Genomic DNA, 67,149 nt, shown 5'->3' on the forward strand with positions numbered 1-67,149 from the left:
GCGGAAAGTCAACATACACCTTGGGTATTTGTGATTTAACAATGTTGTGCAGGATGTATGCTGACTTTTTGCGAGCATCATCTCGTGGTAGGTTGAAAACTGGATTCATGATCAATTTTGCAGTAAAAATTTGTAAGTGATCCTAAACTATACACATCATCATTTATCGTGCCAACATTTCTACTTTACTTTGAATGGGTTTGCTTGCGTCTGAATGTTCTTCAATAGAGGCCGGTTCTAAGGCCTTGGATCTAATTATAAATCTTAGGTAAGTTATTTACTTCGTTGGCACAGTTTTTCTTAAATGTTCCATCAAACTCGATATAATGAACTTCCAACCACCAATACTTCGCCCATGTTTTGGCAAAATGCATGAAGTTTCCCCCTTAACTGTTAATGAGAAATGAATTTAATCTTCACTAGTAAATTTGAGAACAAAACAAATGAATCATCATTGTGGTGTTTATCCAAAAGTTATCTTCATCTCCATCCTCTTCGTCATGTCATGATTATCATAATGAATCTTGTCCATCTGAAATCAATTCCTCAAGTGCCTGATTCCTCCAAATCCGAGATCATATCCATGTTTTCGCACCAACGAGGTCATGCTATAAGGTACAGAACAGGCAAGCCAAAGCCAAAGCCATAGCATACGTGGAGTTACACGGGTAGAGATGCAAGCTTTGCAAAGCACATATTGATCTATAGGAACCGAAGACAGGACCAAAAGATTTACAACAATCATGCACCTTGTTTAATCAACTGAATTAGACATTCTTGGTTTTGCAAAGCACAAATAGAAACATGAGATTAAAAAGAAAAAGATGGTAGAAGACAAATAAAGAATCCAGTTTTTCAAACCAAAGATAAAAAAATGTCTCAAGTTTTGCATGAGAATTATTGATATCTAATGACAAAAAGCTTATAGCTTTGTACTGAATTGTGAAATATATCGTGATCTGGATTCTGGATGATTTGCAACCTGTGATCTCTGTATAGCAGGCCTCTAGGAATGCATGCATTATCTAAACGTGGCTATACCACAAAGTTACTTTAATTTGTGATTTGCAAAGTCAGGGATTGCAAATCGTCTTCATTATTCATTATTTGAAAGTAAATATCTGCAGTACGCACAGCATCTAATTTGGTGGATGAAATTTCACGCTCATCGGTCAAATAATGCAAATCTAGCTAAATAGTATTTTCATGATTTTCATCATTTATCAAGTCTTCTTGCCAATTTCACTGCACACAAACTGGATTTGCCAAACTTAACAGTGCCACTGATCACATCTCCTTGTATTTCTGCAATAAGTACCTGCTGTAGCCGGCCTGTAGCTTTCACTATGTCTAATGACCAGTGACTTAAGGTACTAATTAACGAATTAAATTGCGGGAATGAAGAAATATTAATTGATAGTAATATTTTTTCATAAATTGTTTCTATTTTTGATTCATTAACTAAGATACTCGTTACCATTCTCATTATTTTATATTACATGACCATCAACCAGCCATGCATTCTCATCTACAATACTAATTTATAAAAAAAAAAAAACCTTGACTTTTCATTCACACGACTTGGGATAGATATTTCAAATTGAAGGGCACTGGCTAGTGGTTACTCTTGAGGCTGCTTTTTTATTGGCTACGATGAAAAGAAGGAAGTGAAACATTCGCTTGATAGCTAAAAAAGGTTAAAATTTCCATTAAATAAAGAGGAATCAAATAAGACAGCATCATTTGGTGGATATCCAATTCAGATCAGGGTTTCCTAAATCCTCCCAAGCAAAAAGCCCCCCTTTCTGCTCGTCTTTATGTAGCCTCACTTCCTACGTAGAAATAAAAGAAAATAGTTATTTAATCAGCACACACATTATTTTAACTTGGTAAAAATTATTCAAATTTCCTTTTTAAAAAAAAATGCTAAGACCACTTCTTAAAACTAGTTTTCAATAATTAAAAGTGAAATCTTTTAATTGTAAGAGATATGAAGTATGAATATATAGATACGATTCTCTACCTTGATTTCTTTCCTAACTTCTTTGTAAGGCTTGTTATAAACTTCCTGTTAAGAGTGTTTGGTATGGAAAAAGTTTTTCCAAATTGAAAATATAATTATTGAGAATATTGAATGATAGGTAACATGAAATATGTCATGTTTAACTTCAATAGAAATTTTCTTAATATATAAGTATTTTTTTTTTTGTTCAAGTATCTTTACAGTAAAATATGAAATATATAGAGACATTTTCATTAATATACTATTTTAACATCATAAAAATTTTTCAATTTTTTTTAATCTTTAAAAACTCCTTGATGAGAGAGTAAAATCATGCCATTTTTTTATTAAATATAAGGATTAAAATTTTCAAAATCAATAAATATATATTTTTCTAAGAATTAGTTTATTCATACGCTAAGAAAAATATTTATTTCTGTGAAATAAATTATTTGTAATTATTTAAATAAATAATTTTTTCTCTTCTCTCTTTTAACTTTTTTTAACAAAGTGGGTATTTTTGTAAAACAATTTATTAAGATAGGTGTTTTTTAAAATTATTTACTTATATATATATATATATATATATATATATATATATATATATATATATATATATATATTAAGCATCTATTAATTTTTCTCATTTTCTTTTATTTTATATTCTTATTATATCATAAATTCTATCATATTTATAATTTTTTTCTATTTTTCAATTCTTTTAAGTGTAAGATAGCATGACAGGTATTCATCAAATTTTTGTTTTAAAAAACACCTATTATAAATTGTTTTACCAAAATAGCCAGTAAAAAAAAGTCCCGTCTTTCTGCAGCATTTTGAAACGGTGCAGTGTTGCACGCAGTTTCCGAAACTGGAATCATACGATTGCTTATAGTTCCCTCCGTAGTAAGTGGCCAACACCAGAAGGAAATGAACAAGGACGCGAGTCCATCCAAATTCACAGCGTTGTTCGTTCTCATCGTCTTTGTTTCCATGGCTACAACCTCCATCCAGATTCACAGCGTTTTGTTACAAGTCTTGGAGGTGCTTTAAACGTTGTGAAAATAATAGTTTTTGGTTTGTGAATTCTCGAAAGATCTTTTTTGTCAATAAAATACTTTTTTTTAAAAATAAAAATTTAAAGTGAGTCAAATATGTTACTCCATATACCACTAAAGAAAATCCAATATTTGAATTCGCCGCCATTACAAGACATGATGCTTATATATTAATTTAACCACTTGATGTTTTTTATTTGTCTTATTAAACCCTGATGGGCATTTTAGTGTTAACATGGGAATGAGATTCTTTCCATGAAATTTAACATGAGAGGATAAATTCAACTCATCTCTCATTCATCGTGATTATCAAACTCAACTTTATTATGCGGTTTCCGATAGAAATAAATTAAATGTTGTGAATGGCTATTATTGCATACAGTGAAAATGTCATCACTGCCAAGGATCTGACCTTGTTACATGTATATATACATCCATGAAAATTTTCCATATTGTACAGATAATGATTTAAAAACTCATTTAGGTCCATATTGTGAAGTTATCGTGTAATCCATGCATAACGTGCTCATGTAAATGCATATGTAAAAGTTCATGGATGTGCTTGTACATAATAAATAGTCATAATCCAAATCTGAAAATCTTGACACTACTTGATTATCTTAAGCGATATCAGCTAGGAAATATATATGTGAACACGTTTTAATCTTCTACTGTCACGTTTAATTTTTTTCTCTATTTTTACTGCATTCAATAAGCTAAAAAGTTTTGATAGAGTAGTGTAGAGGCAACTGAATCCATATATAAAGTTTATTTTCTTCTTTGCCAAAGTGGACTTTCGTCACTGCTGAGGATGATAGTATAAGAGAAGTTTTGTAAGGTATTCCATTGACCGAACCTTCTAAGTTCCAACCAATTGAAAACACTAATTAATGGAATGAACAATGAAGAGCTATCGTTGAAATTAGATTTCATTCTTTTACCTGAAAAATTTGGACCCCTCCCCCAACCAAGGGCAGGAATTAATGAATTTGCATCACATATCATAGTGGTGGTCCCGTACATAACTCCTTTTACACTCAAGGTTCACACACACACACACACACACAAAAAAAAAAGCTTCCTCAAGGTACCTTCTCTGCTTCAAATCCTGGTTATATCTTTTTTATATTTTTAAAAATTACTGTTATCAGTGAAGAATTTTCTGTACATCCACGTACAAACCAGGCCATATATACAGTTTGATCGATCCACTCCACTCACTATCATGCATCAAAGATGCCTATGAAATAATTGTCAATTCATATTCTCATATAGTGCTTTCTAGAAACTTGGATACTGACCTATGCCCTGTAAATTAATATATAACACGTTAAAACCAAACTTTTTGCACTCACACCATTTACTTTCCTTTTGGTCAAAGGACATAATTTTTTATTCTCTCTTTCGGTTGCTCTTTTATAAAAGTAAGTATGCAAATATTTCATGTATATTGTAGTGTCTATATAACTATTGTTATTTTATAAATTTTATTACTCAATTTTTTTTTCATGTATTTTATCATCATATTTTTCAATTTTTGTTCATTTTATCTTCATGTTGCTAACAAAACCAATTTACTTTTTAGGAACATGTCAATACTTTTTTTTTTTACTAGGATTATGCCATTTCATTAATAATCAAATCTGCAATACAATTCAAAACTTGATTAAAATAATATTGGATACAAGCTAAAAAGGAGTTGTACTAGCTAATGCACGAACTACATCATTGTCTTGTCTCCTCGTGTCAATACTTCTTTAAAGATTTAAAGTAACAAATCGATAAAACGTGCAAAAATTAGAAAAAAAATTATAATAAAATGCGCAAAAAAAAATTGAAGACAAAATTCACGAAATAATAATAATAGTAATAATTTGGTGGTAGAATGTGTAATTTAACCTTATAAATATATAAGAAGTCTAAAACAATATAAATTCAAAAAATATTTAGAGAAAATCATTTTACAACAAAAATGCCTTTGAAACCTTTTATTTTAAAAATCATAAAATTAGTTTGATTAATAAAATACTATTTTTATGATAATTTAAATAATATCTTATGCTTAATGTTGATTAATAACTTTTATTTTTTCTCTTCTCCTTTTTATTAGCCTATCTATCCTAAATGAAAAAAAAATTGGTATACATCTAAAATTTATTTGACACCTAAATGGGAAAAATATTAAAATAAAAGAAATATAGTTATAATAAGTAAATAATGTAACAAGAAGAAAAATATAGAAAAAAAAGTAAAGAATGTAAAATAAGTATTATAACATGGAAATTCTCTACAGTAATTTTATCAGTATATGAAATCCTAGTGTTTTAATAAATTTATCTAATCCTCTAAAATAAATTATCTAATATGATATATTTTGTTTTAAAATTAGGATTTTAAAAAATAAATGAGATGAGACCAAGAAACTTGATATGGTCAAATTTCTTTTCTACGGAAGAGAATCCATTCCCTTGTAACATGAATGTGTCCATATATTATTGTTCACCCCAAATTTAGTGGAGATTCAACAATTTCCCAAATTTAATGGCTATGAATTATGTCACTTTTCGAAACCCATGTATTGTCGAGAGCTGCGAATTTTTGTGTCAACTTCGAAACGGACATCCTTTCCAATTTAGCGCGTGCAATTGTTTTTTTCATTTCCTTTAGACGTTCCAACTAGCTAAACCTTTTTTCTTCTCATTATTATTGTCGTGAGAAGAAAAATCTTCCATCCTTAATTAATTTGACCACAAAAATCAACATAAATATTCAAATGCCTGTTTTTCTTTTTTTTCTATTTCTAATTAGTATACGATACTTCACACTTTAGGATACCACTCTCTTACTTTTCTTATTCTTCTACATTTTTTATGTACAGTGTAATCACAAAACATGCTTTCTAGAACTAAACTTTCTAAAAACCCCAAATTCATATAACTAAGGGTGATCAATTTGGGTCGTTGTTTATCACACATTCACAAAAAGTATGATTTTCTTAATGTTTGCTATAAGAAAATATATACATATAATTTAGACTGCTTCCTATTTTGAAAGTGTAAAGTCACTATGATAAACGTTTATAAGTGTTTTTTATATAGGAAGAGTGTGAAGTTTGAGCATGTGAAATGCTATACATTGTGAAAATTGCCAATGGTAGGTGATCATATATATTTTACATAACATTTTTCAATCTCAATTCCTATATATTGTTCTATCATTAGTTTCACTTGCACGTTATTTCTCAATCTCAATCCAAATTCATTTTTTTTAATATATATCTCACCAATCAATATATAAGTTTCAAATTTAGTAGAAATGAATAAATTGAACAATATATAAGTAAAAAAGATTCACAAGTTTAATGCCTTAGGATTTTAGATTGAAATGTGATGTCAAATTCACTTATATGATATTCTTGTAACCTATTGATTAGAATTTTCCAAAATCCAAAGTATTTGATGAGAAAACAAATTTATTCACAACTTCAAATAGACTTATTAGTAAAATGTATTTGGACATAAAAATAACAAAAAAAAATCTTATTTATATAATACTAAATATTTCGCATGAATTTAACTTTTTGAGATCAATAAATTAATTTTGTAATATTTTTAATATTTTTCTTGTTTCAAAATTAAAACATGTATGGATTATTATTTTAATTTAAAATAAAAAAATATTGGGTTCACTCTTAGATCCACTCAAAAAGTTACTGATCTAAGTAAAATCTACCGTTAAAGTAAAAATTACAGGTGTTTTTTAAATATTATTTTATATGATAACAAAAGACCCATTAAAAAATGTTTAATTAAGTTTTTCATACCTGAAATATAAGTCGTTTTTATATTACTATTTAATATTTATTTTTTTTCAATCAAGTACCTGAAAAATTTATGTTTCATTTTACTGTCCACCGTTAATCCTATTTCGTTAACTAATAACGTGACAGACAGAGCGTCACGTTATCATGTCTTATCATTGACATCTCATCATCACGTCATCACCTTATTCCATTTCTCCCTTTCTTTCCCTTCTCCAACGGATATCACCACCATCGTCATCACACTTTGGGTGGTGATGGTGCGCACGTGCGGTGACTGGGCTTGAACGCGATTCGTTACATCTTTATCATACCAGCATCCTCGCAGTTTCACATCACTTTCCACGATGCGATTAAGTCTGCTTGTGTTGTTGATAATCTTGATGATTTTGTTGTTGTTGTTGTCGATTAAGAGAGAAGATGGATCAATGGGGTGAGTTGTTGGTGAGGTGAATTGTTTTTCTATTGGTGGCATGGGGTGGATTGTTTTCAATCGGATAAGGGAAAGAAGGGAAGAAGGGGAGAAGGGGTTGGAGGATGCAATGGTGGTGGCGCGGCATGGTCAGCGGCGGTGGCAATTTTCGTTGAAGAAGGAGAAGAAGAAAAGAAGGGAAAGAAGATGATGACGTGACATTGAGGTGTCAGTGACAATGCTTAATGATGTGATACTTTATCTATCATGTCATCATTTAACGGAAGGAAACTAACAGTGATTAGTAAAATAAAACCTAATTTTTTTTCAGATACTTAGTTGAAAAAATAAATGTTAGATAGTAATTTAAAAATGATCTATATTTCAAGTATAAAAATCTTAATTAATCTTTTAAAAAAAAATTAACAACTCAAATTAGGTTCTTGCGCTCGAGATAATGTGTTTGTATTTGTTGTAGAACGGCCATCGCACAAAATCCCATGTTATTTCACCGCATAAGTATTAAAGTTGATACTTTTGAAAACGTAAATTGAATTGTCGCCACTTAGAAACCATGCACATACTCAATTTTGAAATGCTATTTTTGTTGCAATTACTATTATTAGTCTTTAATTAGCTTTCGAGTAGAACTTCAAATATTCTTACAAACTTTTTTATCCTTTGCTTTGGGCTAGTTATAATAATCACACTTAATTTTTTTCCCTTCTCTCTCAAAATGTGTTCCACATAAATTGAACAGATTTTTTTTCCCCGCAAAATACCCACCCATCCGGATCCTTGAAATACTATTTGAGTACGACTTCGATCATCTTAAAATATTTCAATTTGTTGTTAAACTTCTCATCTATGCATTATTATTTAATGGTGATTTTTTTTTTGTCACATTCCACATATTAGAATTCAAATTTAAATCCACTTCTACAGTTCTACTTCTTGATTTGTTCAACTTCAACGGTCCTACCACATACTATTGTTATTAGTTAGTAGTAATAATAATAATAATGATTATAATAATAGTTTAATTTACATACATTATTAATGTAAAACATATTTATACAGATACTCGTTATTAATGTTCACCTGTTAATTAATATAAAGTGAGGATAAAGTAAATTTGTATTACATATCCATGTAAGTTTATAATAACAATATATAATTACATATAAATTAAATTTTTATTATTGATTACATCTATTACATGCTTGTTTTGTTTTCAGAATCAATTCCTTCCACCATGCATGTTTCAACGTAAAATTTGTTATTGATATTAATTTTTAATTACGTTTATTTTGTCTTAACTTTAAAACGAAAGAACATAGCCACCTTATTTTAACACTTTCGTATTTGGATAAAAACACAAAATCAAAACATTTTGCGTCGTCCTTTACTTCAGTTTGAGATCTTCTCGTAATGCAACATTTTAAATTTACGCAATTGAAATTCAAACTTAGTCCAAGTTAAAAAAAAAAATTGATGACTAATTGTACAATTCAATACAATACAATACAATGCGCGACAAAATGGAAGACACGTATCAAAGAAATTCCACACCCCTTATTGCAGACTTTTTGTTATATTAATACAGGTTTTCTATCTACGCATTAATGACAAACAACAAGTTTAGTCTCTTAAAAAGACCAAGTGGTACTGTCTATCTTCAAACATTGTTTATTAAAAAATTCAACCACTGAAAGTAATAATCTTTACAAATTTGCATTTGCCCAAAACCAAAGTACTAACACTCGTTGGTAGAATGCCATGAAGAGATGAAGAACATGGCTGAGTGAATCAATATTTGGGAATTTGGTGTAAAATTACATTTGAAATAAAAGTAATTTTACCGATACATTCAGATTTTTACTTTTACTTGCATTTTGTTTTTAATTCAATGTTTTAAAATTGTACGGACTGGTTCAACTGATTTAATCGAGAATCAATTTAGTGATCAGTCCAAAATCATTCCGACACCAATTTCAACTTTTTTTTAATTCCTATTGTATTTTTAGTTTTTTATTTAAAATTTATACTTAATCCAAATTACTTTTTAACACAAATAAAAATATATATTTAAATATTTCACATGTTTATCAATTATTTTGTCTACCATTATTAATTTTTATCAATAAAACATATAATTTGATTATTTATACTAATTTATAATTTTTTAAATCCTAATTTTTTTAAGTTTAAACTTTTTATTAATATTAAAAAAATATAAAATAAACGATTGAATCACGGTTCTCTGGTTTGGTTCAGACATGATCCAGTTTTAAAAACCTTACTTTTTATTGGATAGATTTACATTAAAACATGACATCTAAGTTGAGTGCTTAATTAACAACACGCGACACAAGGGCGCGTCAGCAGCTTGTACGTATCCTCCAATCAGATCCCAATGGTGTTTGTTAACAACTATTAGAGTTGGAACTTTCCCACTCAGAATCATCATCACCATTAACTTAGCCCCCCCTTTGACATTTTCACAATGTCAATGAAAAAGCCAAGAGAGAAAGAATTCAAAGAAAGCATATCTCTCTAACTCCTATAAAATTCCACTTTCACATATCTCTTTCTTTTTTCTCTTTTCAATTTTTCATGTATAAATAATTAATTGCCCAACTCACTCAGTGCTCCACCAACCCCTCTTGCTTCTTCCTCTTATCTTTCTCTCTAGATTTTGCCATTCACCCTGAGAGTCAGCGTCATCTTTTGTGCCTTATTTCCTCCCTCTGTTCCGAGACTTTGATGCTTTAATTGGGAGGAGAAAATAAATTTTTTTATCTGTTTAATTTATAGCCATACCCAGAAGTCTCTTTCTGCTATTCTCTCTGCATACATACTTGATGGCTGAGGACTGGGATCTCTTTGCCATCGTGAGAAGCTGCCAATCAGCCACCACCACAATTCCACAAACCACCACCAATAATACTTCCTCTCCCTTGATCACTTCCACTGTAAAGGAAGAAAACTATGATGGATTTTCCTTTCCCAATATAGTGCAACCCATAACCAATGAGTTTCAAGCGCTACACCAACTGTTCACACCCTTTAACCCCACCACCAACACCACTAACACTAGTGCTTCTGGCATCAATCCCAATTCCCCTTATTTTGCAGAACAGGAAAGCCAGCAAATTAGTGAGCACCTTCCTATTTGGCCTCATTTCGTGCCAGAACACTCTTCCACTCCCAGTTTCAGTAGATTCCATGACCATCAACAACAACAGCAACAGATCAATCAACTACAGGCACTTCAGAAACACGAATTTCAACTGCCCCAGAACAATTCCCCCACAGTTTCACCAAACGCACAACCTCAAACACCCAAATCAAGAAAAAGGTATCAACTTTATCATCAATCATCAATAACGAATTTCATTTTGCTGTTTCATAAAAATAGTATATTTCCATTTTCAATTCCGTTTTCCTGTTTTACAGAAAAAGCCAACAGAAGAAAATGGTATGCCATGTAACCGCAGATAACCTCTCAGCAGATTTGTGGGCATGGCGAAAATACGGACAAAAACCAATTAAGGGTTCTCCATATCCAAGGTATCCATAATCCATCATATTAGTAGTATATATACTACACACATAGACTTATATTTATAATCATTACCGATTTTCTCATCCATTTTCCGTTAGTTTAGTTTCTCAGGAAAATGCTAAAACTTAGTTTCATACATGTATTTCTAGGAATTACTATAGGTGCAGCAGCTCCAAAGGTTGTATGGCTCGAAAACAAGTTGAACGGAGTAACACTGAACCCGACATGTTCATCGTTACGTACTCCGGAGACCATTCCCATCCCCGGCCAACCCACCGGAATTCGCTCGCCGGAAGTACCCGGAATAAGATTCCGGCGACCAATCCGCTACCGTCACCTGGGTCACTCTCCTCCTTCCAAGCCACGCCCTTTTCTTCTTCTTCTTCTTCGCCACCGCACTCTCCGACGTCGCCGTCGGAGGAGCCACCGGAAACCGGCGATTTAGAACCCGACCCGGATATGGAAACCGATGGGGACGATGACGGTGACATTCAAATACAATAACCCTTTATCACAGCCTTCTTGTCCAGCAAGTTTTGCAGGGTCTCATCGAAGTGACGTCGTTTCGAAGAACCAAACCAGTTCGGATTTGACTTCTTTTGAACCGGTTCAGATCTCCCGGGCCGCTTTCCGGTCACGTCGTTTGCACACCTTTGAATTTCCTTCATTAATGACCGTTGGATTATGAGTGTCCGTGGATCAGGAAACGCTGTTGGATCCTCGTCCTCCAAATCGAAGCCGTACACTTGAATCTTGCACATAGAATAGTTCTCCCTCGAGAGTCGAGAATATGCCACCTAAGATCTGCCATGTGGGTAACCCACTTAATTTTTTTTCTTTAAATAAAGGAAATCGCCAAATACGTGATTAAGAAACAAAATAAATAGATAGTATTTTTTTGTTTAATGAGATTGGTGACCAAGTCAACACGGCAAGCACAGTGCCAATGCACATCCAATCTAAAATTAATACCAAGTTTACAATGAATTTCCATTTTGGTTCCGTTTCTGTAAATAACATAAATATAAATGTTTTATCCCCAGGTCAATGAAGGATAATAATTTTATTTTCTTTTATGAAGGAATAATAATTTAAATTCCGCTTCCAATAAAGATTTTATTAGTAAATAATACGAAAATATCTTTATATATTTTTTAAATTTGAGACCTATCATTTTTTTTATTGAGCACATAATTGTAAAGAAATATTTCATTCGCTCACCGAAAATTTTAAACTCCTTCCAAGAATCTAGTGATACTTATAGGTGAATTATCCCTTACCAATAATAATTTTTTTATATTCACCGGTCAGAATTTAAACTCATGCTTAAGGAGTTGAAGCCTCAGCTACCTAATTGTTGATATTTTGAGACCTAACCCGATTGCAACTTTTGTGATCTGATTTATCTTAAAAATTTATAAATAAATTTTTTTTCACAATTTTATATAGCCAGTTTAAGTTCAGAAGAGGTGGAAAAGAAAAAGGAGTGTGCATTTTAGGTCAAACCTAGCTAGACAAGGCCCACACTTGAGACGAAACAAAAAGTAGGATGCGTTCCAGATATGGTCTACTTACGATAAGCATTAAAGCCATCAAATGCTTTTGTTAAATGGTTGTTTAGTTATGTGATGTAATGCAACATGGCTAATGCAAGATGCACGTTAAAATCTAAATATGTGAGCCGTGATATGATCAAATGGCCAAACAAGGTACTATAATTAATTAAGGGAAATTTGAATAAGAGATCATATGGCTTTGACTTAGTCTCACTCTTGCGCTCTCACATGCATCCTGTTTAATGTTTACTTCATTTTTTCAACACCGCAAACACGTGTTCGTTGTTTCTCACGTCTCCATGAGTGTTGACCAAAGGGGCACATAAGTGTGCTTTCTCTATCAAACACTAGATTGTAATGGATATATCTTACTCCCTCTACGTTTGATTATAAATAAAAAAATAACATATTTCATACTTACTAAAATAAATTAATTAATTTCATTAAATTATTTTTTATTACAATTTATATCAAACATAAAAAATAGTCTTATTAAATGAAAAATATTTTTTAAAAAATTATTAAATAAAATAAATAAATGAGATTTACTTATCGTTAAAATAAATAAATAATCTTTATTGTTTATATTCAAGATTCGGAGGGATTACTGGTAAAAACAAACAATATCTTGAAAAGATCATGTTTGTTTATGTACGTTTCACTAACGGCTGCAATTTGACTTGAATAAGGATTACCTACCTTCACCGGACTTAGATTCTCTCCAGCATAACAATCCCATATAGCACCTGCAGTAGTATATTAGTCTTTCATAATTAAACATATAAGTATATTTTTAATAACCATTAGATTTAAATCCACACACGCCTTCACCCTCCAATGGTCGTCGCTTTCAAGCAACTTGCCTTTTTGCCTTGTTTAAAAAAAAAAAATTGTCCACATGCGTTTTCCTACACGCTAAGGCTACACTTGCAATTCTTTCTTGTAGTCATTATTTGTAATTTTTAATATCTTTGTAAGAACATGTCAATTATTAAATATTTGCTTGAAGCAAAGCCTATCATGCAGTTTTTCTACCATTTAAGTTTATTCATTTTGTCGAGCAATGGAATAATGGACTCGAGCTTTAAAATTTTACTTGAATTTAAAAATATCAGCTCAATCTACAAGGTATTTACTGATTTTGTATGTTACTAACCAACCATGTACCTCTTTGGCTCTTTCAGTCTCTATTTTGTTCCATTGACATTGCTAGAACAACGAGTAAAACTCAACCAATTACACGAACAAAAAAGTAACACAAGATATTTTAGCAAAATCTTAAAAAAAAAAAAACAATATGAAAGGATCATCCACGTAACATGCATAACAAAAAAAAAAGTTTCAACACATTTTCAGTGACCTCTACATGAACACTGGCCGTCCTTAAAGAAATGGAATCGTTTCCTATCCCTCACAATTATCTCTCTATCAACAAATTGTGTCACAAGCATAATAAAAGAATGACAGTGAGTGCAGATAAGTGAATTTTTGTTTTTGCGTATTGGAGCCGAAGTTGGTACACTAAGAACACCAAATACAAGGGCCAATTGCTCTGAGTGGTATAACTAATCTTCATTCTCTTGGTATGGATACCCTTTATTCTTTATTTCAGTTATAAGAAACTCTAGCTTTTCATTAATCTCATTCTTACCTATCTTCTCTCTTCCAGAGAAGAGATAAATCTTACTTTTGACCTCCATCCAACACTGCCTTGGACTTCTTCTTAAGCCTCTTTCTCTCATCAGCTTGCGAGTCTTGCCACTGAACTCAGAGAGTCCAGCATTGTCATACAAGCTTGCAAGCAGCAAGTATATTGCAGGATCACATGGATGAAGCTCAACAATACATCTCCTTGCCATATCTTCTTCCGGTGGCACGTTTCCATGTGCGTTGCAAGCATTTAATAAGGTTTTATAAATTACAGAATCCGGCTTGAAAGGCATTGTTTCAATAACTCCCATAGCTTCCTCTAGGCGACCACCTCTACCGAGGAGATCAACTAAACACACATGGTGATCCAACTTTGGTGTTATATGATATGTTTTTTCCATGGAATAGAAATAATCAAGACCCAGATTCAATAAACTACCTTGGCTGCAAGCAAAAATCAGTGATAAGAATGTGAAAGAATCAAGTTTAACTCCCGCTAACCTCATGTCATCAAAGGCAGAAAGGGCATCGGATATATGTCCATTTGATGCCAATCCAGAGATCAAAACATTCCATGACACTGTATCTGGCTCAGTTATATCTTTGAAAGCTCTGCATGCATTGCACATGCTACCACACTTGCTGTACAAGTGAACTAGGCTATTTGAAGCCGAGTTACATCTCCCAAAACCTGATTTGAAAGAATAACAATGGAGTAGCTTTCCAGTTTCCATAGTGCCTAAGCCAGCTGCAGCTGATATAAAACTTGCCAAGCTAAATTCATCCATCTTAACCTCATCATTGCACATGTGAGTGATGACTTTTAATGCCATTTGGTGATCTCCCTGTTGGTTTAATCTTGCTGCTAAAGTTGTGTTTGTGATGATATCTCTATGGTTCATCATGCCAATAACAGCCCATGCTTCATCTGTCATCCCCCCTCCAGCATAAGCATCTACAAGAGCATTCCCAACAGCCATGTCTATGTCTGCTTTTGATTTTATGATATGTCCATGGAGTTTCTTTGTTAATAATAGATTTCCAAGGATAGTAGATAGTGTAAAGGAATTTGGTTGCACTTCAGCTGCTTGCATCTCAGCAAACAGCCAAAAAGATTCTTCTACTAAACCATGTTCTGCAAAACCAGCAATCAAAGAAGTCCAAGAGATGACATTCGGCAAGGCTATCCCTCTAAAAAGCTTTCACACCATTTGTTGTGGTGTGGGAACATTTCATGTACATATCAACCAGTGCATTTCCTAGATAAATATCATCCTCCAATCCCACCATGATAACCCTTGAATGAAACTGTTCCCCAAGCTCCAATGATAAAACTGAGGAGCTAGCATTCAATAAACTAGCATATGTAAAATTATTTGGTAGAATTCCAGACAATTCCATATCAACCAATGCATTGACAGCCTCTCTAACCTGCAAATTTTGAATAAATCCAGAGATTACGGTAGTCCATAAGCACACATCGTATTCAGGTGTCTGATTTGAGACCTTAATAGCATCTTCCACCCATTCACATTTTGCATACATATCAACAATGGCTGTCTTCAACACCAAATTCATTTCCACAACAAATCTGATCAACTGTGCGTGCAGTACTTTCCCATAACCCATCCCCAAACCAAGAAAAGAACACACGCCTAAGAGTTTAACAGATGTGAACTCATTCGGGTAAACACCAGCTTCAATCATTTTGGCATAGAGTTGCAGAGCTTCACTCAATTTACTAGTCTCCACCAATGAAGAGATCATTATTGTCCAAGACATAACATCACCATCCTTCACAAACACAAGCAGCTTTGGTGCTTCCACAGTGCAATCACACTTGGTGTACTAATCAACCAAAGTGGTACCCAGAACATGATTCAGCTCCAACCCAAGTTTTACCACAGAGGCATGGATTTTAGCCCTAAACTCAAACTCTCCCAAGGCAGAACACGATCTTAAGGCACTGGACAAGGTAAACTCATTGGGGCATTGACCAGAACCAAGCATCATGTCAAACAATTCAAGAGCCTAAAAAATGATGCTTGTTTCTGGTATGAGCAGACAAAAGCGTAGTCCATGACACAACATCCCTATGAGGCATTTCATCGAAGAAATGGCGGGCGTGTCAAACTCCAAAGCATTTGGCGTACAAAGACAATAAATTGTTGTTCAAATACAAGTCATGTTGAAGACCCACTTTGATAATTGGGCAATGAACACATGCTCCCTCCTTGAGGGATTGTGAGTTGCAGAGAGAGAGAACTTGCAAGCAAGTTTCTCGGAAGCGCCATGGAGAAAAAGTGTTAGGAACTGTTTTACTACATAGCATCGTGACTCAACAACGTTGCTGTTATGGGGCGACACTCTCGTTGTTAGCAACAACTTTATTAACAATCACAAAACCATGATTCCAGAGAATCTCTATGGCTCTATGCTGAATTAATAGACGAGAACTGTTATAACACATTCTCAATGAGAATTTCTCATACACACCTTTTTGAACACCCTCTTCTATTAATTTATTTGAAAATCACAAAATATGATGGATATCAAATCTTATTTAATGAACCATTTTTAATTTTATAGTTTGATTAAATTTTAACTAATAAAAAATATATTTAAAAAATTATGTTAGAAAATACTATAAATTATTGCTCAAATACAAGTCATGTTTCAACACTCTTCTTAATAGAATGACTAAATTAAATATTTATTAGTATAGAGGAATAAGTTTGTAACTTTTATTGATGAATTTGATATTAGTTTACAGTGATATATATATATAAGTGAACAGCCCTAATATGTAGTGAATCAAGCTACCAATCTCTTAATAATTCTCAACAAATCAGAATTGGAAATAACAGATTTGCACATATTTGCACGGCTAAATAATTAAAGGAATTGAAAACTAATTATTATGATTGATAATTAGATCGTATAAAAATGAGTTAATACATAAATGATAAAAATGTTGATCATGTTCATTCCTAAAACGCATGACCTTAATTGGCCTACATTTTCTCCCATGGTCCAGCTTTCTCCTCCCATAAACTAGAAATATAAGAATATACACTTTACTAAAAAAATATGCCTAAATATACTACAAATATATATAAAAAAAAAACTAAGATGCAATGTATAAAGTATAAAATGACAAATATTCATTCAGTAAAAAAGAAGTATAATATGCAAGCCTAAAGCCTAAGCAGGGAATGCTTTAATGTTTTCAAGATAAATGACATAATCTATAACAATGTACAAAGAGAATATTTTATGTTTGGTATTCACTTTTTTGGACACCTTTATCCTCAAATGTTATAAAAAATTTATACATTATTCTATCTGAATGATCCTTAAATTTGTAACTTTCGAAGTGTTGAATAACTACACATTTATCATATTCTAATGTTTGGTAATTGGAGACTCTCCTATTGTTTGGTTCACACTCTCTCATTTTGGTTCCCATTATTGTGACATTACATATCATACTATTTAGTTTCTATTATCTCATTCTTGCAACTCCTACCTTTTCTATAAAATTTAACTAACGCAACTCCTACCTTTTCTATAAAATTTAAGTGTTACCTCTATCACACTTATGTGAATTTGTTTTCTTTTTTCTTTTTTTCCATTGCTAAGTGATGATTTTATATATTTCAAAATAAAATATGTGATGAAGAAAAAAATAAGAAAAATGAATAAATATATAAAATAAATATGAAAAAATATATGTAAAAAGTAAAATTATATATACGCTACAAAACATATTAAACTAAAACTAATATACCCATCAATTTACATATTTTATTTCAATATATAAATTTTGTACAATAAAATATAGTTAATAGAAATTAATACGGACATAAATATTTTTCTGGAGGACTCAGAATTCGAACTCGAACATAAAACTTCCGATCAAGTTAAAACATTTCTATTGCAAATTGATTTACACGTTCGGTGTAAAAAAAATAGTGTTAGAGAATAATTTTTTTTTTTGGAAATAAAATATTTCCGACAATGGTATTTTATACATAATATAGCTTTTTTTTACTTTCCTTCTTGAGAATAAAAGCTTTCCCTAATATTGAGTTTAATTTTATTAAAAATTTCTATAGTAATTTATATAAATATATTATTTAAATTTTTTGAATAATAATCAATATATTTTATAACTATGTTTAGAAATTCTATTCTTGACAATCTCATTTATAAGGAAAGTTGTTCAATTAACAATGAGAAATTTTCTCTATCAAACGTCAAAGCAAATAAAATCAAATAGGATGATATAGCATTGATTTGTTCTAACTTAATTAGAGAACATTAAAACAAATAAACAATGACATTCATATATTCTAAAATTATCTTCATCTGAGGTGAAAAAAAAATCAAATTTATTTTTGAAAATGTAATGCGGTAACAAATGGATCCTAAAAGATTGAATATGTAAATTTAGTAGATTGAATATGTAAATTTAGTTTTTGAATGTGTAAAAAATTTGATAAAATTAATTTTACTATTAAATTTATGAGATTATTTTGTCATTAAATTATAATGTTTAAGATCAATTTAACAAAAATTTATATTTTTTAAGACCAATTTAACATTTAATTAAAAAGTTTAAAAATCAATTTGTCATTAAATTATCTAACTAATTTATCACACTTTTTATATATTTAGAAATTAAATTTAGATTTTTCATCTTTGAGTAGTAAATTTATTAGCATCTCACACTTTTATGAATAAATTTAACTATTTGCATACAAAAAATATCCTCATCTTTATACAAATTTTTTTTTATCTCTCTTTTTATTTTATCATGTCATTCCATTTTTTTCTATATATATTTCAATTCCACTTATATTTGAATCAAGAAGATGATATCATTCCATTTTTTCCTAGTATCAACCTTTCCTTGTTGGGTCTTTGGCAGAGAGGTGGGCTAGTATCAACCTAGTTGGGATCATTTTACCCTCTCTTGCCTCCCCCAACCTTTCCTTGCTTAAAAACAAATAAAAAATCAAGAAGATGATGAAATGAAAAATAATGAAATATACGTTTTGTTGTTTAAATAGCTAAAATGAAAGTTAATAAAGTTCTTTTTTTTTCAATTTAAGATAAATGAAATGGAAATTTTATTTTATTCAATCATAACAGATTCATCTTTGTCCATTCAATTTCATGTCCTGTTCCTATCAATCCAAGAACAAATTAAATAGAATTTCACCCTGCTACATGAGCAAGTTTATCCGCACTTTCCATTTACGATGATAAATAAATAACAAAGTAACTACCATAACATAACTACTGTTCATGACAAAAAAGTTCACAATACTGTTAATGGAAAGCAGCAGATATCGTACATAGAGGGAAAGGAACTTTTATGCAGACGTTCATTTCCAGACTAAAATTGGTCAGACAATGTGAAAACAAGAAACTTCATGGCTTCATCCTAATCATAGAAGCAAAATTTTGTCACTGAATCCAGGTTCTAGGTTGTTTCCTAATACGAGTTTTAGTTTTATTTTGCTAGGCAATTCGAGGTAGTTTTCTAATTAAGATTAATAAATAGAGCATAAGACTTGCCTTGTTTCCATTACCTTGTTCCCACGCTCACTCTACAATTTTTTATCTCTCACGCACTTCACTTTCTTCTTCTTCTTCTTTATTCCTTGCTCTTAAATGGCTTCCGATCTTGAGCTTAAGGCCAAAGAGGCTTTCGAAGATGATAACCATGATCTCCCCTACGACCTCTTAACTCAGGCCATTGGTCTCAGCCCCAACAACGCAGACCTATATGCTGACCGTGCCCAAGTCAACAACCTCACCGTTATATGCAGTTTTACTTTGAAAGAATTGAAGCTTGTGTTTTTCTGATACCCTTTTGCTTGTTTTGCGTGTATAATCAACTTTCACTTTGAAACTAAAACCGTGTTCAATTGGGTCATGTCTTCTGTGAATAGAAATTTGGCAAAGTTGCGAAATTTTGATAAGTTTTTAACCAAGATGGAAATTTTGTTGTGTGGGTGTTTGTGTGGATCAATGGTTTGGAGACTAATTGTTCTTGCTTTTTTCTCCCCAGAGGCTGTTGCTGATGCAAACAAGGCGATTAAGTTGAATCCTTCTCACTCAAAAAGCATATTTGCGGAAAGGTGAGTCTGGTGCCACTAGTTTTTTTTTTTCTTCAACTTTTTTGTTGTTATCAATACGGATTTTGAGTTTGTTCAATGTATAATTACGTGCCATCAATGTTATCAATTCCATTCCTTTCTTCCATAGTAGAATTGTAAAATACTGTCAAAAAGTTGGTTATTGTACTGCTACTGCCAAAATGTTACTGAGGTGGCAGATATCTTTTGTCCTTAACAAACTGTTTTATGTTAATGCTGGCATGATATTATTTTACGTTAAAGTTGAATACTAACAAGGATATTTGTGTCTAATCTTGTTAGTAGCTACTGCCATTGGTACAAGAAAAATTATAAATCTTATTTTTATTAAATAAATGGAGAAATAATTCATCACTTATTTTAAAAATTAATAACAAAAGTGTGATGGTAATACTATTATAAAAATAATAACAATTTAAAATTAATTAATTAAAGATTCAATCGCTAAAAAGATTAAAAAAGATCGATAATAAATGATAGCAATAGAGTTGATTAGAAAAAATGTAATACATTTCTTTAAGATTTTTTACTCACTCAAATTTATATGTTTATTATTATTTTTATATATACATTTATAATTTAAAATACTTATTATTGTTTTGTCCCATGCCCCTAAAATATAATAACCGATCCTGATTATTTCATGCACCTTTTTAACTTTCTGAAAAGTTTAATCCAAAATGTAATTTTACATTTTAAATTAGTCTTTTTCGAGATGTAATATGGAATGCAGAGATTTTTACATTCTAAAATGGGTAAATTAATTACATTCCAAACGTATCCTAGCTGCAGCCTGAGTGCTTCTTCTCCATGTGTTGCAGCGTAAGCTTCCACAATAAAAATCCCTCAAATTAAAGGGTGCAGTTTTGACTGTCTCACTATGTAATTACGCAATTTAAGCAATCGCAACCTTCTCTCTTGGCCCGACAATGGCATCATAGATCAGAGAAAATTCTCATCCAAATTGAAAAAAATTTATATAATTAACTATTAGTTATTTTAATATTAATTTTTATTTTTGTATGAAATAAATAAATGTGTGTGAAATAGTTATAATTTTAAAGTAAATTAAGCTAACGAGTTGAATTAAATCTCCTGTGAGCTTGAATATTAAGTTGAGTTCGAACTATAAAAAATTATATCAAACTCGAGTTAAAGTTTAATTGAAATCAATTCAAGAATTTAATTTATATTAATAATATAAAATACTTTACATTATCATTCATTTATAAATTATTATATATTATATATTTATTAATTTTTTTCCACTAAATACCTTAACAGTCATATAAATAATCATTTGTAATTTAATAATAATATAAAACTTTTTACATTATATATGACCATAAAATTTTATAAACAGCTAGACCTCTATATAAATTTATATTTTCTAACGAATTTTAATGAATAATAAAGACTCAATTAAGATAAGTGTTATTATCTATAGACACATAATGAAGCCATCAAGATCCACCAAACAACAGCAAAAGGATAACACACAGCTTTCCGGATCTTTATATCTGAAGCAATTATGCAATGTTTCAGTTGGACATAATTTAATGGGGAAAAAGATGGTGCTCTTCGAAACTTCAACATTTGTAGGGCAATAATTGAAAATATGTACATGAATGCTTGTCACAACAACGACTGATGCATGCACGTATTGGTGTGGCAATTAATGAGATATCAAAGTTGTTGACATGCTGCATGCAGTTAGATGAACAACACTATCGATCATCTGTTGAGTGCTGTTGAATCACCAGGGTTGGGTATATTCAACTTGTCAGTGGCTTCAATTCAAATGCAAATAAGCAAAATTTCTTTTAATTAGTGAGTCGGAGTTGATCATTATCTAAGTTTGTCGACATCTAATAGCAAGAGTTGTACAGTCGTGAAGTACGTCTCCTCAACCAACGATGACATCGGTAGATGTCTTGTGTTTTTTAATATAGAATTAACAGACTCACAAATTTGTAATTATATGTCCCCAACATTTTTTCTCACACAAACGAGAGAATGAGGGATATCCCCAAGATGTCGCCTGTAAATATTCAATCAATCTATTACGTTATGAAATTTGATTGAAAATAAAGTTTAATGAAGAAATAAAATAGATTCTCACCCGCCAACATGAGTGATTTCTTTAAATGTTTGTATGATCCCATGAATCTTGATCGAAACTTCACTAAATTGACATGCGAGACAATCATTACAGTGACTGGATGGAATATCATGCAGAGTGGATTAATATCTGAAAAAACAAATGCAATGATGTTTTAACTGGACAATGGGTTGAAGGAATAATGACACATACACCAACGTACATGGAATGGTATAGGAAAAACATTAGTCTATTCTTGTCTGTTGCACAACAACTAAATGATCCACGCACAACAATTATCCATAATGTTGCAAGGACAAGTGTTGAACAAATACATTTTGAAATTCCACATCCTCAATCAATGTATTGTACTCCTTCACCTGTTCATCAAACTTTTGGCCATACTGACGAGTCAGTTAACGCAATCAACCATGAATGGATGACCAATTTATTTGGTGTCGATTTGAATACACCAAATTCTACAACATCATATTTAGCATTTTTATAACAGTTTGATGCACCACATTCGTTTGGAGAACAAGGACAAAGTTCTTCAACTGCAGCAACCCACATTGAATCTATTGACATAGGACAACAACATCATCATGACATGGGAGAACCAGTCATACAGGAAAAAAGAAATCCGCGACGTAATCGACGTTCACTGCCTTGTGAGACTGATCATCGCCTTGGTCATTAAAGTATAAAATGTTGTGATAATGAGATCAAATATGTTTAAGTAACCCTGTAATGGTTTCATCAAACAAGACCTCAAATTAAGAGTAAAAAATAAAAAAGAAAGCATGTTTGTCACCCTTAAAGCAATGTTTAAGTGGTCATCTTATGAAATTTTTTAATGTCAAAGAATTAAAAAAAAAAGATATTGTGCACCGGTTCCATGGACAACCACCTCAAAATAGAAGCACAAAATTAAAAAAACTATGATTTAGACCCTTGCAACTATGCTTAAGTGCCTATGTTCTGTATTTTTTTAAAATTATGTCCACCACATTAACGATTTTCGTGACACACTCTTTCCATAGTTTGAACGTCAAAGAATCCAAAAAAATATATCATGCACTAGTTCCATGGACAACCACCTCAAAATAGAAGCATAAAATCGAAAAAACTATGATTTGGACCCTTGCAACTATGCTTAAGTGCTCATGTTCTACATTTTTTAAAAATTATGTCCAACACATTAATGATCTTCGTGACACATTTTTTCCATAGTTTGAACGTCAAATAATCCAAAAACAAATATATCATGCACCAATTCCATGGACAACCACCTCAAAATAGAAGCACAAAATCGAAAAAATTATGATTTAGACCTTGCAACTATGCTTAAGTGTCCATGTTCTGCATTTTTTTAAAATTATTTCCAACACATTAATGATATTCGTGACACACTTTTTCCATAGTCTGAATGTCGAAGAATCCAACAAAAAATATCGTGCACCAGTTCCATGGGCAACCACCTTAAAATAGAAGTACAAAATCGAAAAAAAAATTATGATTTGGACCCTTGCAACTATGCTTAAGTGTCCATGTTTTTCATTTTTTAAAATTATATCCAACACATTAATGATATTCGTGATACACTTTTTTCATATTTTGAACGTCAAAGAATCCAAAAAAAGAATATATCATGCACCAATTCCATGAACAATCACCTCAAAATAGGAGCACAAAATCGAAAAAGCTATGCTTTGGATCCTTACAACTATGCTTAAGTGTCCATGTTCTGCATATTTTTAAAATCATGTCCAACACATTAATGATATTCGTGACACACTTTTTCCATAGTTTGAATGTCAAAGAATAAAAAAAACATATTCGTGACACACTCTGCAATTTGCACACGTCTCTAAAAAATTAAATGTCTCACCAGCAATTGGATTCCAGAAAAGCCTTTAGCAGACACACAATTATAACCTTATGAGATTCCAATACACATCAACATCAACGGGACAAAATACTCATATAACTATAAATAACACAAAACACCCTCAATAAAAACGCACAATTTCACACAACATGCATTCATAAACCAAAGTCAATCTTATTACTATGTCATTTTTGGGAGAAACAAATAGCCAAACAACTGCTAACTCAAGATTAGCCTTCATTTTTTCAAATGGATTAATCACTCACAACAATCAAACTGGTGTTTATTTTCAAAGACTCACTCCAACACCAATGCGAGTTCCTAATAAATGTTCTCTTAATACACTCAAGAGTAGAATGCACAACACCCTTCAACTAATCAACGATCAATTAGTGGATGAAATATACTATCGACAACCATTCATAGATGCAAGTCAGCAATATTTTTTTCAATCTCTACAATTGAAAAATGATGATGATGTTTACACAATGTTAATGTGCAATGAGCAATACTCGTGTGTTGGCCCTGTAGAATTATTAGGTACCATCAATAGAACACCGGATGATATACTCAACCTGCTTCAATCCAATATCGCTCCTACTCATGATGCAATTATGTATTACAACGGGAAGTGGAACATACCATGCTAAGGTGGGTTTTTGGGTTAATCCATTACTGGAACAAATCCAATAAGATTTGATATTTCTTCGGGATGTAACAACATTGACAAACTCAAGGATTTAATCAAACAAGTTGTACCTATGGGGGTTCCCTCTTATGGAATTCAGGAATCACAATTGGTCAGACGATCTTTCGACAATCAGATCAGGCTAAGTATTCATAAAATTTAATCGAATATGAAATAACAGAATTGGAAAATGACGAAGACGTGCTAAAGGTGTTAGTACAATTCAACTGCTCGAAACGATTCTACCCAATAGAAATTTTAGCTATTTTTAGCAAATTAGTAATCCAAATGGAACAAGGCAGGTCTCCTGCATAACATCTCTTAGATTATCATTAGTTTCGTCATATTTGTGTTGCAATTATATTTTTAGTACGTTTCCTTATTCTTATTTATCATCTCAGTCATAACTGTTTAATTTTATGTGTATCAATTATTGATTCACTGTGTTTTTTAATTTGTTTCAATACTACTAACTAATTTTCTATTTTTTAATTAACATACATAACAAAATAAAAATTTCAACTACACATAAATTTAACTAAAATATATATATACATGTAACTAAAAAATTATACTATTATTTTCTCAAATTTTTTTATTTTTCTTTATCTATATATATCTCTTAAAAAATTATAAAAATTATTTTAATAAAAAATTGGAGAAAATAATTATTTTAAAATTTTAATTTTTTTAATAAAGCAAATATATTATTAGACAATTTTAATAATTTTTATTATTAAAAGTTTTAATTTTTATTTGTATTATTTTGTAATTTAAATTAAAAAAATTTAAGCATATAAATTTTATAAAAAAAAAAAGAAAAAGAAAAAGAGACCCGTAAGAAAGTGGGGTGGTCAAACCCAACTTCCCAGTTAACATAGAAATGTTCATATGACATCTAAACTGAAGAGTTTGTCGTGCGCGAATTTATATAAGAATAAGGGTAACCATTTATAATTAGTGTCCTTATATATTAATTAAAGAATTAAAAATAAAATATTATAAATTATAAAAAATATTAAAAAAATTATAAATAATATAATTTTATTTTTTAAGAAAAATATTTTTACTTTGAGAGTTTCTTAACGAATAACAAATGTGTTTAGAATACTGATTAGTATTTACCTAAATAATAATAAATGAATAGCCTTATTCTTTGTGATATTTGGGACATTGAAAAAAGAAATATAGATGTAAATATAAACTAATGTTTAATTTTAGCCTTTGTGAGATACTATTATCTACAGTAATTTTTGGAACTAGAAATTAAATAAATTTTTAAAATTAAAAGTATTGCTATTTTAGTCTTTAAGAGAGGAAGAGAGGGAGGGAGAAAAAAGTCTCCAAGAAAACAATATATCATTGTGAGTAATGAAAATTATAATTTTAAATTATACATAAATGATTAAGATTATAAATTAGTTAGCGGTAGCATGACCACTTGTCAATGTTATGTGTTTTTTATCATTCAAACAATAAAATTCATACATTTAATAAATATGTATTGGATTTTTAAAATTTAATAAATTATAATTAATATTATATATGAAAATATGTTTATTTATATATTATGTAAACACACATTCTAATTCTAAATTAATAATAAAATGTATTAAAAATATATTATTGCCGGTACTTGTGGAAAAATTATTGGTGGAAGTGGGAGTTTCTATATATAGTAAAATAGTAAAAGAGAGATGAATATATGGCAGCATTTACAGGAGTAGGACCCACTTCCGGTGTGTTTGTTTGTCAGCCTTTTACACTCTCACTCTCCCTTTTACCTTTTCTTTCTCCAATCGTTTCACCCTTCTCCTTCCACTTTTATTCTTTTTGGTAAGCAATCCATTAATTCTTTTGTTATCATCTTCTTCTTTCTTTCTTTCTTTTGCTTCATATGGTTTCCCAATAACACAATTCTTTTCTTTCCGGAACAAAAACTGCAACATGTAATTTATGCATGAAAATTTATTGAACTATCTTCTTTTTATATATAGAATTTTTCATGAAAAAAGGACTGAGAGCCTCTTCTGTTTAAAGGTAAACTATATGTAAAAGATCTTGGCTTTATTTTATGTTTTCCTCCGTCACTTAATTTCAATCGGATTTATTGATTGAGATTGATTTTGTTTTTCATCCCTTTTTGGGGACCGTGTGGGGTAATGATTTGGATAATAATAAATTTATAATCATGTTGTCCACCTGCTTTCAATTCATCTGGATTTTTCATGCTTATGCGTCCCAACCTGGCTCCACTCTTTAATTTTTTCTTGTTACCTTTTCAAAGGATGTGACTAGTCGAAAATGAAGAGAATGTTTTTACACTAATAATAATAATAATAAATAGAAATTAAATTTATTAAAAATATGAATAGTAAAAATTAGAACTAATTAAATATATACGATGTAAAAAAAGTTCGTTATCAGGATATTCTAATTAAATTATTAATTGTTATATTATGATAACATAAAGTATTTTAACACATACATCTAATTGAAAATGTATCTTGTCATCACATAATAATATTAGTGAATAGGATGATGTAGTAATGCAATAATCTTATGGAATGTTAGTATAATAATTATTCTCAACTTATAACATCAGTCGATGACGTACTGTGTCAACTATAAAGTAGACTGATTAAAATATGTGTACCGTAATAAAGTCAGAAAATGCTGCTCAATCAATGTAGTTACGTTAATAAAACTAGCAAACATAACACATGACGTAAGTTTGATATTACGTTACAAGGTTCTTGTTAAGCAGTTACTTACTTCAAAAGAAAGTACTAAATAATTATTATATTTTTCATATAATATATGCTTCTTTCTCTAATTTTTTTTATCTACTTTTGTTTTTCGAACAAGTATAGTTTAGATGCTTGTTAGCATTTTTCTATTTATAATACTTATGGTAAGGTATATGTATCATTGACTACATAAAAATTTCTTCGTACTATATCAATTGAACCTGTGTTCAGATTTTGATGCAGATGTTTGATTCATGGTATGTTCGTGAGTTCTTATTCATTCATGAGAGGGCTTCACAACTTTGCTTGTATTATTATGGACGCTTCAGCATATTTGTATTGGCAACAAACATGCTAAGCTAGGAAGAAAGCAACCTTGTTATACCTTCATTCAGTAACGCTATATTCATTCGGTATGCATAGTTTTGTGTTGGTGGAAGTTCGATTAATACATTGTTGCTGATGAAAGAAAGTTACACTTTTAATTAAATGTTTGCCTTACTAGCATTATAAGTTGTTTTGATTTACTTTGGATGAATACAACCTTGTAATTGCAGAGAGAGATGGTTGCCTTTGGGAAAAAGTTGAAAGAAAGACAAATTCAAGAATGGCAAAGGTATGTTTTTTGCCTGTGTTGTTTTCTGTCCATGGTTTCATTTTTATGCATGCTCATGATTTTGATTTTTGATTTAGATATTACATAAACTACAAACTAATGAAGAAACGAGTAAAGCAGTATGCTCAACAAATTCAACTTGGAACACTGGATCGCCGCCATGTACTTAAGGATTTCTCAAGAATGCTGGATAATCAGGTCTGTTTTCATTGTTGACTGTATAATTAGGATTTATGACTCAGTCACTTCCTGTTATGAAATTTGAGCCTTTTCATTACTTGTAACTAAACTCAATTTTGATTGTGGTTATATGGGTAAAATGTGTGGCATTCTTTATTTGTATTTTACATATGTTTCACTCACTTCCTTATTACAATTCAGATTGAGAAGACTGTGCTTTTCCTGTTGGAACAACAAGGGCTTTTGGCAAGTAGGATAGCGAAGCTCGGAGAGGAGCATGAAGTTATTCAGCAGGAGCCTCATATAAGCAGAATAGCTGAACTACGAGAAGCTTATAGAGCAGTGGGACAAGAGCTATTGAAGCTTCTCTTCTTTGTAGAAGTCAATGCTGTTGGTTTGCGTAAGATATTGAAGAAGTTTGACAAACGCTTTGGCTATAAATTTACTGATTACTATGTCAAAACTCGGGCAAATCATCCTTACTCCCAGCTCCAACAAGTGTTCAAGCATGTGGTAATATGTTTAGTTCAACCACAAATTTGCTTTAATTTTTTTTTTCTTCCTCCCTTCAAATGAACATTGACTAACAGATAAGGGACTTGCAGGGATTTGGAGCTGTTGTGGGAGCTTTATCTCGCAACCTTCACGAACTTCAGGAGAATCAGGAGAGCCAAGGAAGCTTCTTATCAATTTATGATCAGCCCACACTTCCCCTTCAGGTTTCTTTTTACATCGACTCTGTTTCATCCACTGATGTTAATTTGTAATGTTTTCTCTTAATGTTCTCAGCCAAGCTTTAGTAGCTGGCTATGAAGCAACATAAGTTTGGTGATTTCCATCTTAAATACTTTTTATTATTTGTGTGCAGGATCCTGTTATTGATTCAATAAGAGCAGCTATTGATAGGTTAAGTAACTCAACCAACTTCCTAAACTTTTTGGGGCAACATGCACTTATTATGCATGAGGAGTTGCCTGCACCTGTTGATGAGCATGTTGATGATCAAAGATACCATTTTATGTCTCTTTTTTTGAACTTGGCAAACACATTTTTGTACATGGTCAACACATATATTATAGTCCCTACAGCAGATGATTACTCTATGAGCCTTGGGGCTGCACCAACGGTTTGCGGTATTGTGATCGGGGCAATGGCAGTTGCACAGGTGTTTTCTTCGGTGTATTTTAGTGCGTGGTCAAATAAATCATACTTCAGGCCTCTTGTATTCAGTAGCATAGTTCTTTTTCTTGGCAATGTCATGTATGCCTTGGCATACGATCTTAATTCGATATGGATTCTCATAATTGGTCGTCTTTTATGTGGGTAAGTACTCTTGCATCTTTTACTTGATGGCCATAAGTTTTGATTCTGCATTATCATTTTACTTTTTGGTAAGTATTACCACATTCTCAGTTATCTAGTGTTAAAATCATGTCCATAATCCTGAATAGGTAACTGCATTCTCAAGGGAAAGATTAACTTTGATTCTTTGTGGTTAAATAGGTAACTATGTATACGGTGATTTTCATGTTGCTTGCAAAACTTGCCACGTTAATATTGAAGCTAGGGATATGTTAAGATACCAGCCACGTTAAGACCTTGTTACATTGACAAACATCTGATTTTAATTGCAGATTTGGTTCTGCCAGAGCGGTCAACCGGCGTTATATTAGTGATTGTGTGCCTTTAAAAATCCGCATGCAAGCATCAGCAGGTTTTGTTAGTGCCAGCGCGCTTGGAATGGCCTGTGGTCCTGCATTAGCCGGCTTACTACAGACCAAATTTAAGATTTTCAACATTACATTTAACCAAGATACCTTACCAGGGTGGGTTATGACTATTGCTTGGTTGATATATCTAGTGTGGTTGTGGATCACTTTTAAGGAACCTTATCGTGAAATTGAAGAGAATCATGTACCACATCAATCCAATGCTGGTACTAAACTCATATTGCATCACCTCTTTTTTTATGATTTCTACTTTTTCTGTTAAAATTGTTGATCTGCATTAATCCTCTAATTTCACTGCTGAGTCCTAATATTTCTGATATTCGCTGGGTTTTTTTGTCCTTGAAGTTTAGCATTCAGTATTTTAATAAATAGTCCATTGATGACACTGGTCATCGTCTATAAGTTTGACCACTGTCAAAATAAATCTGAAACAAAAATATCAGAATCTTCCTCATCAAAAGAAATGGCGATTGATGCAAATAGTGAGTTATTTAGCCAGAAATTTGGTTTCATACTTTAAGAAGCTCATATATTGTCCGTACATAGCCTTTCTGCCTCTGTAGCTTTGCTGTTCAACTGCATTCCTGGTACTAATGGTACCTTGTTAAGTATTTTGTGAACCTTCAAAACACTTCAAATGACCTACTAAGCAGGTTAAATAATGATATGAAAGGAAATTAGCCATAAAAACTGAAAAAGCCTTCGGCAATATTTATCTGGAATGCTATCTCTAGTGAATTGGTAAATCTGCTGCAATGTAATATTCAGAAATTATGGAGAAACATGGGTAACTTCTGGCATTAATGACTAATGAGCCTTCTCCAAATCATAGAGTTTGTCTATCTGTCCCTTGCACTATATCATAATTCATGGGTTATCTATATGTAAGGAGTTTGTTCAAGTCTACAACACAACAGAAAATGACACACTTTTTTGCTTGTACCAACAGAAAACAATGCACTTGAAAAAGGCATAAAACAACCACTGCTGACTAGTTTAAAAGATAAGGTAGATGAAGATGATGATCAAGATTATGATGATAGTGAAGAAGCTCCAGAGGATTCTCGTCAGCCAGCCAATTCAATTGGAGCAGCATATAGACTCCTTACACCTTCTGTAAAGGTTGGATCTCCATTAACCATTAGTTTATTAGAAGTATGTGCTTTAAGTCATTGTTTGAATGGAACACTAATTTTTCATGTGAGACACCGTACGCTCCTAAATGATGGAAAGGTTAATTTTTCAGTACCCAATATTGTTGTGACTTACACGCACACAAAACTACGGCTATATTTGCAAGATGGGCACTTTCTACTGTCAAATAAGATTATTTAGACATCATATGTCTCTTGATATAATGAATTTCCTTATTCAGCTCATTGTTATTTTAGATAATTTAGAATTTCTCGTGAAATCTTTGATGTACTGTTTGTTTTTGACATCACAAATCACAAAGTTCCATTGAAGACTAGATAAAAGGTTGTTCATCTGACCAAATTTATGTAACATCTTCAGGTTCAGTTATTGATATACTTCATGCTTAAATATGCAATGGAGATTTTACTGTCAGAATCCAGTGTCATCACAACATACTACTTCAATTGGACAACAAGCACTGTTTCCATTTTTCTTGCTTGCCTTGGCTTGACAGTTCTTCCAGTTAACATTATTGTTGGAAGTTATATAAGCAATATGTTTGAGGACAGGTAACGTGTGGAAAACCTTTAATTTGCTTCATTTGATTATTCATAAAGCTAATTTGTATAATACATTTGCAGAAAGATGTATGATAAAATGATTATGCATTTTGAAATTTAATGCTTGGTAAAAAGATAAAGTCATAATAGAGATCCAAGGGATTAATATTTTCACTTATCCACTCACAACCTTAAAATTGTTTATATTATCCACATAAGCAGCTCTAAGAGATCTGTTTTCTATTTGATCATTTTGTAGGCAAATTTTGTTGGCATCAGAAGTTATGGTTTTCGTAGGCATACTTTTCAGCTTCCATGTAATTTTTCCATACACTGAACCACAGTACATCTGTTCGGGGCTCCTTATGTTTGTTTCTGCTGAAGTACTTGAAGGTAAGATCTTATATTAGTGATCTCACCGATCTGCTTTCCTATTTCTGATGGTGTAGATGCACATGAATCATGGTGTTATGTCTCACCAAGCAAAATTAAGAAATATGATAAAGCTTGCCATCATCAAGCAAATCTACCTTTATATGTTGTTTTAAGATTTTGAGGGTAGTTTTCTCAATTTTTGGTTAAATTTGGTCTTGGTCCCGACCTTTAAGAACATGATTTTGATCCTCGTTTTTGAAGAACAATGAAATTAGTCCCTCACTGTAACTCTATTAGCATTGTTTTTGATGACGTGGTTAACGAAGACACATGGCGGCCACGTGACATTGAGGACTAATTTCAGCATATTTCAAAAGAGCAAGGATCAAAATCCATTTTTAGAAATGCATGCATGGATTAATAAGGACCATTTTAAACCAAATATTGGAGGAACAAAAGCAGCTTTTCATTAAGGAACATCATGCAAACATATTAGGCTCATGGTTATGATGTTCGACAATGATTCATGCTTTACAGGTGTCAACTTGTCACTTCTATCACGAGTAATGTCATCAAGGCTTTCTCGTGGAACCTACAATGGAGGGCTCTTGTCTACAGAGGCAGGGACACTTGCACGAGTGATTGCAGATGCAACCATTACTCTTGCTGGCTACGGGGGTGTGAGTAGGCTCCTTAACGTCACCCTCTTTCCTTCGTTCTTCATTTGCGTAGCTTCCATAATTGCAACTTGCTATACCTACAATTCTTTATATTGATTAGGGCCTTAATAGATTTTGTTTTGCTGTATGTTTTAAGAAAAACTTGCTCTCCAAGTTCTTTTCTTCATTCCATTTTTTATCTATAAAGTTCTGCATTTAGCTTCATGGGGTAGTAAAAGTAGCTAGGCTATCGAGCGTACCTTAATCATATAGGTTGTCCAAAATCCAAATGTATATTATTGTATGATGGATTTGCTAAGGTAGCATCACCATCATTTAGGACTGATGATTATTCTAATCTAGCTTAATGTTTAATTTAATCTGATATCCTACTCTTTATAATAAAATAGTCTCCACTCTTGGTTTCATTATTCTTTATAATACCTTATTTTTTTCTACTAAATATTAGTTTTATTAATTTCTCTTTTTTTTTATATTTCATTTACTTCTACTCTCAAATTAAGTTCTTTATTTGAAAAAAACATTTTTTTCTTGTTAAATCTAAATTATTTATGTTTTCTTATTTATTTCAATGAGTTGTATATATTTTCTTTATAGTTATAAATACTTCTTTCTCTAAATTATTTTTTCTTCTAATTTATATTTTAAACAAACAAAGCATAAAATATTTATTTGCATAATACAAACTACAAAGTATGGATTTTGTGTAGTTTGTCATGTAATTGATACGTTTATGTCTTCGAATCACATGTCATGTCTTATGTCATTTTTATTCTATAGTCGTGTGGTACGTGATTTCTTCACTTTAAAAATAATTAATTTTTAATTATTGATTAAGAAATGTCTTTAATGTGAAAGAAGAGTATAAACTATGCAGTAAAAAACTAGTATAAACTATAAAGAGGCTTCTTAAAAAAAAAACTATAAAGAGGTCGATAATGTATTAATAGCTGCATCAACTATATTCATTTTATTTTATGTAGCATAAACTATATTCATAAGGTAAAGAATTTTTTAAAAAGCAGAAGTGAATGATATCACGTACCACACGTCTTAGAGTGTGTAATGTGAAAAATCTAACTCAACCCTAAAAGTTAGTTCAAGGAGTGACTTAGAGTGTGTAATGTGAAAAATCTAACTCAACCCTAAAAGTTAGTTCAAGGAGTGAGGGTTGCCCCTGACTTATATATTCTAATGTGGAATTACTTTTAACCGATGTGAGACTTGGATTATTTCCAACACATCTCCTCACGCCAAACACTTCTTGAGCTTGATGCGTAAATAACAAAATGATGAGTGTTTGTCACCACAAAGCATGGTCCCAGGATCAGAGCTGGCTCTGATACCATCTTAGAGTGGGTAATGTGAGAAACCTAACTCAACCCCAAAAACTAACTCAAGGGATAAGGGTTGCCCCTCACTTATATATTCTAATGTGGAATTACTTTTAGCCGATGTGAGACTTGAATTATTTCCAGCAACAAACTTGTGTAAAAGGTGTTAATTTACTAAGGAAACAATCAAAAACTGAAAAACGTAATTCACATATCCAATTTGTTAACTTGCAAAACTTGATCAAATGAAATCGTAGATTACTAAAAATTAATAATTTATAATAAGTAGTAAATTAGTAATAGCTGGAATAGCTCAGTTGGTTAGAGCGTGTGGCTGTTAACCACAAGGTCGGAGGTTCAAGCCCTCCTTCTAGCGCTTTTGTAAGATATTAAGCTTTTTATATTTTTCTTTTTTCACCTAAAGAAAAGGTAGTATATAAATCTCAATTTTTTTAATCATAAAAATATCAAATTAAAGCTTCCCGTTGGGGAAAACTAGTGACCACTGCGTGCCCACCCACCAGGTATTTGTTTGGAAGATATTCATAGATTTTTTTATACTCACAGGTACAAATGGATACTTCAAATTTAAAAATATATTTTAAAAATGATGATATTCAGCATTAAGTAAAACTAGTTAATTAAAAGCCTATAATAAAGAAGAATTAAACATAAAAAAGTGTGTTTTAAGTATAAATAAAATAAATTCAAAGTACAAGTATAAATAAAATTATAATTCAATAAAAATGTAAAATAAATCCAAAGTACAAGCATAAGTAAACATAAAATTACAAAATCTCAAAAGCATAACTTCAAAGAAAAACATAAATCTAAATAAATGAAAAATGTATAATTTACTAAATTGCATAAGTCTTCAATTCAATTATTAACTGTTTTCTCGTCAATAACTTTACTTTTATCACTTATTTCCTAAAACAAAAAACACCAAAATAAATTAGATTTAAGTTTTTTTTCTTTTATATAATATATATATATATATATATATATATATATATATATATATATATATATATAAATTTTTCCGAACATATACCCACTCAAAATATATAAGGTTTATATGAGCATTAAACACCTTTTCTGTTGGACAAAAATACCACTCATCTTTTATTTAGAAATGTAAAACTTAAAGGACATATATGCAATTGCATTCTTAAATAAACAAATAAACCAAAAGTCCTTTTTCTCTTTTGCGCAAGAGTAGCTGGGTTTTTTCACGAACCATTACACACAGCAAGTGCTCAAGTCATAAGTTAGGAACTGTATTCTTAAGATTTCAAATTAATCCTCAATCTCAAGTTTTTTATAGTTACGGTAGTATTCATTGGTAAGAAAAGGTGGAAAACAAAACTTCAATTTTATGCTATTAAAAACAATTGCTTAAGAGGATTTTGAGTTACGAACTCTTCAGTCCACGAGATGTCACAAGCCTTTGCAGCCAAGGAAAGAGGAGAGGAACTAGAATCAATGTTGTGGGACTTGGACATGACGGTGAAAAAGTGACCATCAATAAAGAGGAGCTTTGAACGGTGTAGAATTGTTGTCAGTGGGATTTGCCATTTGTAGATCTCCTTCATGGAGATACCCAAGGGTCTACCGCCTTTGATGTAACGAAACCATGTTGCGGCGGCACAACAAGACCAAGACATGGGAGAGACAAAATGGATTTTTGGACATATATAATGTTGAAGTTTTAATCTGCATGCACCATATATAAGGAGTACATTATTGATTATTTTATTACGTATAGTTTGTTAATTTGTATGATTAATACTGTGCCAATATGATTTTTGAACATATATAATGTTGAAGTTTTATGTTTATCTTAGCAGCATAATTACATCATATATATTGTTTTGTTAGGTATAATTTTATATAATATTTTTTAAAAACAAAATAGATATGTATTGATTGTGTAAAATAGGTTTATATTGTTATCTCATCATAAATGACATATAAGATAAGTTTGTTAATTTTTATAATAATTTTTTTAAAATTTATATGAACAATAATTTCTAAATAATTGTGGTGTATGATTATTAAACTTTGTTTTAGAAGTTTTTTTTTCCTTTTTTGATTTTTTTTTTATTTTGCCACTTGATTTGTGATTAGGCTGCTAATCCGATTAGGTGACCTTTTGAACTTTTAACCTTGTTATACAACTATGCACCCATAAACTAAATATTAATTATAAGATGATGGAAATTTTAAAAAGTCACACATATACTAATTGTGCTGATTCTCTATTATTGTCTTACATTGTTGAAAAAATAACTGCAGGGTTGCAGTTTAATCTTACACCATTCTTTCCTTTTTAATTTTATTTTTTTATTACAATTTTATACAAGTCAAAGTTTATTTTAATGGTTGTGATCATGCAGTTTATAATTAAAAACTGCAGTGGATCGTGAGCCATCTACAATCTTAGGCCAATAGTGAAATATCATATCATATCCAAAATATTATATGCAATCCCCAACCCAACACTGAACAAGTTCACGGGACACCACGAATGAAGAACCCGTGAACAAAAAACACTATAGCTCACAGTCACAGCAGACAAATTAAAGAATAGCAGCAGCAAGCAAGCAACTTAGCCAAACGACAAAACCTCCTCCATGATGATGAGGACAGCTTTGGACTCTTCCCTCTCTTTGCAACCAAAGGCATAAGAGAGACCCGTGACTCCAACAAAGTTAAACAAATCGAACAATTGAATTGGCCAAAGAGATATCTACGTGGTTTTTTCTGTTATATATGCTTTCACCCATTAATTAAAGCCTCCAAGAAATTCAAATGAACCCACATTATTATTCAGCCATTAAATACAGAATTATAGATCTTCCATCCTGACCTCTCATTTTGTCAATCAAACTCCTTTACATGTGAGAAAATCAAACCACATGTACAATAAGAATGAGTGGTTGCTAGCTAGAATATATATATATATATATATATATATTACAGTTAATTTATAAAAGTTGTTAATTTTATTTATAAAGTCGATCAGATGCAATACAAAAATCAATTTTATTAATTCCTGAAGAAAAAAAATTCTTAAATTTATTCCAGCTTTGAAAAATGACCTATTTCATCAATATATATATATATATATATATATATATATATATATATATATATATATATATATATATATATTGCATATGAGAAGGAAGGAAAAAAAGAACTTACCAGAAAAAAACTATTTAGAAAATAGTACTATACTTTTTAATGCTTTTTATCGTTGATTAACATTTTATGATTTTTCAATAAATTTTTCTAGTTAATACTAATAAAGAAGGTTAAAAAAATTAAAGTGTATTAAAACGTGTATTGTTATTTAATTTGCATTAATGCATGCTCATCATTATGCCTACAGCATGAAACGTCGCATTCGATCTTAAGTTACAGCTTGTCGTCCTGTGTCTAAAGTAAATGAAATATCACGTACTACTACCAAATCATACAATGATCCAAATTACGGGGTTCTAGCTACTAAGGAAAAGGAACAACTATATCTAATGAAGAAGTGAGAATAACACTACTTGAGAGGAGAACGAAAAGGTCCACTTCATATCTATAAAACAAACTTTTTCTGTGGCTGTATTTCACATTATATACTTTATATAGAAATCAAATAAAACAAAACGAGTTCATACATGCAATAGGATGATAGAAAAAAAATATATGAAAGCTAAAATACTACAACGCTTAAAGTTATCAGCGTTTTATCACCATATATAATTTCTCGGTGTCTATTAAGTTTTCGATCTTGAAACCCTTCTAGCCAAAACCAAGAAGCAAAGCACACGATACAGCAGAAAGAACCCGAGCAAGAAGTACACGTTGGTCCACCTTTCACTCTCCTTGAGCCCTCTCTTCTGCAACACGTCACCACCAGTCACCATGCACTGTTCATTCTCTTGGTACCATATCAAACACCGTGACACCAAACACGAGTACTCGTTGATGAGAAGGGCATCAAGAGCGTATTTATACATAGAGAAGAAATGCATGAAGAGCCAGTACTTGGGCAAGCTTTCCTTGGAGATAAAATACCCAGAGAAGAGAAAAAACGCTGCGAGAAGCACCGTTAGGAGCGAAGTCCCAGCAATGTAGTTCGGTGCAAGAGAGCTCAAGAAGAGAGCGAACGAGTTTGCCATGAGAACAATGACCCAAATGACCAAAACAAAGTAAGCAAAAGAAAGCCACGAAGCACAAAGACCCACCAAGAAATAAACTGGAATAGAATATATAACAGCAATAACGAACAAGTAGGGCAAGAAAACAAGCGTGTTTGCAATGAGATAAGACGAAAGCCTCTAAACCCCACTCGAAGTTTCTCTCAACAAGATAAGTCTCTCGTTGATGAAAATAGGAAGGGTTTCAGTTGTGGAGGATAAAAACGGAGAGGAAGGCAAAGAGACCAAACCTTTTCTCAATCCCTTCTTTATCAAACCCTATATTGATATAAATAGTTCCCAACACAAGCCCCACGAGAAGTGCTTCAGCTGTGTTGGTCAAAAGAAGTTGTCTAGTTCTGTAGATAATCTTCCAAAACCTGCTATAAAGAGTGAAAATCTCATGAACCCTAGAGCTTCTATACCTGATGATCTCTCTACTACTCCTAGCTCCACCCTCAGAAACGGAACTCGTTGAAATTGAACTTTGAGGCGATTCAGGAATACTCGGGGGAGTAACAGGCTTCACCTCATTCAACTGGCTCAAAATCTCCATAGCATATTCCAGCGCGTTGAGTTGGTGAGGAACAGTGAAGCCACTGGAGTGCAAGAACGCGTGCAAGGTGGCAACGCTACCATGATGAACCACGGTTCCTTTGGAGAGCAGCAAGATCCTATCAATGCAAGCGAGGATCTTGAAGCTGGGTTGGTGAATGGAGAGAATGATGGTTCTGTTGCGAGTGGTGCACGTTTGCTTTAGAATTCGCATTACTTTGAAGGCTGAAGTGCTGTCGAGCCCCGAAGTGGGTTCGTCGAGGAGTAGCACCGCGGGATCGTGGAGGAGGCTGAGGCCAATGGAGACCCTTCTGCGTTCTCCGCCGGAGAGGCCATGCGCGAGGCGAGTGTTGGAAAGGTGCGTGAGTCGGAGTTCGGAGAGGAGGGAGGAGACGGTGGCGGCGAGGTTGGAGGTTTTGGGTTTGAGGAGCTTTGCGGCGAAGAGGAAGGTTTCGGAGACGGTGAGGAGGGGGAGGCAGTGGTCGTGTTGGGGGACATAGGAGGAGAGCTTGCGGAAGGTGGAGGGGACGAGAGGGGCGGAGTTGAGGAGGAGGGTGCCGTGGGAGGGGAGGGTGCGGGCGGCGAGGATGTCGAGGAGGGTGGATTTTCCGGCGCCGCTGGGGCCCACCACGGCCAGGATTTGGGAGGGGAGGGCGGTCAGGGAGATGTCTTTGAGGATGTAGGTTGGTGGGGTGTTGGTGCATGCGGTGAAGAAAAGTGAAGAGAATGAGGGTTTGGTGGTGGTGGATTTGGTGTAGGAGATTGATGTGGCTGTTAGTTTGTAGGTTTTAAGGGGTGGTGGGGATTCTGAGGGGTCTTCCATGGATGGGAGAATTAGTGTTGGAGTGAGTTTGAGAAGTGGTGGTGATGGTGGGATGGAAGTGTATAAGCCTTGTTGGTTTGTGACGTAGAGTGAGACAAAAAGAGAGAAATAATTAAAAAGGTCTTTTGCTTTGGCGTTTGGTGGTTGGATTCTATTGTTTTTTATTCTACGTTCATCAAAAAGTATTGTGCAAGGATGGCTTCTAGTGATGCTAGTACAAAGGAAAATGGCTTGCTTGTTTGAATTTAGATGACCATTTTAATTAAGGGTTCATTGAATAAGTGTTCATGTATAAGTGAATGAGGTTTATAAATTAAGTTGTGGGGTGATAATTAAGTTGTTTGTATATCGGTGAAAAGAATATTGTGATCCTAATAGTTTTGTATGTCATACTATAATTCTAAATATTTATTAGTTTTGAATTTAAGTAGCGAAAAGTAAGTAATCTATTAGTGTCGATTTAGTAGCGAAAAGTTTGAATAGTAGGAGTGTAATTATGATATTAATTTCTGTGTCAGCATTGTAGACATAAAAAAGATTATAGAATTTCTCTGATATTCCACTAATTTTGTAGGTTTTGATGTTGTTGATTTTTTAAAGTCCACCATAATACACACCCAGGTTAAGACAACATAAATTAAAGCCCACCATGCACAGACTAGCATTACTCGAGACAACAATTAATAAAGTTCCTCCAGCATCCTAAACTTTATTAATTTAGTGTATGTATGATTTTCTTTGATTGTAAGGAGATTAGGGTTTAGACTTCTAAACTTATATTTAATAATATATTTTTTAACTTAAAATAGTTATAATTTTTATTTTAAATAACCAAGGACCAATTTAAGAAATAATAAAAAGATAATATATAATTTTATTAGTTAAAAAACTAACGGTATCAAAATCTCCAAAAGTATTGAGACATCATATAAACTCTCATAAGATTAATCAAAATGTGATCGTAACATGCGTACATGTAACACTATAATTCTACTTAATTACTTTTTAAGTTTTAACCATAACGAAAGTTAAAATTAAACAAATAAGAGTCCCCTCGATAACAAAATTTATATTTGAATGAATTATCACAAAAAAAAATCCGTCATAAATTAATTAATTATGAGTTCTAAATTTTTCATGTTAATAAGTTGGTGATAAAATCATTTGCCATAATTTTGAAAACTATCATGATATGTGGATAATATATTTTTAAAAATCATATGAACGTATATTACGTGACTCTGGCTTCGTTTATATCATCTTATCAAAAGTCGTTATGAGGGGAACAATCTAGTTGGTTTGATGACTCAATAGTATCTAAGTCCAAATTTGTCAGACAAATTTTAGGACTGACGTTTATTATTTTGTTCTCCTATTTCAATCACATTTTACGGAATGCAGTTTTTTTTCTTGTTATCTTTCACATTTACAAAGCTAGAGTTAAATCTACTTAATCACAGTAATTACTTTTCTGAACCACATATGTGTGGCTTTAGGAAAACCACGTGGCAACACAAACAGCCTAACTAGATAGATAGGAAATCATCTTCGGCCTCAAAAACATCCCTTCGTAGTTTAAATTTCCTGTAATAAGGACAATCGATCGTTAATTATTTGTGTTTAAATTAAAAAAAAGGAAAATATTTCCTACAAAATAATTAAATCCAAAGATACTGTATACCTTGTGAAGACGAGTTGTGTATACTGTAGGAGACGATACATGATCTTTACCTTATTTATTAATATATAGAAGGGAAAAAGAATGCATGTCATTTGATGTCACCTCAATATATCAAACAATTCTTGAAAAAAATGTTATATCATTTGAATATATAACGACACTTGAACTAAAATATTCTTCAATTTTAGTTGCGGCAATATTTGAGAGCTGGTCGAAAATTGATCAAGCAGGGTTTATCCACTTGTTCACGAGTATGATGTTCTATCCAATTAGTCACAAGTCACAACTGATGAATCTCCATTTGCTTGTCTGTTTATTCGCTTTCATATGTGTGAGCTTTTCACGACATCTGAAGAAATTAGTATTTTATTTTATTTTGGGAAGTTATATTTGGCATCTCAGTGCTTCAGTGGGATAAACCTCTTTATTTTCAGCATTAAAAAACAAAAAAGCTCTTAGAGTTGCCAACAATTTATATGATTTGAACATGCTAAAAGTAGGATTTTAATTATTCGGGTTGGGTTAGTTCAAAGTTAGAAAAAAAATGCATCAAATTATTTAAATTTTATTAACTTGGTTTAGTTTTATTTAAATATTTTTAAGTAGTCATTTAAACTGAATCATTAAAAAAGTAGTCGGGGTTTAATTTTATAAAATTAGAAAAAAAAAGTAAAAAATAATATATATATATATATATATATATATGATGAGACAAAAGGCCTATATTAAAAATTAGCTTAAAAATATCTAAAAGTTCATCACAAAAAAAATTATAAAAAAAAATCTCAATATCAATCCCTAAATGAGAAGACAAAAGACTCAACCTAAAAAATACTATCCTTAGTTAATGAGAAAATCGCTTTATTTTTTTTTATGATAATAATAATTATATAAGAAAGAAAATAAAAATGCAAATTTAGAACGTAGTAGAAGTCACACAATAACGCAATGAATCACCCTTAGAAGATATAAAGCAAATATAATTATGCACTAAAGGGGAAATCAAAGAGGTTATTAGTCTATGGTTGTAGACTAAAGGGGAAGGCAAAACCTGAAGTCTAAAAGAAAGGAATAGTTATGCGCACTCTCGTTTGAGGTAAGAGGATGTAAATTATCTTAGATGATTAAAAAATTATGTTAGTGAGTTGGGAAATTACATAGGTCTCCAATAAAAGAAGAGGAAGCTTTAGGGTACATGCATAATATATTGAAGACAAAGAATTCACATACAAAACTCATTTATGCACTAAAATCTTCGGATTGTTTTCATTTTGATCTTTAAAAAAATTTCTTATCGTATTTTATTCCTTAAATTTTTTTTCTTTCATTTTAATCTGTTATTATTTTGTTGACCTACAGTAGAGACAAAAAAAAAAAAAAACAAAGAACAAATTGTGGGTAGCAGTAATAATTTTGGGCTTTTGTATGCCATCGAATACTTTGGGCTCAAACGATCCAAGTTTCATACTAACCAAGGGAAATTTTGAATTGAGATTTTTTTAAGAATGTCTGTTGACCCAAATAAGAAGAAATATTGTGGTCATTCTCTATCTGATTAGTAATACTTATGTTGTATAAAAACTTCTTATAAAAACCTAGGTAATTATAGCTTGCAACGGTCTGGTGGAGCGAATATAAATTTCATATAGAAAACTATAAAAGAATGCATAACATATGCACTGTTGTAAAGGTATTTTATATTGTGATTATAAAAGAATATAATTTTTATAACAATTAGTATAATGATTTTATAACAATAATTATTTTACTGTAAATAATATAAATAAAAAAAGAAAGTTATTAATGGTTAGAAGACAATATGCATCTTTGTATGAGAATGAAATTCAACTTTTAACATGCTACAATAGATATAGTTATAGAATTAGATTGTGTGTTGAAAAGAGATAGAAACCGAAGTGGTATTGTATGATGCATCTTTGTTCATGTGCACTCTTTTATTATTTTTGTTGCATGCATTTCAGATGTCCTTCATACCCTGTGCAGCTGATGGACTACCCAGTACTCGAATAACAGGTTCACACTATTTTCAGACGGGCTCTTTAATTAATTTTGGAACATGCATCACAGATATTGGATATAAATTGTTGCAAAATTGTTGATTTACTATTTAGTTTAGCAGTTTATATCAACAAAGAGTAAATCAACAAAGGGTATATAGGAAGACACATGCCAGTTACAAAATTGATGTTTTGTGTATGAATATAAATTATGAACGTCCACTACTCCACTTCACGAAGTCCATCCCCAAAGTTTGGATCCATTTCTTTTGGGGCTAGAGCCCATGCGTCACCATTTTTATTTTTTTTTTTGTATTTTTAAGTTAGTTTAGAATTATATATCTAAAAATATAGTATCATATAGTTGACACATAATCATGTTTTTTAATCAAGTGTTTAATATCAAATTTTGTGTATAAAATAATAGTATTATTTATTGAAAGAAATGAATCTCCATGAATTGAAGAGTTAATTTTTATCTCCCAGACAAGAATTATGAATTAAAAAAGAAAGCATGCCATATTCATAACGAGACTTTTAAATACCATATGCGATTACTGTTTATATCTGACTTGTAGTCCTCATGGACAAGACTATAAATATCAATTGACTCTTGGACATTTTAATTAATTATCTCAAATTACATATTGTTTCTAATTGAATCGTGCACATGGATTGTTTTATCTCGAGAAGTAGAGAAAGATCAACAACTCTAATAATACGATAATGTCTCACTCACCTACCGATATAAGAACGACAATGTACTAAATCCACTATGTTTCTTAGCCTCGAATTTAACGAGACGCCTGCATTTTATGACATGTGGAATAGAATTCCTTTCTTGCTATTATATGGTTTGAAAAAGCTTCCCCAATGAAGAAGAAGATGCAATGAACTAAAAGCATGCAATTCAATTCCCAATCATAATGTCTCCAAACACGTGATTATCCAAAACAGGAAACACATTACTGGAAATTGGATTCAATGATTCTCCCATCCATAATGCCTTGATGTAAATGACAATATACATATATCACCTTACTAAAAAGAGGAACAATAATATGCTGAGGAAACAGAACAAATCTACCATCCTCGTAGGACAAAAATAGTGTTCTGTCGCTGTTTATGTAGTGTTTCTGGGTGCATTGCACATTCTCTCCTCAAGTTTTAAGAGAACCTACACCTTATATCATAACTTTTTTTCTTTCGATATATACCTTATATTATAACTTTCATTAACTAACACCAGGCTTCTTAATTTGGTACTTAGAACCTAGCTTAGGTATTTGTCTCGTATTCTATGAGAGTTTGAAGCAGACAAGGAAGCATCGCATTATCCCCCGCATAACAGTCGGGGTTTTTCCTTTCTCTGGAGCTTTTTTGTTTAAAAAATGCAGCTTCTTTTACACAGGAAAATGAAATTAATACTTTAGAGTATCAAATTCAAAAAATTAACGCATATTTTTTTTTAACAAAATTATTACTTTTTTATTAGATGAAATCACAATTATTATCAAATACATGTATATATAATTAATTCAATGAAAATGGAATATCGTATTGATTAATAATATGATAGTGTATATAAGTTAAAGATAACTCTTAATTTGTATATAAGCTACCTTTTAGAATAGTTAATGTTGGTCCTACCAATGAGACTTGCAAATGTCTAATGATGCAGATTTCTTGCTCAAGATGCCTAATATTGACGTAAGGGAGGAGTGTGTTGTCATTCCACATTCACTAATGATATTTACAACTTGTCGTCAGTGAATTTAGAATTTCAAAAGAAAAGAATTTGAAGTTCAAGCATAATTGCCATCATTACTCATACACTCGTTTACAGTAAGATAATTAAGTGTAGCATGCATCATATCTCAATATATGCCTTGATGTAAATGATGGTGGTGTAATATAAAAATCTCCCTTGAAAAGTGAATATACTCCTATTGTCATTATAAAATACACAATTAATTTATTATTATTATTATTATTAAGTAAAATTATTTTAACTCTTCCTTAAAAGTTAAAATTTATGACATGTTGCAACAATCGATGAACATACAAGAATTTCTTTACTTTAAGAAATATTTTATTTTAATATTTTCATACTTGTTTATAAAATATCATGGGTAAATAATTATTTTTGTTCCTGAATGTATAAATTGTTAACAAATTCATCCCTAAAAGGTTAAAATTTAATTTCCAAAAATGTAAAAAGTACGATAAATTTATTTGATCGTTAATTTTCATCTTTTATCGTTAATAAGATAGCTTACAAAATATAGTACCATTATTGAACCTAAATGTCAATAATTTTTTGTTGGACAAAAATATCAGTATCATTATTGGACCTAAATGTCAATAATTTTTTGTTGGACGAAAATTTTAGTAATTTTTATCTTGGACCAAAATGTCAATACGTTTTCATAGGACAAAAATATCAGTAAATTATCGTTATTGGATCAAAATGTCAATAATTTTTTATTATATCAAAATGTGAGTAATTTTTTATTGCACATAAATGCTAGTAATTTTTTGTGTAACATAAATATCAGTATGTTTTTCTTAGACTAATCTATTAGACCCCAAATGTTTATTAGTAAAACAAATATACTAATATGATTATATAAAACGTTCAAAAAATTAACACAAAACTAAAATATAATACAATATTAAACATTAAATAAGAGATTTTTTCTAATAAAATTTCATTTAACATCATCGAGCACTTTTCTTTGGACATGTTATATTATTGTAAATTTTGAAACAAATTGAATAATATATATGCAAATATTAAAACTAAATATCTACAAAAATAAACCACTGTTTTTTTTAATGAAGCAATATATATATATATATATATATATATATATATATATATATATATATATATATATATATATATATAATATTTCAAATGAAAGTATAACAAACCCACCTAGTGGGATAAGGCGTTGTTGTTGTTGTTGAAAGTATAACAAACTTAAGATGAAATAAATTCATAAAGTAATTATATATTAAATTCGTTTTAAAATTTTGTAATTTTTTAACTATCATTTTAGTATATCTTCTTTCTTAAAAAATAATCTTTCAATCCTATTTAAAATATAGTCACAATTAAGGGTTTTCATTCCTTTCAAAGTTTGTTTAGTGTATATCATATTAGTTTCTCAATTTTAGCTAAATGAGTCACACCTTTTAAGTTACCAATAAAAAAAAGATAAATAATCATTTTCGTCGTCCTTGAATGTGTAAGTCACTGATAAATTCGTCCATGAAAGATTAAAATTCAAACTTTAGAGAAAATTTATCCTAAAATTATATTTACCCTTAAATGAAATAAAATTTGTGGTCTAACAAATTAGTTTAATAGAAACATATTGATATTTAGGTCCAACAAAAAATTAGTGATATTTACGTCGAATAAATAATTACTCGCATTTAGATATAATGAAAAATTAGTGACATTTTGATTCAATAATGATAACTTAGTGATGTTTTTATCTAATGAAAACATTTGACATTTTGGCCAAAAAAAATTAATGACATTTTCATCTAAAAAAATTACTGGCATTTTCATCCAACAAAAAATTACTGACATTTAGGTCTTTTAACTTATTGACATTTTCGTCCAATCTATTAAACATGACCATGTTGACAATCATGACAAATTCATTTTTCTGAGTCACGTAGGCTATTTTATTAACGGTAACAGACAAAAGTTAACGGCTAGATAAATTTGTCACATTTTTTACATTTTTGGAACTAAATTTTGAATTTTAATCTTTCGGGAAATGAGTTTTGTCAACAATTTATACATTAAAAGACAAAAATAAATATTTACCCAAATATCATTTATCTTTCGGTTGTTTTTTATTTTTAAATGTGTACATAAGAAATAATAAAGACAATAAAAATTTGTAATAATAATAATAATAACAACAACATTTTCTTAAATAAAAAGAAAATTCCTACACTTTGTGGTGCTTAAAAAATATATCAAACAAACTTAATATTGAGGCCTCATTTATATATAAATTATCATTATATCTACATTGCTTCGCACCAATATCTCGATCAGCGCAAGTTTCTTCCAGGTTTTGAAAGAACAAAACATCACCAATATCATCCCATAACAGTTTAATGTAACTAAGGGACCACACAGTTCAGTAAGTTGCCTTGTGCCTTCTGCTTAAGTGTGAAGTCGCAGTGCACTTGGCATGGAGGGCCACGTTTGGTTAATTTGGCATGGTTCTCCTCACATTAATGTGCCTTTGAATTTTGGAAATACTAGTACACGGCAAAAGCCATAGTCCTCAATACACATTTTGACCTCTACACAATTACAAAACAGTCTTTTTCCTCACCTACAACCCACATTTCAAACATCAAGATCTCAAATCATCCAACCTCCATAATGTCTAAGATATGAGTTTGAAATTTGCAGCCTAGATAATCATGCCATACCGGTAGCAGTGTGAAATGTGAATGCTTTTCTACATATATAGCATTACCACCTAAACCCAGTTGATTGCTTAATTCAAATTCACAATGATACAAAACACAATGTGTGTCTATATATATATGTATTGGTAGATATATAAATTTGTCAATGTATATTCACTTGCCTTTTATAAATTGTATTTTGGCAAGTTGTTAACTCCCCTTCATATAGAGTACGTGCTAGCTATTCACTAATAGAAAATAAAATAAAAAAGTGTATTTTGCAATTAATGAGTAAAAGAATTATGTCAGTGAAAAGTACTTTAATGTTCAAATTATCAAAACTCAATATTGCAAGTGCTGAGGGTAATAAATATGTGCTTGAAAATATTGAGTGCAATTCTTATTAGCATATTAAATTGTACAAGTAAGTATAAAATGAAAAGTTTAAGTATATTTTTTCAAAGGACTTATGCAATATTTGATAATTTATTCACTTTTTACTTGCTAGATAAAATAGAGTAAATTTAAATTAACATTGATTATGGGTTGAAGTTAAAGTGAAAACTTAAAATAAAACTAATAAAAGGATTTTTTTTAAGAAAAGATTTAGATTGCAAACAAATGTTGTGAGAAATGATTATAAAAAGCGTTGGGGTTCGACATCACTATACCACTTTCTTATGCATACACAAATTATTAATCAATGTTTATAATTTCTTTGTTATCATCAACTCATAAAAATACCTAATCCCTAATTCCTAACAAGAAAAGTCTAAGTCTCTTGACTAAATTATCAATCCCTTACATAGTTTAGTCAAATTATTTGCTTTAAGAAAATGAGTCAAAGGTGAATAATGAGTCTTGCTCTGTTTCTAGCAATAATACTCATTATGTACTCTTCTCTGATTCATAATTCAAATACATTTTCCAATTGCATTTAAACCATAGAATCAAGTCAAAGCAAGCATTAACCAAAGAAGAAAAACACATAACGATGAGTAATAAACATGTATTAATAACTCAAAAGATATACATGAGTTTGGGTTTAGTTACACCAAACCCCAACAAGATATATATACATCATATACAAGAGCAACTTTAGTGCTAGATCTTGAGCAAGGATCTTGAGCTCAAGATTTCGTTTTCACTAGATCTTCCAATAAAGGAGTTGGACAAATCTCCAACATAGAGAATGTGTTCTTGTACAAGACCCCTCAAGATCTCCACATTGTTAAAAAAAATCTTTTTTACTCTCTCTCCTTTATAGCAAAACGCGTGAGGAGAACAAAGACCAAAAAATCAGATAAAAGGAGATGAAGAAGAAAGCAAAATATAGACCAAAATAACAAATACAACAAAAAAAACAGACAAAAATAGACATACTGGTGGAGGGGAAGGGGGAAGGGGGTGGTTTGCAGTGGAAGGAAAGGGGGAAGGGGGTGAGCTGCGACAGAGGGGAAGGAGGCAACGGCGAAGGACGAAGAAGGTCATGGTAGAGGAAGAAGAAGAAGAAGAAAGAGAGAAGCAGCATATGAGGAAAAAAAGGAGGAAAAAAAAAAGGAAAAAGCAACGTGAAACGAAAGGGAGAGGAGAAAAAATATTTAAATTTTTTTAATAAATATTTAAAAGTGAGATTCATATAGGACGTATAAAAAGTTATCTAAGATCATAAAATAAGATCTAGCACAAAAATTTGAGAAAAATCATAAGATATTTAATCCTACTTAATACAATAAAATCTACTAAAAAAATGATATAAGATTTCAATTTCAATTTAGAATTTAGCTGGAAGTTGCTCTAAGATATGTTAAAGTACAATCCGAAAATTCAACATTCTATTTATCTTCCGCATTAATAACAGACTCTCACAAAATGGACCACTATCGAGCTATTACTAAGCCAGTAATATTTGACCATTAATAATAGTATATTTTCTAATCTTTTCATTATAACTTTAAATATTTTTAAAACAAATATTAGATAATAAATAAATATATTTAGTAAATTAAAAAATATATAATTTATTTATTTTATTCTATATAATAAATAAGATTTATAAAAAAAATATAATAAGAAGATTTAAAATTATCTTTTCATTTAACCCATCAAAGACATTCTGGTCTCGGGACCAATTTCATATAAATTGTCAACATGGCTGGACACAAAACTGGCATCATTATTCTAATTGGACTTTGTAGCGGGAGTAATTCTAAATGGCAAATAGCACAGGTTAAAAAGGTATAAAAAAAAAAGTGTTTATTGAGAGGTGTAAAAAGGCAGTGACTCAAAAATTTTAACTGCACTTCCATATAATTTATAATTAAAATTTGGTTAAATGTTGTTTTTAGTTTTTTATCTTTTAAATTTTTTTTATCAATTTAAATCGATTCAAACTGGTTTTTTATTGTTACTGTGTCGTGACTTCCCTTAACAACAGACTTATGATACTGTCATGATCTTTGTTGAAGCTACAAGCATACGACAGTACTTTCATCTGCCTCGCAAGCTTCTCTAATCTCGTCTCCAACACTCTCGCTCCCTTTCAATCGCTCACTTCCTTCAATTCCTTCTCACATTTCTTCCTCGTTCCATAACGAACCTATATTGTCGCTCAGCTCACGCATCTAATCCGTCGATCCTTCTATTTGTGCCAAATTCGTTGCTAGGAAAGAGGATTATGGTTTGTGAAGGATGAAACTAGTTTTGAAAACGTGAAATCAAAATTCTAGTTTGATTATGAAAGTATTGCAAGTCACAACATCAAACAAGGTCTCATTGAAGAAGCTTGAAAACGGTCATGAGATTGGGATTTAAATTCTGGACTGGATGAGCGAAGCATGATTGAACTTAAAAAATGGCTTATTTTTGTTGAAAGTTTAAAGTAGACATTGAAAACTTAAAACTTTTTTTTTTTTTAATGTTGAAAGTGGCGTCTATGTTCTTTAAAACATAAAAGATTAAAACAAACTTTATAAAATTATTCCAGCTTTAACACCTTAACCAGAGATCTTAAAATGGAACCTAGATATACATACTAGCACATTAGATACTTGGAGGGGAGTTCTATTTAGTTATTTAGTCTAAACATTTACGGGAAATTAAACTCACTGGTGTCTCAAATTAATTTCACAAAACCCTTGGCAACAAACCACTTCTCTTGCATCACTTCTTTGAGATGTCAATAATCACAATGAAAAATGTTGTTACCTTGAATCATTTGATGGGCATCAAATCAATACAAAAAAATAAACCTCAAGCAGAGTGCAAAATGCAAAACCCATACACAGCACATCAGACATAGATACAGTAGAAGATCCCTTTGATTCTTTTCATAATGCCCCATTAATTTACATTCACTGACCACCAGGGGAGGGGAGCCTGCCCCCAACACTCTGACTAATCATCACACCTATTCCTCTCATCTCTTTCCCTTTTCTTTACAAATTACAATACACTAAAATAATACAAAATTAACATTTTTTTTCTCTTATCTTCTCTATCATCTTCAGCTTCTTTCACAACAAAAGTCCTCAAGATTACACTTTTGTCCCACGTTCACCATCAAATGATTTTCTCACCGAATACATTGATCCTTCTGCAAATAATTAAATCATATTAAAACTACGTTTACAAATCATAAATCATGATAATTAAAACTAACTAAAAATTAAAATGTAACATTAGTGAAAGAAAAAATTACCTCTGGAGTTGAAGGACCTTTTGCAGTGAAGAATGGCGCTTTGGATCCCATCAAGCTGCTGCTGCAGCGTATCATCGCTCCTCTTCGCCGGAGAACCAACTCCGACCACCGTCGACGACGCCGACCTACTCTTCCCCAAATGCTTCGAAACCACCGTCATCCCCTTCCCCTGTTTCTCCGTTCTCGAAGAAACAGAGGCCACCGACGGCGACGATGACGGAGACGTCGCGAAACCCTCGCCGGAGAATCTCACCTTGTCACTATATCTCTTCGAAACTTTAACATATAGCGGCTTAATCAGCTTCAGGTACTTCCGCAACACCTCCTTTGAAAACCGCTCCGGCTTGGGTTCCTCGTAGCTCAAACCCCGAACCTTGCTCCTTAAGCTTCTCGTGCTGTTGTCTCTGCTGAGCGCAGGAGAGGAACGAAAATCGTCGACGCTTAGCTTCACCGCGAAGACTTTCGTTTCGTTAACAGAGTGCTCCGTTTTCTGCGGAGGAGCTCTATTTCGTTTTCTGAACATGAAAATTCTGAAGCTAGGAGCGGACCTGAGAAGTGCAATGGGGGACTGAGGTTTGGAGATAGGTTCGATTGGGAGGACCTTACGTTTGGAGATAGGTTCGGGAGGAGAAGACATGGGAAGCGGTGTTTTTCGCGGAACGTCATTGTCTATTTTGCTGAGTTCGTCATCTTTGGAGCAAATACTTTTGAGTTCGGTTGTTGTTGTTGTTGTCGTTTGTTTTGGGTCGTCGTCGATTTTGGTTGTGGTGGTGTTTTCTTTGTTGTGGAAATCGTGTAGCGTGAGCTCCAAGTCGAAGAATGAGTCTTCTTCGTCGGATTCGGTGTCGGTTTCTACCACGAGGTGGGGTTCGGAGGTTGTGGTCGTGGTGGCGTTTCTCCAGAACTTGAGGAAGTTCAAAGCATCCATGAAAGAAGAAGAAGAATCTAGAGAGAGAGAGAGAGAAGAGTGTTCCGATTTTGGGTGGGGTTGAGTTTTGGGTTTTATAGGGACATTAAGATGAATGAACAAAATAAGATAAGATGAGAGAGAGAGAGAGGGTTTAGCTTTTCACTTCGTTTAATGGCGCTTGTATAAGCATTGAATACGGTGCTTTCTTCGGGAATCAGAGCGGGGGTTTAGCTTTTGCTTTTTGAAGAGAACCGTTTTGCTTTTTGTTTTCATTTTGCTCTTTTATTTCCACGTTTCTAAAATTGATTGTTTTGTTTGTGTTGTGACCATGTGTTGGTGAGAGAGAGAGAGAGAGAGAGTAGATAGAAAAAATTAAAAATTTAGGAAAAGGTACTGAGTAATGTACAGTGTCTCTGACCTCAGTCCTTGGACGCATACAGAGTCATGAACGAAGCGTTTCAGTCTTCATCAGAGTTCCACAGGTAAATTTGAAAACTGAGATTTGTTTGGCCCACTTCTGATCCCACCATCAAATACTAATCTCTGCTCTTATATATTCTAGTCCTAGCTATATCTCTGCTTCACAGTGATATGATGCCATTTTTGGGTTAAAACTTTAAATATAGGGTTATTTTATGTTTAGGTATGGGCTATAATTATCAAACTCAACCAAACACTTTGATTAAAAGTATACCTATTTGATGAGATTTTGAATGATTATAAGAACATTTTTGTTAAACCCTATGTTTAATTTATTCGGGGTACTCTATTAGTAATTTTAATTATAATTATAGACAAATCATTTAAAACAACTTATTATTATAATTGATCTTTGTTCTCTTTTTAATTGAGCAAGGAATTGGATAAAAGATTGGAAGTAGGGGATAGTAATGTAGGTCTTAAACTGCATGCAGCAGATGCTATTTCTGATGGAGAGGGTTAGGGGATGGTGATAGGAAACTTCCAAATAGGTGGAGGGGAAGAAAAGGAAAAGAAGGAAAGAAAGGGAAAGAGAGAAAATGCAGAGCAAAGGACTCATAAAAAAAAAAGGGCTCATAAAAAAGAGAGAAAATGCAGAGCAAAGGAAACGTGAGGGCTATCAACTGCTGCTTTACCTTTCTTTCTTTCTTTACAGAGAGAGACCAATTAAAAAGAGCAGCTTTTAGGACGCATGTTCTGCTGCTTTTAGGACCCCATTCTATGTGACTACACCTATGTTTGAAGAGGTCCAAGTCTTTGTGCCATTGAATGAGCACAAGGGTCCAAGTCTTTTACCTCAAAAGGTTTGACTTGTAACAACTCCGTTTGGCTACTCTTGCACTCTTCTTTTTTATTGGGTTGAAAAAAATGCTTTTAAAAGGTCAGAAAAATTGATGGGAAAAAAATAAAAATGGATGATGTAAAAGAACTAAAGAAGAATTATAAATTAATAAATTAATCAGCTACAATTTGGTATTTTGAAGCAAAAATATGAATGCTTGGAGTTTAACGAATTTCGTGTCCATGAATTATGCACAGACAAATGTCAATTCAAAAGAATTGTCTCTAACTAGGTAGAGCATCATTCTTTATTTAATTAGCGGCTACATAATTAGTGGGACTTAAGTAGGAATACTAAACCAACCTATTATGTTATGCAGGACAATTTGGGCACATTTCCAAATCAATTTGTACACCGCAGCTAATGAAAACAATGTTTCAAGCATCATGGCTTACTTTTATATATATCCTCCATACCTGCCTGAAATTATTACAACTTGAAATTGTTAATAATTTTTTTCTTTCTAAGGCTTGGGAAATTCTAAGGGATTACATAGGGTTGGTCCCGTATTTAGTAGGGGTTATTAGCTGTTGCGACACTGTTTAATTCAATCAGAGACAAAATTTAATGAATATTAAAAAAATGAAAGTATCTAAAAAAATCTCTTATTATAATTATACAATAGTCATCAACATCAATCATTAATTGAGAAAAGGGAAAAAAAATCCCAGAAAGTGAAAGATGAAAATGATGGAATCGTATATAACCAAGAAATAATGTTTTTGGTGTAACAAAACTACAAAAGAAAAGAAAAAAGCAAGACAAATTTTAATGCATTGTAGTACCATTGTATGGACCTGAACTTGCATCACCTAGTGTCCTACAGATCATAACCCTAAAAGCTGCATTATGTGTGCGCTGTGTGCATACTTGGAAAGAATGCTGATCTTGCGTAGTTTGGAATATTTTGTGGTCCTCATCGAATTGCTTAAGTGTTTTTCCTTAAGATTCTCTCTGATCATTGACAACACGGAAAATCACTATCTTAACTGCTTATCAATCTTTTACACAGTCACACGGCCTTCACAACAAACAAGCTAAAACCATAACCAAGCTCAAATTTACATCTGAAAGGTACCTTTCAAGTTTCAAAAAGGGCTCTGAGCCAGAATATTGAATTATAGTGACACCTAACCCAGAAAGATATTTATATATATCCTAAAACTATGCCTTTTGTTACCAAGGTGCAGACTCAATAAAGAGGAAAAGAATGTAATCATTCATAAGATTCTAATACTACAGGGAGATATTCTGATATTCATTTGACTGGTAATAGTTTAAAGTAAGTATAATTGCATTGCATGATGGTCGTATTAGAATTGGATAAGAACAAGGAATTGTACCCAGTGTAAAGGGTGTGTGATGTTACATAAAAGTTTTATTTTTTCTTATCCCCTCACCTCTTGCCAATTTCAAAAGGAAATCTGTCTGGTTTATGGCTTGCACGACATGAGGTTGATTCCTCTTACTTCGGCAGAATTTATTGCTGAGTCTACGAGGATTGAATATATTTTTTAAGCTTACTACTATATTATGATATGAGATCATAAGGACATTTTGTTTTGTTCCGTGATTTATTTATTTATTTGTTTTTGTTTCTTCCGTACGCAAAAAACGAGAGTGGCCTTTTTTAAATCTTACTCCGCATATTTTTAACATAACCTGAACTCAAGGTTTTTAAAAATAAAGTAGTTGATGTTTCTTTTTCTCTAGATGTAGATTAAGCTTCTTTCTTTTAATGATACTACTGTTAGTTGCGAAAGTAGATTCACTCAACGAAAATTTGGTGTGCTGATAAATCTTAATTATTATGAGAAGACTCTTTCAAAGCCTTTGTGATTTGTAGCTTAAACTCCGTAATTACAACCCAGACCCTTGTCACAAAATTACTATTTTCTTAACCCATTGCTATTCTCTAGGTCACTTTCTGTACCAATAATGAATTTAGCAACTTTACAATTTGTACCTTATCTAGGAAACACATGCGTACAAAATTGTAATTGGCATTTTTCTAGACGAATGATCGTAGAAGTTAAGTTAAATCGGTACCGGTTAAATTTGAATTTCCAACATTCAATTTGAATTTTGTAAGACTAACATTGTTCCAAATTCTTAACTTTCTTGTTCAAATTTATGGTCGCCAGTATGGCATTTGTGTGTTGGTTCTGTTCCGGTGGTTGGGTGTAGCACTTTCTGTCGCTATTAGGACAATAACAAATGAATCAATTGGTCAAATGATTCTTCCTTGCAGAAATTTCTAAGTGGGGTCTTCATGCTCCATAATAGTGGGGGCAAGAACAGGATTTGCAACCATAAAGTTTTGTGTGGTTTTCAGCACCAAACTAAAATAAGAAATTAGAAGCTTGCCAAGTATTGTGGAGAAATTCGTGTCTTTGCATGTATATATATAGAAAGGAGAATATAGGTGGGTGGAATTGATATTTTGTGTATGTTCCATTTGGTAACCTCCTTTGACTGGATACTGTGAGAACTGAAAACATGATGGTCCTTTTTCACTTAGATTAATGCGAATTGGGTATGTGATTTGAGATGAGCATGGACAAGTCATGCATGATAACTGTTAAAAAGGGGCTTGTAAAGAAAATTGAATTAATCATATGAATAGTGGCTCTTTGGAGCTTGTGGAGACTGGAAGATATGTGATGGAGGAGATTTTGTTTTAATATTTTGGGTGAGGCGTGATAGAATAGATGAATTAAATACAAGAAATAGGATCATTAAGATGTGATGGAAAAATTAATGAAGGGAGACTATGAATGAGTGGAAGGATTTTTAGAAATTTAGAATATGGTGTGGAGGCGGCAGGTTAGGATATGGCACCATGTGGGTAACGCACCAACTACGACTAGTATCACATTGTGTACTCGTAATTGGTCAAAATAGAAGGAAAAAAAATATTTGCTCACGAATTATAATTTATCAAATTCAGTGTAGGATGGATAATCACCCAAGAAAGATTGAAATGTGAATGGAGATTATTAGCTTGCGTTTACTAGCAAGTGACTATGATTTATGAAGCTGGCAGCTTAATTTCAGAGCCATATATGGTTATAAGACTCTCATGTCATTTTTGTTTTTTAATCAACGGATCTTAAATTGTCCCAATCATGGCAATAAAGAAAAATTGCTTGCTGAAATATAGTAGTTCAGCCTACTATTAACCTATTTTTGTCCAAAGTTTTTATCACTTAAAATTTAAAACTCACTTTAAAGTTAAAGTTTAAAATAGAGATTTTAAAAATAAATAAAAATTATATAATAGTTTTAGCTTAAAATTTTTTCTTTTAGTTTTAAATTTTTTTATTAGTTTCATAGGGAGCTGAGGCAGGAGAAAAGTTAAGGTGTGCAATTTATTTTTAAAACTATTTCACTTAACTTTTTTTTAAGCTTTACCTCCCTTTTCATAAAAATGTAAACAACTGAATTTTTCAAGACTTCTTTTCAAATATATTTAACCTAAGCCTGCTTTTAAGGAGAAAAAAATAAAATACAAAAAAGTGGGGTGAAATACTAGTTTAATATTGAGAGATTTTAAAACAAAAGATCTATATGTATTTGAAGAAAATAAAGAGATTTATTTTTATATGTGCAAAAGCGGTCAAACAAAAATGACCTCAGCCTACTAGGTGACCAAAAAAAAAAACAGAGAACATGTATACTCCAAACTTTGCTTGGAACATTTTACAGTAAGTCTTCTTTATAATAACTCTAGCAACAATCATTTATACTATTCGAATCATTTTAAAAAAATAGAAAAAGATATAAATTTGAAATTAAAAAAGGAAAAATAAAACTAGGTTATTAGAGTATCTCAATTGAGGATTTTTTGAAGTATTTGTTAAGTGAAAAAATTATTTCTTATAATTTCTTTTTCATTAAAAAAAATTTATAATTTATATAGCAATAGGAGTTTTTTTTTAAAAATAAGATATATATCTTCTGAAAAAAATTACAAGAAATTGTTTCTTATGAATAAAAAAATAATGCTTATCTAACAAATAATAATACCATAATTAAATGAAAATAAAAGTGTAAATTTCTTTAAAAATTTTAAAATTTATTACTATCAAAATAAAATTATGTATGAATTTTTTATAATGATATAATACTTTAAAAATAAAAAAATAATATAAATATAATAAAAATAACTTAAAAAATTCACTTGCAATAGAGATATTCTTAATAACAATACATCTCCAGCATTGGAAAGGAAAGGTCGTGAGACATGATGAATATGGCAACAGTGCAAGCATTGAAGATGGCAGTCAAAAAGAAAACAATGAAATGGAAACCGGCTAAATCCTCCTCTGTCTAAGTTGACCACTTTTGTTTTAATGCCTATTGCATCATGCACGCTTATAAATTATAATTAAGTAACTTTAATATAAACTTTAGAACTTTTTAGCAATTATCATGCCTTGGTCCTGACTTTTCCCTTAATTTTTATAATGTAATTGAGAGTTTAATTAATTATAATAAAAATAAAAAAGAAAAATGAGTGGCACACTTGAATGGTGAAGAGCTTATTAAACTGAAGTGGAAAGATTTCCGTTATTCATTCCGAGCTTGAGGCTCAGACTCAACAAACCGAGAAATATAAATAGAGGCGCTTCAGTGAAACTCGCTTCTCTCTGCGACTCCTTCCTTTCTTCAATTCCTCCCATATCCATGGCGTCAGGGGACACAGATTCCTTCAGCGACAAGGTAGAAGAGAATTTCCACCACCACCACAACTCCGATTCCGATTCCTATTCCGATTCCGACGACGACCACAACAAGAGGCCGCCGCCAAAAACCACCGGATCCACCAACGTTTACCGCCTCTTCGGTCGCGATCAGCCCGTCCACAAGGTCCTCGGCGGTGGAAAACGTAACTCCATCGCTAACGTTTCTGCATTCGTTATGTTTCTTTGCGTTTCTCGTTATTATCTTCTCGCGTTTCTTACGCGTACGATAGAAAACTCTGGCGTCGAGCGTCGTTTATGATCTAAGACTGGCATTAGAAATTAGAATGTTGTTTAGCTTATCATATTTCAATGCATGACTATGTTCGTATTGTTATTGATGATGGCAGTGTTCTGTTAATCGCGTTTGATATTAGTTTGATTATCTAGGCGAGGCGCATAAATGTCAATTGTTGTTCGATTAGATTAGATTAGATATTCCCGAATGCTTGATTTATATTGAGTTTGGATTGTTATTGTACCACCGTCGTGGTTATAATAAAATCTATTTAATCAGCTCATTTCTTTAATCAATTAATTTATCATTTAGGCGAGTCATAAACGTCAATTATTCAGTTTTGTAGTAATTGCTTTCAAAGTTATATTTAGATCATTTTTAATTGGCTGATGAGATAATTTTTCTGCCGATAATATATATATATATATATATACTTACGAGAATACCAAAGTTAAAATTTAATTATGAAATTCACATTTTGCATAAAATGTTATAATGTATGTTGTTGTATTAAATAGATTTGGATTTTTGTTGTGTAAAACTGTTGGCATAAGTTTTTACTTGTGAAAGTATATGGAACATATTGTCAAAAAATACGATTATGATGAAAGGAACATTGCCTGGTGACTTTAATTTGGAATATTATAAAGAGACAAGATTTTGCTCGACAGAGTGAATTTCTTATGTTCCATTCTACTCTCTTGAAGAAGGTTGTTTGTGAAACCTTTTGACATTTTGCTTCATCATTCCATATTGCTGCACCGTGGGGTTGGCTTTTAATGATAGCCTACACTGTATTATTGGAAATGAATTTGGTATTTATGTGTCGACTTTCTGTAGAACAAATTCCTTCTGATAAATAAAATCTATTCACTTTTGGAATTAAATCCAATCCATCTACTCATTATGTTGCATTACATGTGTCCCTTGCAGCTGCTGATATTTTGCTATGGAGGAGCAGGAGAAGCACTGGAATCGTACTTGGTGCTGGCACTGCCTTCTGGATTTTCTTTGAGTTGATGCAATACCACCTCATAACTTTTATTTGTCATTTATTGATTGTGTCTCTGGCTGCACTTTTCTTGTGGTCCAATGCATCTGTCTTTATCCACAAGTAAGCCATTTGAAATTTTATACTGTTTTTTGTCGAGTTAATTTGGTGTCATTCTTCAAAATATATATGGGTGAAAAAAAAAAACAGGATCTTTACCTGTAAAATTCATGCATTAATTTTTCACTCCTAATAGTAAAATGCTATATCTTGTATATCTTAATATGTGCACTTCCTTTTGGTCTTGACATTTTCTGAACTAGGTCTCCACTGCACATCCCGCATGTAGCACTTCCCGAGGAATGCGTTCATCAGGTTGCTTCTGCTTTAACAATTGAAATTAACCGAGCCTTCGTTGTTGTGCGGGAAATCGGAACTGGGAAGGATTTAAAGAAGTTTCTTAGCGTAAGTTGATTAATTCCTTCCTTCATCCTTTCTGAAGCTCTAATTCTATGATAAAATCAATCAAATTCCAATAGATTTCTTTGGATTTTGTGAGAAATTGAGGTTCAACTGAAATTCACGTATATTCATACGATATTCAATTTGGCACAATGTTTTACGTAGTCTAGTTTAGTGGTTACGTTTGCCTTCACACAGACTTTGTGCAGACAGTAGCAGCTGAAGTAGGACTAAGGTTTTTTTGTCCTGTTATCAGGTTATTGCTGTATTATGGGTTATCTCGGTTATTGGGAGTTGGTTCAACTTCATGACCTTGTTTTACCTATGTAAGACTTCATGCATCATTGCTCCCATTCTTTCCATTGTTACGTGTCTTTATGTTCTATGATTAGAAGGCTATATTAATGGTATTTTCCTAACACTGAATCCATTTGGGATGATACAGTCTTTGTGTCACTGTTCACATTGCCACTGCTGTATGAGAAATATGAAGACCAGGTTGATGCATTAGGTGAGAAGGCAATGATTGAGATCAAAAAGCAGTATGCAGTGTTTGATGCTAAGGTTTTGAGCCAGATACCAATAGCGGGCTGGAGATCTGTTTTGTTCAGATGTCAAGTTTTAAGTCTTACCGAAATCCCTCTTCCTCTTTTAGTTTTTTTTTTCTTTTTCTTTTTTACCGAAATCCCTCTTCCTCTTTTAGTTTTTTTTTTCTTTTTCTTTTTTATTTTTGGTGAATCTTTTAGTTAATTGAGTGAAATATAGTTTTGGATTATTTATGTGTAGCCCTAAATTAAATATCAAAAGGCATCATCATTTTGTTGTATACATTGGCTTGATGCACGTGTACCCCATGTCATCTAAGGAAGTTCTGTAATTGTTTTTTTTCTTTTCTATTTGTCGCTTTTGTGTTTTAATTGTTTGGGTTGCTCAATAACAGAACTTCCTTACTTGGAAATCGATGACAATAAAATTTAAATATATGATGAATTTAATTGACTGAATTAAAATGCCGGCTGGTTATTTGATGTTTTTTTTGCTATCCATGATAATAATTTCGGGGATATATATTGCAAATTTGTTTCACGGGTCTGCCAAAAAAAGAAGGAGAAATGAAAAGAAACGAAAATATTTCACAGGTTCATCCCTTTGTAAGACTCTATTTTTTAAAAATTTGTTTCTCTTTTTTTATATTTTTTTCTTTTAATTATCACTTATATTAACTATTTTTTATATTAAAATATCCTAACAATAAATTATATAAATTAACAAAATCAACTCATTTCATCTGTTACGAAGAAGATGACTAATATACATTAATTAACTAATTAGTAGAAATTAATTAAGTGAAATGATGAGTGTTAATAGTTTTTAGATTAATTATACAAAAATAATACAAACATTTTAAAATGAGTTTAATGTTCATCTACTTATAATATAAAACAGATTTATATTGTCAACCAATCAAAAATTAATTTTAATATAACTTTTAAAGTATAATTATTAGTTAGTATAAAAGTTAACATTTTATCAAAAAAATTATTATACATGATAATGAAAATTTGTTATTTGATAATAATATAAATATATTTTAATTATATTGTGAGTGAGTGCATAATTTTTTTTGGGAATATGTAAAATATATTATATATTTTTTAATCAAAATAAAGGCCAAAGGGAGATTGAGGGAACAACAAATTTAAATTTGAATTTTTTAAAGGATGAAATCAATTCAAAAGAACTTTCTTTATTTTTTTAAGGAATTGACATCTCAACTATGTTTATATTGCATAATATGCTAACTTGTCTGCAAGCATTATCTTTCTAATAAATGTGAGTGATTTTAAAATTAATTTGGTTAGTGTGCTTTATACAATTCATCCAACAGGTATAAAGAGACCAATGCACATATTTGGGATGTCTATATTATCATTAAAGTTAAGCTAAATTATTAATTTGGTAGTTCAGTTTATTCAATTTAGTTCCTTAAATTAAAATTTAAAAAGTTTAATTTTATTTTTTTAATTTTTAAAATTGATGCAATGTTGTAATTTTTATCATTGAAGTTTGAATTTCTAACGAAGATATCTTAGGTAGTAGTAATTAAGTGACATTTTTTTTTATGGTGCCATGTAAACTAATGTTGTTTCTTGTATTTGACCTTAAATTTATATTCTTCCACTAATTTTATTGTAAAATTATCTAGAATAAAATATAATTTTAGTCCATTTATTTTGTCTACTCCATAATTTTGGTCCCACATTTTAAAGTAAAAAGGTTTAATTCTTTAGTTTTCAATTTTTACTTAATTCTTAATTTTATTTGCATTTATTTTTTTCTTATACTTTAATTACTTAATTTTTTTCTATTATATTTTAAATGAATATGTTAGAAATATGATTTAATTAGACTAAAAAAAAATAAAGAAATAAAGATTAAATTAGAGTTACTAATTTTTTAAATTTAAAAGACTAGATATCAATACAGAACAAAAATTAAAGATTGAGGAAAATAAAAAAATTATATTTTAACCAATCATCTATTATATATGATTGTTTTCCTACAATCTTATTGGTGAGTTCATCACCAACGAGTTTCTCTGTCCGCTGGGATCAAGAAGGCCTTCCATTATATTCATACTTTGTCGATCTCGAACCTGTTCTTACGCTCTCTCTTTTTCCCACGGAACTTCATTTGTTATTTTTTAAGAATGATAGTGTGTCAATTTCATGATAAAATTTAAAATCACACAAATATTTACATAACTTTTAAATGGATGAAGCACATCTTTATTTAACCTTTTATTCTAGCTTTCTTGTTGTGATTTTTCAATTTGTTAAGAAAGAAAATTAATTGAGTGAAAGTTTCTTCAAATAAAAATAGTTATATGTTTTTAAAATTAATAAACATGTAATAATTTTCTTACTATATGAAAAAGAAACTAAACAATTATTACTCAACGGTTACACTTAATAAGAAAATTAATTAATCTCATTAAACTGGGTTGTTTTAATTAAAAAAATAATTATTTTTTAAAATTATTCTTGATTAAAACTTAATATCCAACATAAAAAAATCTTTGGTCTTATTAACTAAATAAAATTTTAAAAAATTATATTTAAAATAAAAAATAAAAAAAATTGTTTCTTATATTCAAGATAGGAAGAAATAGCAAATAGTGAAGTATATTTAATTATTATTATTATTCCTCAATAGTTATGATAGTGTACGGTTTTAATTAAATAAATGTTCCCACCCCATTGTCTGTCTAGCTTGGTTTAATGGTTTAGTGTTTGAGTACCATTATTGGGTTCTGGGTTGGAGACAAGACACCCACACCTTCAAATCCCTAAACCCTTCCCAATCCAATTCATTCAACAATAACAACATAACATGCTCTCAAAAGAGGTACTCTGAAGTACCTCTCTTTTTCAAATTGCTTTTCATGCTTCCTTCCCTCTTTTTGGGTGATTTGGTTGTGTGGAAGAAAAAATAATAAAACAAAATTTAAAAAAATATTTAAATTAAAGTAGAAAAAAAGAAACGTGAAATTCATATAAATTTGTAAAAAAAATTATGTCCTTTTCTCTCCATTTGAACACAACCACTACCCTTAATGATGGCTCTAGTTATCCATGATTAATTTTTCGGAAACTTTGAGAATTTGCTTCGTGGGTCTGCCATAAAGGCGTTAAGAAAAAATAGAAAGAAACACATTATTAATATCTGGGTTGCACCTTATTATCCTTATGGGTTGATGGAATGGTTTACTTTTAATTGATTCATTGATATAATTTCAAGAGGTTTTTAAACTATTAATTCTTTCACTTTAATCGGGGATACTCTCAAGTAAAATTATGAGATTGGTCCTTAAATTAGAGGTGATCGTTAGCTAAATTTTCATGTTGAGATATTTTCCTATAGATCTTATATTTAATTACTTTTTTATTTTTATATTGATTTTTTTAATTTGGTTTTCTGATATTTTTATTATTTATTTAATTGTTTTTTAAAATTTTATCTAGATTAAAAATTGGTCCACATAGTTACTGATTCTTTTATTATTAATAATGGTTTAACTGGTAGCATAAGCAAAGTCCTATATGCAACAAATTTGCCACAAAATTTTAGCTAAATGCACTATTTCAAAATTATAGTACACACGGAGAGAAAGGGTCAATTTTTAAATGTAAGCCCCTTTAATATCCGAGGGCATTCTAAAGGATCTTAATGTCATTATCATATGATCCAAAATTTTAGGAAAAATTAAATGATTTAAAATTTTAAAACACAATTCAATATAAAAACAAATATTTAAATTTTTCATGCACGAAACTGATACAACATGTGATGCATTACTTACTTTTTTATATACATATTGCAATTCTTATCAAACATATTTATTATAATTAATTATTATTTATAATAATAAATTCTGATATATTTTTTCTATTTTAAAATAATTATTACCATGATAATTTTTATATTAATTTCTTCGTCATTTTAAAAAGTCAAGATTTTTTTTAAAAAAATCGTCATTCTCTCTTAATATTTTGTTCGTCTAAACTCTAAATAAGAAAGAACAGCAATTCAGTGAAATATTGTTTAGTTAAACATAATTATATGTCCTTAAAATGAATAATATGTAATAGTTTTCTCACATATTATTTTGGAAAGAATGAAGTACATATTTAACTATTAATTATTCCTCAATAACTATGGCAGTGCACGTTTTTATAATTAAAATGTTTCCATGCCGTCGTCCACCCTCGACCTGGACTAATGGTTTGCTTATTGCAACACCATATTAATTATCTCAGGTTCGAGACATGACAGGTTCAATTAAGAAACCAAACCAAGAAGACAACAACAGCATCAATCTCACAAATGCTATACTCTTTGTGAATTTTTTTTTTACCACAATTCCAGATATATTGCAGATCAAGCCCAAGTATATTCTTGTTTTGGTAAATTCGAGCCCAAGTATATAATAGTTAAGGCCGATGCTAGGTGCACCCAGCATTTTTTTAAAATTCCAGAAATACCCCTTGGTTTATCTTCTTCTTTAAAAAGGTTTGTGCATAGTGGTTGTCGTTACGAATCATTTTTTTCACGCGTTTTAGTCTTCGGTGTGAGTTTTTGTTGCGATAGCTGAGCTTCGATAAAGGTGAAGGGGCCGATGTGCAGTGTTACGGTAGTTGATTCGACGTTGACGACAAACGAGGTAAGCATTGCTGGTGGGTGTGTGGGTGGGAGTGGTTTATAAATAGTACGGATCAAGTTGATCCATAAGACTTATACGGATCATCTATGACTCATACGGATCAAGTTGATTCATATGACTTATACGGATCAATTTGAGTGAAGAACATTTTCACTCTTTCACTTAAAATGTTGGGTGCATCTAGCATTACCCAATAGTTAATACTTGTTTCCCGATGAATATGAATCCAATGAACGTTGGAAGCTATTTTACTCATTTGTGAATGGCTTCAGGTAAAAATGCTAATCGCTCAGCTCTGCTTCTAGTTTTATTGTTGTGATCTTCAATTTTATTTTATTCCCATCCCATTATCTGTCAATACTGAAAAATGCTAATAAGAGATTTTTTTAAATATTTTTTTTTCAGACATTTTCTCTTATTTGTTAATATTTATATATTTTATATTAATCTTACTAAATAGGTTAGCTTTATTTTAACTAATAAAATATTGCATTGGAAAGAGGATATTAACCCATTACATTTTATTTTGTTTTGAATTCAATAGTCCTCCGTCAAAATCGTCTTATTACATACTGATATGTTAATCCATTTTTTTTACAAAATAGGGGATAAGCCCCAATCAAACAGTTTTTAATGTGGTACGTTGCATTTTTTTGAAGAGCACATCATCATTAAACATATTTAATTTGAACAAATGTTCCAACAAAAGGACATTTTGAGGCAATTTGTAAATTGAAGGATAAAAAAAATTAAAAAAGTATGGACAAATGCAAACATAACCAGAAAATAGACAAGAAAAAAACTTAACTAAGCTTTTATTTTAAGAAACTACATGAAGACAAGTTTGAAAAAAAAATTATAAATTAAGGTTGTGAAGGTTTTGAAGGAAACCTTCAAAGAAATCCTAAAAAGCAGATACACCTCAAATAACATTAAACCAGGAAAAAGTTAAACAAAACAACCTCGAAAAGACTAAGCTAATATCCAAGGGAAACTCTAACAAAACCTGTAGGAAGGAAGAGAATTTTTATTTCTAAGGAATTCTGTCCTAACAAAAATAGGACAAAATCACATCAAGAGAAACCTGAAAGAGCTATATTATTACAAGAATAGTATAAGAGATATTTTTCTTCCAGATAACTTTGGAAAAAGAATGACAAAATGATAGATCTACATGTAATTTACACACGCAAGACAATTTTGGATAAGATTGTTAGGAATGACAATTTTTTTTACAAATATTTAACATAACTACCTATTTATGACTTCCATTGTTACACTAATTTATATGAACCAACTTTTGATTTGCTTTGGTGGTATTTTCATGATATTTTCTATATTAACTTTTGCTCATTTTAAAAAGTCCAGAACATGCTCTTTTTTATAATGAAAAAATACCATCATTCTATCTTGATATTTGTGTTCATCTAAATAAGAAAGAACAATATATAATTGAGAGAAAGATTATTTAGTTAAATATAATTATATTTCTTTAAAATGAATAATAGGTAATAATTTTCTTACTTTTTCATATAAAAAAACACTTGACAACGAT

At 31.1% G+C, this 67,149-nt stretch overlaps 4 protein-coding genes, 1 non-coding gene and 2 pseudogenes across 6 annotated transcripts; 4 read left to right on the forward strand and 3 right to left on the reverse strand.

The window, feature by feature from the left end:
- Window positions 1–9,761: 9,761 nt before the first annotated feature.
- Window positions 9,762–11,936, forward strand: LOC100792164 (probable WRKY transcription factor 27). Its single transcript, XM_003555347.5, has 3 exons — window positions 9,762–10,653; window positions 10,752–10,865; window positions 11,010–11,936. Exons 1-3 carry the CDS (start codon window positions 10,157–10,159, stop codon window positions 11,362–11,364), a joined length of 966 nt encoding a protein of 321 aa, XP_003555395.1. The 5' UTR covers window positions 9,762–10,156; the 3' UTR covers window positions 11,365–11,936.
- A 355-nt stretch (window positions 11,937–12,291) lies between these two features.
- LOC100792698 (pentatricopeptide repeat-containing protein At5g52850, chloroplastic-like) lies at window positions 12,292–16,404 on the reverse strand (annotated as a pseudogene).
- Window positions 16,405–27,816: 11,412 nt separating this feature from the next.
- LOC100805436 (SPX domain-containing membrane protein At4g22990) lies at window positions 27,817–33,325 on the forward strand. The gene is made up of 11 exons (XM_041013347.1): window positions 27,817–28,079; window positions 28,224–28,282; window positions 28,360–28,480; window positions 28,664–28,975; window positions 29,068–29,181; window positions 29,331–29,785; window positions 30,097–30,398; window positions 31,142–31,314; window positions 31,708–31,898; window positions 32,149–32,282; window positions 32,802–33,325. Exons 2-11 carry the CDS (start codon window positions 28,230–28,232, stop codon window positions 33,038–33,040), a joined length of 2,094 nt encoding a protein of 697 aa, XP_040869281.1. The 5' UTR covers window positions 27,817–28,079; window positions 28,224–28,229; the 3' UTR covers window positions 33,041–33,325.
- Window positions 33,326–34,580: 1,255 nt separating this feature from the next.
- Window positions 34,581–34,654, forward strand: TRNAN-GUU (transfer RNA asparagine (anticodon GUU)). The gene has a single exon. It is a non-coding gene; the product is annotated as a tRNA-Asn (tRNA).
- A 3,193-nt stretch (window positions 34,655–37,847) lies between these two features.
- On the reverse strand, window positions 37,848–40,037 carry LOC100805972 (ABC transporter G family member 8-like; annotated as a pseudogene). The gene has a single exon (XR_001387118.3). The product of XR_001387118.3 is annotated as an ABC transporter G family member 8-like (transcript).
- Window positions 40,038–51,305: 11,268 nt separating this feature from the next.
- Window positions 51,306–52,890, reverse strand: LOC100806494 (membrane-associated kinase regulator 5). Its single transcript, XM_003556084.5, has 2 exons — window positions 51,704–52,890; window positions 51,306–51,598 (listed from the first exon to the last, which is right to left on the reverse strand). The coding sequence occupies exons 1-2, from the start codon at window positions 52,629–52,631 to the stop codon at window positions 51,540–51,542; spliced, it is 987 nt and encodes a 328-aa protein (XP_003556132.2). The 5' UTR covers window positions 52,632–52,890; the 3' UTR covers window positions 51,306–51,539.
- A 5,548-nt stretch (window positions 52,891–58,438) lies between these two features.
- Window positions 58,439–61,710, forward strand: LOC100793221 (reticulon-like protein B3). The gene is made up of 5 exons (XM_041013353.1): window positions 58,439–58,825; window positions 59,851–60,031; window positions 60,232–60,373; window positions 60,627–60,696; window positions 60,816–61,710. The coding sequence occupies exons 1-5, from the start codon at window positions 58,624–58,626 to the stop codon at window positions 61,118–61,120; spliced, it is 900 nt and encodes a 299-aa protein (XP_040869287.1). The 5' UTR covers window positions 58,439–58,623; the 3' UTR covers window positions 61,121–61,710.
- The last annotated feature ends 5,439 nt before the right edge of the window (window positions 61,711–67,149 follow it).

Source organism: Glycine max, chromosome 20 (assembly GCF_000004515.6).
Source record: "Glycine max cultivar Williams 82 chromosome 20, Glycine_max_v4.0, whole genome shotgun sequence".
NCBI lineage: Eukaryota > Viridiplantae > Streptophyta > Magnoliopsida > Fabales > Fabaceae > Glycine > Glycine max.

Coding starts and splice junctions, on each gene's coding strand:
- LOC100792164 (XM_003555347.5), top strand. CDS start 10,157: ATGGCTGAGGACTGGGATCTCTTTGCCATCGTGAGAAGCTGCCAATCA. Junction 10,654..10,751: donor ACACCCAAATCAAGAAAAAG/GTATCAACTTTA, acceptor CCTGTTTTACAG/AAAAAGCCAACAGAAGAAAA. Junction 10,866..11,009: donor AAGGGTTCTCCATATCCAAG/GTATCCATAATC, acceptor ATGTATTTCTAG/GAATTACTATAGGTGCAGCA.
- LOC100805436 (XM_041013347.1), top strand. CDS start 28,230: ATGGTTGCCTTTGGGAAAAAGTTGAAAGAAAGACAAATTCAAGAATGG. Junction 28,481..28,663: donor CAAGAATGCTGGATAATCAG/GTCTGTTTTCAT, acceptor ATTACAATTCAG/ATTGAGAAGACTGTGCTTTT. Junction 32,283..32,801: donor TTCTGCTGAAGTACTTGAAG/GTAAGATCTTAT, acceptor CATGCTTTACAG/GTGTCAACTTGTCACTTCTA.
- LOC100806494 (XM_003556084.5), bottom strand. CDS start 52,631: ATGGATGCTTTGAACTTCCTCAAGTTCTGGAGAAACGCCACCACGACC. Junction 51,599..51,703: donor AAGGTCCTTCAACTCCAGAG/GTAATTTTTTCT, acceptor AATTATTTGCAG/AAGGATCAATGTATTCGGTG.
- LOC100793221 (XM_041013353.1), top strand. CDS start 58,624: ATGGCGTCAGGGGACACAGATTCCTTCAGCGACAAGGTAGAAGAGAAT. Junction 58,826..59,850: donor GGTCCTCGGCGGTGGAAAAC/GTAACTCCATCG, acceptor TGTCCCTTGCAG/CTGCTGATATTTTGCTATGG. Junction 60,032..60,231: donor GCATCTGTCTTTATCCACAA/GTAAGCCATTTG, acceptor TTTCTGAACTAG/GTCTCCACTGCACATCCCGC.